The 72,089-nt window shown below is 37.1% G+C and overlaps 2 protein-coding genes and 1 non-coding gene across 3 annotated transcripts; all 3 read left to right on the top strand.

The window, feature by feature from the left end:
* Positions 1–44,442: 44,442 nt before the first annotated feature.
* Positions 44,443–47,699, top strand: LOC113312096 (GDSL esterase/lipase At2g27360-like). The gene is made up of 4 exons (XM_026560856.1): positions 44,443–44,458; positions 46,827–46,894; positions 46,992–47,265; positions 47,443–47,699. Exons 1-4 carry the CDS (start codon positions 44,443–44,445, stop codon positions 47,697–47,699), a joined length of 615 nt encoding a protein of 204 aa, XP_026416641.1.
* Positions 47,700–48,893: 1,194 nt separating this feature from the next.
* LOC113314509 lies at positions 48,894–48,996 on the top strand. The gene has a single exon (XR_003342449.1). It is a non-coding gene; the product is annotated as a U6 spliceosomal RNA (small nuclear RNA).
* A 2,273-nt stretch (positions 48,997–51,269) lies between these two features.
* Positions 51,270–56,501, top strand: LOC113313760 (transcription factor-like protein DPB). Its single transcript, XM_026562550.1, has 9 exons — positions 51,270–51,818; positions 52,209–52,288; positions 52,429–52,472; positions 53,571–53,633; positions 53,799–53,945; positions 54,050–54,118; positions 54,272–54,370; positions 54,974–55,044; positions 55,204–56,501. Exons 1-9 carry the CDS (start codon positions 51,511–51,513, stop codon positions 55,457–55,459), a joined length of 1,137 nt encoding a protein of 378 aa, XP_026418335.1. The 5' UTR covers positions 51,270–51,510; the 3' UTR covers positions 55,460–56,501.
* The last annotated feature ends 15,588 nt before the right edge of the window (positions 56,502–72,089 follow it).

The following is a 72,089-nucleotide window of genomic DNA, read 5'->3' as shown; positions in this document are numbered from 1 at the left end:
AACTAATTCCAAATTTGATTCACGTAAATCTATAATATCTGATATTTTAACTTTACTATTATAGAATTTATAAGTTTTCCAAACATTATCCAGTTTAAATTTGCTATTGGCGTAGCTTTTGAAATACTATATCGGCAGTGTTACTATTTTCCATATATTTATTATTATCTTTATAGGTTTGTTTATAGTCCCATTGGTACACTAAATCCTAATTTCCTAACTATAATTTTACATTCACATTAAGATTATTATAATTGATTTTACCTAGCCATACTGAGTTTGTATACTATATGTATCTTATTATATATTAGCGTTGGTAACTTAATATTAATTCAATTTGAATCTGCATAAAATTATAATGTATTCTAATAGTCTTTGATATAAGATATCTTATTAATATACGAATTTATTTTCTTTCAAGTCTATTGTTGTGCTAAGCATCCAAATATCATTACTATTTCATGTGTATTTGTTTAATTTCTAATGATTTACTAAGTCAGTTATTGAACTAAAAATAATTTAAGTATAAGATTATTAAGAAATTTCATCTTTCTATTTTATGCAAACTATCTGCACGTTCTTAGATCTAATAATAAGTCTTGTATTATCTATCTGGTTTCACTGCAAAAGAATGTATTTCTTATTTTAATTAGTCTACAAAATCTGACCGTGGATAATTACTAACAATTTTGGGTAGATCGTTGATCCAAATTATTATTTTTATCGTTATGATTATTAGTGATCTTATTATCATCTATTATAACTAATTTTAATGGTCGAACTATTATCTTAACTACTTTTACAACTTAACTTCATTTCTACTTAATAGACTAATGGTTCTAATTAGGAGAAAGGTAATCTATTAGTTTCTCAATAAAATTTGGGATTTATCAGTTCACTAGTAGAAGCAAGTCTTCCTAATATGAATGGTAATCCATGCTTGTAGTTGGCATGCCCAGGCTAGCAAGACCCGACGATGGTTTCCTACGAACAAAGACAACACAAACACACCAGAACTCCAAACCTCACTATTCTCCAGTGCTAGATTATTTAAGTATCATTCAATTGAGACTAACTAATTTCTAGTTATCTATTAAAATTTCTAACTTATACCACAATTGGTTTCAACCTACTATTTTTACTTCATATACTACAAACTAACATACCTACAAAAAACAAAGAACAAGAAATCAGCATGTTATACAATCAATCAAATCAATTCAGTACAAAAATCTTTTAGTTATTGATTGTTTTTAGTGATTAAGATTTATCTCACAACCCAACCCAGTTCTAATCTAATCTAGTTCACTAACTGGCACTGGTTATTCCTATCGTTTCCCATATAAGATCTAATAGTGAGCTCTGATACCAACTCTTCGTATATTTCTTTTTTACTATTTTACTTTCAATATTACTAACATATCATATCATATCATATCATTAATTAATATTTATTTAATTACATCTTACTTACACATTGTAACGCCCCCAAAGCTAGCAGCTGACTAATACAAGAGATTAACTAAACAAAGAAGCACTACGAATCTAAATCAAAAACTTAAACGTTCAATTAAGAAATCTGCTACAAAAACTTAACCCAAAACTAGCCCCGCTCAGAAATATGTATATACAAGACCTTCTCTCAAATGATACATATACAATAGTCATTTGGTTTACAAATATAATTTGCAATATAAAAAACATAACATAAGCTAAACAACTAGCGAACTCGACCCTTGAAGCTTTCATTGCGCAACTCTGATCTGTCTCTGAAACTGAAAGTGGGAACGGGTGAGCACATCATACCTAAAAGGGGTGACCCGTATGAATAACAACTAGCTTTCAAGTAAACATTAATATGATTCGAAGACAATGCAGGTTTTATCGAAAGTCGTTAATACACGGAAATCCAGTAAAACACAAAGTAGAAACTTCTTCAAAGACATCCATAAATAACAGTAAACATCCATATATAAGATGTGTGTTGCCGCACATAAGGGAAGAATAATATTAATGCTAACCACATTCATTAGGTAATATTGCGGTGTATCGCCCTAACCATAGAATACTGATATATAAAGGAAGCATAATATTTGTGCTAACCACACTCATTAGGTAATATTGCGGTGTATCTCCCTAGCCATAGAATACTGATATTGTGTCGGCACATATCTCATACCCCACAGAGCATACAAAGATATGCATGAATTTCACAACACCAAGATTGATTTGTAAAACAATAATGAATACAAGAAAGTTTGTTATCGATTCCCACATCTTTTGATGACAAGCCTTGCCTACCTCGAGATCCACGATCCACTGGTTCATCCTTGAATCGATCGTTGTTAATAAAGACTAACTATTAATCACACAAGAACTCTAAGAGATTAGCCAAAAGGCTCACACAAGGATCATATCATAATCTCATACAATTCTCCAGTTATGGGCTAAGTCAAATAACTAATGGTTCTATAACATGGTATTTAATGTTATAGACTTAAACAAATATATACTTATCCAAACGGAGTCAAATTGGGTATCAACCGAAAGCCCTCGAAAAACCTACAACTTTGCAGAAGGAACCGAAAGTTAATTCGGACCATAGGTGGTCCAAAAATAAAAAACAAGATATCTGGCCTTAAACCCCAAGTCCATGTGCCTAAAACGAATCGGCCCCCTAAACTGTCCCACTAACCCATGGATAATCCATCGTATCGAACTCTTACCCGACCCGCTAACCCTTTTCCAGGCCCGATTGGTCTCACTCAGAACTTGGTCTGACTCGGAGTGAGTCTGACAGCCAACTCATTCATCTTCTTCACCAACTCTATGAAAATATTCCAAGTGTTCACTCACAACCCAGTTCATGTGGTAACTTTCTAAGGTCTCTAGATTACATTCTATATATCCAAACTAAACAAACTATATATCATTAAAAATACGGGATCACCCTCTACAAATCTTGCGTACTGAATATTTTCTATATACGAATCTAATCTATCAAACAATCCTCATACTTATTGACCATCGTGACTGTTTACCCTTGTTTCAGCTGCGTCGGCTAGTTTTCCGGAATCTATATCTCACTCGATACCCAACCAAACGGAACAAACTTTATGTCAACAGAAATCCCACCTGGCGTACTACAATTTACATTCATAGAGATAAGTCTAACTATGTGCTTAAGGTTCAAAGAAAAGTCTCTACATATAAGAAATATGATAAACAAAAATAAAATAAAATAAAATAAATAACTCAGATAACTAATTTACCTAAAATGTTGTGAAATATGTATATAACTTATGAGGTAAAATTTTAAATTATACCAGTTAAGATAGAAGTTAAATACTAATTAATCTTAATGAATTAATACTTAATAAATCTTAATAAGTTTGTACTTAGTTAATCCAACACTGGGGAATAGTGAGGTTGGTAATTTTGATGTGTTCGGGTGATACTTGTTACGTAGGTAGGCATTGTCAGGCGTCGCGAACCTAGACAGGGCAACTACATTCTTGTATTACTAGGCATTGAGGGGAAACTTGCTTCTACTAGTGAACTGATAGACCCCAGATTTTACTTAGAAACTTTATTGTAGAATATTTTTTCTTGTAATTAGAACCAGTAACTTATTAAAATAGAAATTAGTCTACTGAACCTAGAGCCACAAATTTTAGTTGTAGAAAGCCATCTAGGTTTGTGCTTTGTTTTTTTTTTACTTGCGCTTAGACAAGAGATGGGATTATTATTTAAGGTTGGGAGTTTTCAAGACTAGAAGGCATTTCGATTTTCGAGGACGAATATAAGTTGGGGAGAATGTAAAGACCCTCAAGATCGTCAACGCTATTGTACTAGTCAAGAGACGTATTAGCTGGCAATAACTCGATTAGTTTATCACAGACGTTAATTAATAGAAATTAATCTAACAACGATCTAGATACGAAATTAGTACCATCGGATATATCTCGAAAAGTTGTACGAAATGGACTGCTCGCACACGTCATTCAGACATTGGGTGAAGAAGATTTATCAAGTTTTTTTCAGAGGGTAAAATAGTAATTTGGATGCTATGCTTGTGGCTGCACGTAAAGCTTAACCCAAAAACTAACCCCGCTCAGAAATATATATATACAAGAACTCCTCTCAAATGATACATATACAATAGTCGTTTGATTTGCAAATAGAATATACAACATAATAAACATAGCAGAAGACACAATGCCACAAAGCTTCCACTGCGCAACCCTGATTTGTCTCTGGAACTGAAAGTGGGGATGGGTGAGCACATCATCCCTAAAAGGGGTGCCCCGTAGGAATAACAACTAGCTTTCAAGTAATCATCAATATGATTCGAAGACAATGCAGGTTTTAACGAAAGTCGGTAATACAAGGAAAGACAGTAAAACATCATGTAGAAACTTCTTCATAGACATTCATAAATAACAGTAAACATCCATGTATGAGATGTGTGTTTCCGCACATAAGGGAAGAGTAATATTCGTGCTAACCACACTCATTAGGTAATATTCGTGCTAACCACACTCATTAGAATACTGGATATAAAGGAAGAATAATATTCGTGCTAACCACACTCCTTAGGTAATATTCGTGCTAACCACACTCATTAGAATACTGGATATTATGTCGACAAACATCTCATACCACACAAAGAACACAAAGATATGCATGAATTTTATAACACCAAGATTAATTTTTTAAAACAACAATGAATACAAGAAAGTTCGTTATCGATTCCCACCTCTTTTGATGACAAGCCTCGCCTACCTCGAGATCCAGGATCCACAAGTTCATCCTTGAATCGATCTTTGTTAGTAAAGACTAACTATTAATCACACAAGCACTCTAAGAGATTAGCCAAAAGGCTCATACAAGGATCATATCATAATCTCATACAATTCTCCAGTTATGGGCCAAGTCAAATAACTAATGGTTCTATTTTTATTAGTGGTTCTATAACATGGTATTTAATGTTCTAGACTTAAACAAATATATACTTGTCCAAATGGGGTCAAATTGGGTATCAACCGATAGCCCTCGAAAAACCTACAACTTTGCAGTAGGAACCGAAAGCTAATTCGGACCATAGGTGGTCCAAAAATACAAAACAAGATATCTGGCCCTAAACCCAAGTCCATGTGCCTAAAACGGCACGGCCCACTAAACTGTCCCACTAACCCATGGATAATCCATCGGATCGAACTCTTACCCGACCCGCTAACCCGTTTCTCGACCCGATTGGTCTCACTCAGAACTTGGTCTGACTCGGAGTGAGTCTGACAACCAACTCATTCATCTTCTTCACTAACTCTATGAAAATATTCCAAGTGTTCACTCACAACCCAGTTCATGTGGTCACTTTCTAAGGTCTCTAGATTACATTCTATATATCCAAACTAAACAAACTATAGATCATTATCACCCTATACAAATCTTGCGTACTGAATATTTTCTATATACGAATCTAATCTATCAAACAATCCTCGTACTTATTGACCATCGTGACTGTTTACCCTGGTTTCAGCTGCGTCGGCTAGTTTTCCGGAATCTATATCTCACTCGATACCCAACCAAACGGAACAAACTTTATATCAACAGAAAGCCCACCCGGCGTACTACAATTTACATTCATAAAGACAAGTCTAATTATGTGCTTAAGGTTCAAAGAAAAGTCTCTACATATAAGAAATATGATAAACAAAAATAAAATAAAATAAATAACTCAGATAACTAATTTACCTAAAATGTTGTGAAATATGTATATAACTTATAAGGTAAAATTTTAAATTATACCAGTTAAGATAGAAGTTGAATACCAATTAATCTTAATAAGTTTGCACTTAGTTAATCCAGCACTAGGGAATAGTGAGATTGGTAATTCTGATGTGTTCGGGAGATACTTTTTACGTAGGTAGGCATTGTCAGGCATCGCGAACCTAGACAGGGCAACTGCATTCTTGTATCACTAGGCATTGAGGGGAAACTTGATTCTATCAGTGAACTGATAGATCCCAGATTTTACTTAGAAACTTTATTGTAGAATATTTTCTCTTGTAGTTAGAACCAGTAACTTATTAAAATAGAAATTAGTCTACTGAACCTAGAGCCACAAATTTTAGTTGTATAAAGCCATCTAGGTTTGTGCTTTGTGTTGTTTTTTTTATTTGCGCTTAGACAAGAGATTGGATTATTCTTTAAGGTGGGGAGTTTTCAAGACTAGAAGGCATTTCGATTTTCGAGGAAGAAAATGTATAAGTTGGGGAGAATATAAAGACCCTCAAGCTCGTCAACGCTATTGTACTAGTCAAGAGACGTATTAGATGGTAATAACTCGATTAGTTTAACACGGGCGTTAATTAATAGAAATTAATCTAACAACAATCTATATACGAAATTAGTACCATTGGATATATCTCGAAAAGTTGTACGAAATGGACTGCTCGCACGCGTTATTCGGACATTGGGTGAAGAAGATTTATCAAGTTGTTTTCAGAGGGTAAATAGTAATTTGGATGCTATCCTTGTGGCTGCATGTAAATCTTAACCCAAAAACTAACCCCGCTCAGAAATATATATATACAAGAACTCCTCTCAAATGATACATATACAATAGTCGTTTGATTTGCAAATAGAATATACAACATAATAAACATAGCAGAAGACACAATGCCACAAAGCTTCCACTGCGCAACCCTGATTTGTCTCTGGAACTGAAAGTGGGGATGGGTGAGCACATCATCCCTAAAAGGGGTGCCCCGTAGGAATAACAACTAGCTTTCAAGTAATCATTAATATGATTCGAAGACAATGCAGGTTTTAACGAAAGTCGGTAATACAAGGAAAGACAGTAAAACATCATGTAGAAACTTCTTCATAGACATTCATAAACAACAGTAAACATCCATGTATGAGATGTGTGTTTCCGCACATAAGAGAAGAGTAATATCGTGCTAACCACACTCATTAGGTAATATTCGTGCTTACCATATTCATTAGAATACTGGATATAAAGGAAGAATAATATTCGTGCTAACCACACTCATTAGGTAATATTCGTGCTAACCACACTCATTAGAATACTGGATATTGTGTCGGCACACATCTCATACCACACAAAGCACACAAAGATATGCATGAATTTCACAATACCAAGATTGATTTTTTAAAACAATAATGAATACAAGAAAGTTCGTTATCAATTCCCACCTCTTTTGATGACAAGCCTCGCCTACCTCGAGATCCACGATCTACTGGTTCATCCTTGAATCGATCGTTGTTAATAAATACTAACTATTAATCACACAAGCACTCTAAGAGATTAGCCAAAAGGCTCACACAAGGATCATATCATAATCTCATACAATTCTCTAGTTATGGGCTAAGTCAAATAATTAATGGTTCTATAACATGGTATTTAATGTTCTAGACTTAAACAAATATATACTTATCCAAACTGGGAAAAATTGGGTATCAACCGCTAGCCCTCGAAAAACCTACAACTTTGCAGAAGGAACCGAAAGCTAATTCGGACCATAGGTGGTCCAAAAATACAAAACAAGATATCTAGCCCTAACCCAAAGTCCATGTTCCTAATACGGCACGACCCACTAAACTGTCCCACTAACCCATGGATAATCCATCGGATCGAACTCTTACCGGACCCGCTAACCTGTTTCTAGACCCGATTGGTCTCACTCAGAACTTGGTCTGACTCGGAGTGAGTCTGACAGCCAACTCATTCATCTTCTTCACTAACTCTATGAAAATACTCCAAGTGTTCACTCACAACCCAGTTCATGTGGTCACTTTCTAAGGTCTCTAGATTACATTATATATATCCAAACTAAACAAACTATAGATCATTAAAAACACAGGATCACCCTCTACAAATATTGCGTACTTAATATTTTCTATATACGAATCTAATCTATCAAACAATCCTCATACTTATTGACCATCGTAACTGTTTACCCTGGTTTCAGCTGCGTCAGCTAGTTTTCCGGAATCTATATCCCACTCGATACTCAACCAAACAGAACAAACTTTATATCAACAGAAAGCCCACCCGGCATACTACAATTTACATTCATAGAGATAAGTCTAATTATGTGCTTAAGGTTCAAATAAAAGTCTCTACATATAAGAAATATGATAAACAAAAATAAAATAAAATAAATAACTCAGATAACTAATTTACCTAAAATGTTGTGAAATATGTATATAACTTATGAGGTAAAATTTTAAATTATACCAGCTAAGATAGAAGTTAAATACTAATTAATCTTAATGAATTAATACTTAATAAATCTTAATAAGTTTGCACTTAGTTAATCCAACACTGGGGAATGGTGAGGTTGGTAATTCTGATATGTTCGGGTGATACTTGTTACGTAGGTAGGCATTGTCAGGCGTCGCGAACCTAGACAGGGAAACTGCATTCTTGTATCACTAGGCATTGAGGGGAAACTTGCTTCTATTAGTGAACTGATAGATCCCAGATTTTACTTAGAAACTTTATTGTAGAATATTTTTTCTTGTTATTAGAACCAGTAACTTATTAAAATAGAAATTAGTCTACTGAACCTAGAGCCACAAATTTTAGTTGTAGAAATCCATCTAGGTTTGTGCTTTGTTTTTTTTTTGTTACTTGCGCTTAGACAAGAAATTGGATTCTTCTTTAAGGTTGGGAGTTTTTAATACTAGAAGGCATTTCGATTTTCGAGGACGAAAATGTATAATTTGGGGAGAATGCAAAGACCCTCAAGCTCGTCAACGCTATTGGACTAGTCAAGAGACGTATTAGCTAGCAATAACTCGATTAGTTTAACACAGACGTTAATTAATAGAAATTAATCTAACAACGATCTAGATAAGAAATTAGTACCATTGGATATATCACACTCATTAGAATACTGGATATAAAGGAAGAATAATATTTGTGCTAACCACACTCATTAGGTAATATTCGTGCTAACCACACTCATTAGAATACTGGATATTGTGTCGACACACATCTCATACCACACAAAGAACACAAAGATATGCATGAATTTCACAACACCAAGATTGATTTTGTAAAACAATAATGAATACAAGAAAGTTCGTTATCGATTCCCACCTCTTTTGATGACAAGCCTCGCCTACCTCGAGATCCAGGATCCACAAGTTCATCCTTGAATCGATCGTTGTTAATAAAGACTAACTATTAATCACACAAGCACTCTAAGAGATTAGCCAAAAGGCTCATACAAGGATCATATCATAATCTCATACAATTCTCCAGTTATGGGCTAAGTCAAATAACTAATGGTTCTATTTTTATTAGTGGTTCTATAACATGGTATTTAATGTTCTAGACTTAAATAAATATATACTTATCCAAACGTGGTCAAATTGGGTATCAACCGATAGCCCTCGAAAAACCTACAACTTTGCAGAAGGAACCGAAAGCTAATTCGGACCATAGGTGGTCCAAAAATACAAAACAAGATATTTGTCCCTAAACCCAGGTCCATGTGCCTAAAACGGCACGGCCCACTAAACTGTCCCACTAACTCATGGATAATCCATCAAATCGAACTCTTACCCGACCCGCTAACCCGTTTCTAGACCCGATTGGTCTCACTCAGAACTTGGTCTGACTCGGAGTGAGTCTGACAGCCAACTCATTCATCTTCTTCACTAACTCTATGAAACTATTCCAAGTGTTCACTCACAACCCAGTTCATGTGGTCACTTTCTAAGGTCTCTAGATTACATTCTATATATCCAAACTAAACAAACTATATATCATTAAAAATACGGGATCACCCTCTACAAATCTTGCGTACTGAATATTTTCTATATACGAATCTAATCTATCAAACAATCCTCATACTTATTGACCATCGTGACTGTTTACCCTGGTTTCAGCTGCGTCGGCTAGTTTTCCTATATCCCACTCGATACCCAACCAAACGGAACAAACTTTATATCAACAGAAAGCGCACCCAATATATAAGCAGTGAAATCCTGAGTCCCAGTGAATTCTTCATCCCGTGACATATTTTGTATATAATTTCTTATTTTTAGTATTTTTATATTTAAGCCTAGAATCAATTTCAACAAGTCCGAGTGAACAACAACCTTATTTACCACTATTCAAAATTCGATTATTTAAGCTCCTCATATTATTCACGTGCTCAAAATAGGTTTTTATAGCTCAAAAGGGTGAAAAAAGAGAAACTAATAAAGCAGACAGTTCGCAACGTTTTATAGGCGTTACAAACTGACTGTTACAGAGAATTGTTGCAGTAGGAACTACTACAGGAAACGATAGAACTGAAATGTTGTAAAATAAAAGACTGCTCTGGTCTGTCTAATGTCTTCGTGTTCTTTAGCAGCAGCAGCAGAACCCGGTTTCCTGCAACCTCGATTTCTCGGCTCTGTGGTTTTCTAAACTTCCCCTAAATTTCTGTGAACTTCAATACCTTCCCTTGGAACTCGACTTCACCTTTTATATCCCTCGCAAACCTAAAAATCCCGATTAAAATTCTTCTCTTCCTTTCCGTTCAGGTCACGACAATAATATCTCTGCCGACTTATTTACGCGGTTCTGACCTGTCCAAACCATCCCAAACTCTCTATTAGGTAATTACGTATCTTACGAATGATTATCTGCAATTTAATCTCCCTGAGTCTTCCAAAATCAGGCCAACAGAGACCCGTAACTTATTTCACCTCTGTTTCCTTCTCCCGGGTTATCTAGCCCAATTCCTTCGATCCAATCAATAGTACCAACCCTGTAATGCTCTAAGAGGTCCAGCCCAACGAAAATCAGCCATTGAATCTCCATAGAAATCGCTCAAAACTCCAACCCTATATCTGCTTGTGAGTGGTTTCTTTTCCCTCCAAAACAAATTTGAATTTTGGGCAAGAAGTTGGTTGCCCCTATCCTCGGTTGGGGTGTAAATAGCACATGTCCTGGGTGCCCTTATCCAAAATAAGGGTGCCTTTAACACTTTTCTAGCCAATTTTTCCAAAAATGTTTATTACCCAAAAATACCTACACACACATAAAACACCATAATAAGTACAAAAATGAGCACTACCAATATATAGAATCGAGACAAATCGGACACAAAAATACGTCCATCATATACCCCCAAACTTATTATTTGCTAGTCCTCGAGAAAAAATAATATAAAAATAAAATCCTAACTCACTGTCGCATGCTTCGTCGATTGCATTTAGCGTATGCAATAAGCCTTTAAACCCCTAGGTGGCCCTAGTGGCCGAGTTATAGTCTCGGGAGGGTTTACCAGAGGTGTACCCACAAAACCTTTACTCGAGACCCTAGCTATCTACGCAGAACCTTGGAAGGCACTAAAGAATCTCCTTGGTTGGCATACTCTCATTGACTACAAGAGGAAGTACCGTGATGCAAAATTCCAATTGTTATACACGAGTTTGCACTCAAGCATACTAAAATTCGTATATAAATGACAGAGCTCTACTCAGATAGTTTCTGGACATCATAACCGGAGTCAACCAATCACATGGATAGATTAAGAAGATGGATGTAGAGAAAAATTTAGATGGTTTTGATGTTGACTACGGTGAACGGTGTTTCCCATATCTGTCTGAAGGCCACTGCCAAAATGAACCTATCATAATAGACTGAGATACTAGTCTGACTAATACCAACACAACTGGCATATAGAAGGGAACCAGTGGTCGATAATCCTAACTCTAGGTCAACACAACTGGCATATACAAGGGTTCCAGTGGTCGACTTTATTGAATTTATTCCGGTTGGTCTGATGGTCTGGTCTCAATTTCTTTTTCTCTTTTTTTTTTTATAATACATATATATATATATATATATTTGGTATCTCAATCACTCTATTTCACCCTAGCAGTGGTAACAACTTGAATCGTGGCCCCACCTAATCACTTAGAGAAACATATTTTAAAGAAAACAAAATAAAAACAGAACTGAAAAGGATTCAACGAGATATGGCGAAACTACCATGTTTTTTTTTTACTAACACCTGAGCTCTGTGCTTTTATGAATAGACTCTTTAGATGTTTCCATCTAATCAGATTGGTTCCTCAACTCCTACAACCAAGATGCTTCCATCAACTTAGATTGGTTAGTGTCATCCTTAATAAGCATAAATTACTAGGCTCTAGAGTTTATTTATTTATACTTCAACTAAAAAGTTTCTCCCATACCCCCAAACTTAAATCTAACATTGTCCTCAACGTTCTAAAGATAAAATTAAAAACATGAACAAGGAGAAACGGTTACCATTTGAAGCAAAAGAGTTAAGGAAAGCTATTACGTGTTGCATGAGATTGGGTTACCTCCCAAGAAGTGCTAAGTTTAAAGTCTTCAGCCAGACATTATGTACCCATAAAATGGCTAATTACCCTTCAAATCGTATTTCAATAGTCGAAACAACTGTGGATCATCAAAACCAAATAATACTTCCACCAATATGAGACAACTGCCGAGGATCAGAAAAATGAACATACGGGGCACAACCTTATCGAAAGTTTCTTGCAAGACAAATGGATTTTTCTGGGGTGCCCACTTGGGCTTCATATGAGTGTCTTGAAAAACAAATTCATCCGAATAACGGGTTTCCAATAGCTTAATTTCTTCCTGGACAGTATCAGGGGGATCGGGTTGTGGAGTCTGAATAGACTCAAGTAATACCTCAGATGTGTTAGGCACGAGTCCCAAGTCAGGAACTTCTAATGAGGATACTTGACAATCACTAGAACTATCGCTACCCCCAAACTTAGGGTAATTACTACTCTCAGACAAACCTCTAACTATTGCTTGGATTTATGGATCCTCAAAGTCTTTAAAATACTCGAGAACTTCTTCTAATTCTCTACCCCCAAACTTAGGTTCATCATTATTCTTAGAAATACCTAACAATATTGCCTGAATTTCTGGGTCTATAGAGTCCTTAAAATGTTTGAGAGCTTCTTCTAGTTCTAAAGTCTGGTCATCTATCTGACCTAAGAGAATTGTCTCATCCAAAGTGTCGTTCCAATTATACTGAACTAGATCATGAACTAAAGTGCTAATCATATTTACTTCCTCTAAATCATCGGAAGGTTGTCTAATAACATTAAATACATTTAGTTCAGTGGTCATATTACCAAAGGATATATTCATAAGTACGGTCCTACAGTTGATAACAGCATTAGATGTGGCTAAAAATGGGCGACCTAGAATCACCGGTATTTGATTCTCTGGGTCAGGGACAAGTTGTGTATCTAGGACTACGAAATCCACAGGATAAATAAACTTGTCGACCTCAATAAGAACATCCTCTATCACACCACGTGGAATTTTAACAGACCTATCAGCTAACTGCAGTGTTATCTTGGTAGGTTTCAATTCACCAAGTCCTAGGTGTAAGTACACATGGTATGAAAGTAAGTTCACACTAGCTCCTAAGTCAAGTAAAGCTTTCTCTACCCTGTGTTTTCCTATCGTGCAAGCAATGGTAGGGGCACCTGGGTCTTTATATTTAGGAGCTGTGTAGTTCTGAATGATCGAACTTACATGACTAGCTAAAAAGGCTTTTTTAGGGACACTAAGCTTGCGCCTTCGCATACACATGTCTTTAAGGAATTTGGCATAAGCCGGAAGTTGCCTAATTGCTTCTAGTAACGGAAGGTTTATGGTAACTTTCTTCAAAACCTTCATTATGTCATTAAATTTGGATTCACTCTTTGTTGGTACTAGTAACTGGGGAAATGGGGACCTAGGCACATAATCAGACCTCTCAGGAACCGAATTAGCATCATCAGAAATTTTATCAGTCCCCTCAGCTAGTGGTGGTCCTGAGGGGTGAGATCCTGAGGGGTGAACTACAGTATGTTCACTATCGGGCATGGATACCTGATTGTCTACTACTCTACCACCCCTAGGGGTTCTAATAGCATTCAACTGATTCGATGGTTTTGCACCTACTTCATGAACTCCTCTAGGATTGGGATTAGTCTGACTAGGGAACCTTCCGTTATCTCTTTCACTTAAGGTCTTAGTTATTTGGCCCACTTGAAGCTCTAACTTATCAAGGCTCTGAGCATTAGTTTTAAAGTTCTGCTTGGTTTCCTGTTGAAAACTAATTTGGCTCTGTGCTAACATATCCTGAGTTTTTGCTAACATCTTAATAGATTCCTCTAAGATAGTCGTTTTATTTTCTGGGCCTGAAGAATTCTTAGTGTAACCAAAACCTGGGGGAGCATTATAATTACTAAACTGACCTTGACTCTGGCCCTTAGACCAAGAAAAATTCGGATGGTTTCTCCAACCAGGATTATAGGTTTCTGAATATGGGTCAAACTTTTGATGATTATCAAATCTAGTGTTATTATATAGAGCATTGGCTTGCTCTTCATTATTATGGATTTCCCAAAAAGGCTCCAATCTACCACTAGTGTGACCCACTTCTAAATCTTCTAACCTTTTCGCTACAGCAGCAATTTTGGCATCTGAATCAAAGCTTCCTTCTACCCTATTAACGTTTCCTCTGCCTAAAAGAATTATTTTTTGGGGTCCCTTATTACTTTCCCATTGTAGGGTCTTTTCGGCGATTTCATGCAAATAGGTCATCGCATCATCAACTGTTTGGTTTTCAAACCCACCTGTACACATAGATTCTACTATGGTTGTAGTGGGATAATTTAAACCCTCATAAAGGATCTGAACTAACCTAACCTTTTCTAAACCATGATGAGGACATTGGGCTAATAGATCATTGAACCTTTCCAAATACCTATACAAAGATTCTCTCTCTTGTTGAGAAAACATGCATATTTGCGTCCTAATATACGATGTTTGTTCCTAGGGAAAAACTTGTTCAAAAAGGAAGAAGTAAGTTGTTCATATGTTTCAATTGAACCAGAAGCCAAACTATATAGCCACGATTTAGCTTTATCTTTCAAGGAAAAAGGGAATAACCTAAGTTTCAAAGCATCATCATCAAGGTTTCTAATCTTTAGGATACTACAAATTTCCTCTCCCTAACATGGAAATAGGGGTTTTCATTTTCTTTCCCTAAGAAGATTGGGAGGAGCTGTAAGGTCCCAGGTTTAAGTTCATAATTTGCTTCCGTTTCAGGTAACCTGATACACGAGGGATGAGTAGTCCTAGTCGGGTTCAACAAAGCTTTCAGAGTTGCCATTTATGGCACTATCGGAATATTAGGGATTTCTTCCTCAAACGGAGGTTCAAAAACGGACTCTTCAAAAATCGTACTTTCTAAATTGAGGTAATCAAGACGCTTAGAACTACTAGATTTCTTTTTAACAAATCTACCCAGGGCGTCTCTTTCACATTCAGGCATGCAACAGAATAAGGAAGGGGATTCTATGCAATCACAAAACAAGGCTGACTCAACTAAATCAAACCTATTGATTTCTAGCAAACAAAAAGCATGATGGCTCCACTTAGATTATTTCTAGACCAGCTTCTAATCTTCCGAAAGGCAACTAGGTACCATTTTAGCAAACCTTTAAGGAACGAGTTAAGCTAATAAGATACCCAATACAATCTTTTGAACGATTTTCCTACAAGCTCGTTACCTTATCGGTCTCATTCTAGTCAAATTTTAAGCTTGGGTTCACGTTTGGTATCGTTTTCCTAAGGCGGGCAAGAAGAGAACTGATGCAGGGCATACTACAATTCCAGAAGATTCCTCTTAGAGGTTTGGCTTCCATGGTTTCCTAGTTTCAGTCTTTCTTATTTTTAGGATTCTTTTAGATTTCCTTTTAGTTTTCTGTTTCCTAGTTTAGTTATTCTTCAAGCCTATATAAAGGATAGATTAAGTCTTGTAAGATCCATCTATTACTCAATCAAATTATTAAACACAAAACTTATCTTTTTCTTCTTGCTTGAATTCTCTTCTCTTCTTGCTTATAGCAATCTAGTATTGCTTTCTTTTACCTTGTTCCACATTAGTTGGTATCAACCGCTTAGTTTTAGGTTTTTATCCTATAACTTGATCCTTTACATCGCTTTCGCAACACCTTTCAGTCCTTTTTTTTAGTTCCTTTTCGTATACAAAAAAAAAAAAAAATGACTGCTCAACCAGTTACTCTAGCAGCAATCGAAGCTCTCATCAAATCTCATACCGAGATTTTGGCAAAAAACATTACTGAAGCTCTTGAGAAGTCCATGGAGGACAAATTAGGGTTAAGAGATACCAAGCTTGAAACTATGCAGAATCAACTTTTAAAGGTTGCAAAACATATAAATCTAGATTTGGATATGCCTGAGCTTGTAGACTTAGAAGAAAAAACTAAAGAAGATATACTTCAGTTTTTACAGAATGATGAAGTACCTGAAGATGTATTGCGTACTTTAAACATTAAGAAACCATATGAAGGTTTCATAGGTCATTCAAAGAAGAAGATAGTTTCTCCTGCACTTGACAGTGATGATGAAGATGAACGTGAGAACGATCTAGAGAAGAATTGGATTGAAGAACGACGTTTAAAAACTGGTCACAACCCTTACAGTTCTTTACCAGAATATAAACTAAAAGCTGATATTCCCAACTTCTCTGGAAATTTTCGTATTGAAGAACTAACTGATTGGTTCTTTGAGGTAGAAGCTTTTTTCGAATTCATGGAAGTCCCTGAAGATTCTAAGGTTAAACTTGTGACATACAAACTCAAAGGAGGAGCTGCAGCTTAGTGGGATAAGATCTGTGATGATCGTAGAAACGCTAACAAACCGAAAATACGTACTTGGAAACGTATGAAAACTTTGATCAGGGATAAGTTCTTACCTAGAGACTTTATGCAACAAGTTTTCATCAAATTACAAAACATTCAGCAGGGGGCACAAACTGTTGAAGAATATGTGTCAGATTTTTATAATTTGGTCGCACGAAATCAACTCAAAGAATATGAAAAACAGTTAGTTTCAAGATTCATTGAGGGACTGAATAGATTAATACAAAATGGTATGACTCATTCATTTTTTACTATGGTCGAAGTTGTGCAGCAAGCTATTAAGATAGAAAATCGTCTTATTCGTTCTTCTAGGATTTATCCATCCAGACAAGGGCGTTATCAAAATACTTACAGGGGTACCAATTCATCTCAAAACTTTTCTCCAGATACTTTTTTGAATATTCCCAGGCCTCCTTATGATGATGTTATCCATTCACATCGACAACCTAGCCATATTGTGCCTTATACTCCACCTCTGGCTACACCTATCTTAGCCAATACAGTTGATCTTCAAGCGGTTCACAATGGATTCGAGAATACTTACACTTTTGTTCATAAAGGGAAAACCAAGGTTCTTAGTCCATCCAATTCCACTTCAAACTCTTGTGCGCAGACTGATGCTGTCGTGGCCACTGTTATTCGTTCTTTGCACCCACAACATTCTTTACATTCCCATGAAGATTCTAAGCCTATGATTGAGTTGCCTGCAAAGGTGAAGCCCTTATTATTTCAATATAATGTTTTATTTCCAGATGAACTACCAACTGCATTACCTCCTTTACGGAATATTCAACACTGCATCGATTTTATTCCTGGAGCCTCTTTACCAAACCAAGCACACTATCGCTTGAGTCCTGCTGAGCATGAGATATTACAGGGACAGGTAAATGATTTTCTTACAAAGGGTTTGATACGACCTAGCAACAGTCCTTGTGCCAGTTCTGCCTTCTTGGTTAGTAAAAAAGACAATGGATGGAGGATGTGTATCGATTGCAGAGCATTAAATCGCATCACCATTCCTTATAGATTTCCGATCCCGCGTATTGATTATATGATTGATTTACTGTCGGACTCTATTATTTTTACTAAGTTGGATTTACGCAGTGGTTACCACCAAATACGCATTCGAGGTGGAGATGAGTGGAAAACAGCATTCAAGACACGTGAAGGTTTATATGAATGGCTGGTCATGCCATTTGGGTTATCTAATGCACCTAGTACTTTTATGAGACTTATGAATCAGGTTCTCCAACCCTTTCTCAGTAAATTTTTTATTTTCTATTTTGATGACATACTAATTTTTAGTCGCAGTGAGCCAGAACACCTCCAACATCTTTCACAAGTGTTTCAAGTTCTTTTCTGACAACTCTTTATATGTTAATTTGAAGAAGTGTACCTTCATGGCTTCTTCAGTAACATTTTTGGGATATGTGATTTCTACTGAGGGTATTCATGTCGATCCTTCTAAAGTTCAAGCAATTGAAGATTGGCCAGTTTCTAATTCTATTCATGATGTTCGTAGTTTTCATGGTTTGGCTTCTTTCTGTCGAAGATTTGTGAAGAACTTTAGCTCTATTTCTGCACCTTTGACTGACTGTCTCAAGAAGGAGAAGTTTGAGTGGACGGAAGCAATGGATAAAAGCTTTATTCTTCTTAAAGAAAAGCTTTGTACGGCACCAATTCTTGCACTTCCGAATTTCAACAAGCCTTTTGAAATAGATTGTGATGCATATGTTGTTGGTATTGGTGCAGTATTATCACAGGAGGGTCATCCAATTGCATATTACAGTGAGAAGAATTCAGATGCACAAAAGAAATGGTCTACATATGAATTAGAGTTATTTGCTCTTGTTCAATCTCTTAAGCAGTGGAATACTTATCTTATACATAGGGAATTTGTTGTCAACACTGACAACCATGCTTTGAAGTTTTTGAATACTTCTTCTAAAGTTAACAGAATGCATGATCGATGGCTTTCCACACTCAACAAATACACTTTCTCCGTGAGACATAAAATTGGCAAATTGAATCAAGTTGCTGATGCCTTAAGTAGAAGAAGTCATCTATTAACTACAATTCATAATGAGAGTTATGCATTTGACTATATCAAAGACATTTATCCAGAAGATGAAGATTTTGGCAAACTATGGGATCAATGCAGTTCTCAAACTCATGGGGTTGATGATTTTCTTATACAAGAAGGTTTTCTTTTTAAAGGGAATCGATTATGTATTCCTCAAGGGTCTTTAGGTTTACATCTTATGCGAGAATTACACGGCAGTGGTCTTGGTGGTCATTTTGGGAGAGATAAAACCATTGCCCTGATTGAAGAAAGATATTTCTGGCCATCTTTGAAACGTGATGTACAAAAGTTCGTACAAAAATGCATGGTCTGTCAGAGAGCAAAGGGTACAATTCAAAATACCGGGTTGTATACTCCTTTACCAGTTCCTGATGCACCTTGGGTTGATATAAGTATGGATTTTATACTTGGTTTACCTCGTACTGCTAGAGGTAATGATTCTGTTATGGTCGTAGTTGATCGTTACTCTAAAATGGCTCACTTCGTGGCTTGTAAGAAATCAACTGACGCTTCTAATGTTGCTTCTTTGTTCTTTAAAGAAGTAGTAAGATTGCATGGGGTTCCAAAGTCTATAACTTCTGACAGAGATACCAAATTTTTGAGTTATTTCTGGAAAAGTTTATGGATGCGCTTAGGCACAGTTCTACAATTCAGCACAACTTCACATCCGCAAACTGATGGACAGACTGAGGTTGTTAATAGATCACTTGGGAATTTGATTAGAGCTAAGTGCCTGGATAATAGTAAGCAGTGGGATGTGTTATTGCCACATATGGAATTCGCTTTCAACACTTCTGTGAATCTTTCTACTGGGAAAACTCCATTTGAGATTGTGTACTCTAAAGTACCTAATCATACTCTTGATTTGGTAGCCTTACCCACCACACAGAGTACAAACACTGCAGCCGACTCTTTTGTAGACAAAGCAACTGAATTACATAATGAAGTAAAATCTAAACTGGAGAAGTCCAATTCTAAATATAAAGAGGATGCTGATAAACACAAGAGGTTTAAAACCTTCAAGAAAGGGGAGCTCGTGATGATAATCTAAGAAAAGAGAGATTTCCAGTGGGTACTTATAACAAAACCAAGATGAAGAAATATGGTCCTTTCAAGGTTTTAAAGAAGATCAATGATAATGCTTATGTTATTGATCTACCAAATGATTGGAATATCTCCAACACATTTAATGTTCAAGAGATTTTTACGTTTCATGGTGACAATGAACTTCTGGTTTGTTTGGACAACTCGAGGACGAGTTTTACTCTAGAAGGGGGGACTGATGCAGGGCATACTACAATTCCAGAAGATTACGCTTTGAGGTTTGGCTTCCATGGTTTCCTAGTTTCAGTCTTTCTTATTTTTAGGATTCTTTTAGATTTCCTTTTAGTTTTCTGTTTCCTAGTTTAGTTATTCTTCAAGCCTCTATAAAGTCTAGATTAAGTCTTGTAAGATACATCTATTACTCAATCAAATTATTAAACACAAAACTTATCTTTCTCTTCTTGCTTGAATTCTCTTCTCTTCTTGCTTATAGCAATCTAGTATTGCTTTCTTTTACCTTGTTCCACATTAAGAACGGTGATGAAATCTGAACCCTTATCTTGTATGGTCAGGCCTTGCCCTTTACTAGGAAATTATAGTCCGTATTCAGTCCTCAACATATATGTAAACGGAGGAATACAGTAAACCCGCTGACAGGAGATTCGCGGGTGTTTAGAATCTTACCTCCCGTTCCAGACGGGGGATGAATCGGTTGTAGTCGACTCGGGCCACTGACTCCTATGTCAGTGTACGAACCCGAGGGGCTGAGACAGTTTCGTAATTGTCGTCCTTCCCTGCAAACAGTTTATATTTAAGACCACCCTTCTGTAGGGTTTAATAATAATGTCCAGAATGTCCAAATGTCCAAAAAGTCCAAAAATAAAAAGAAAAATTGCAAAAATAATTATAAACCCCAATATAGTTTTCGAGAAAAAACTAAAAAACTAAATATAAATAAAATTCTTTGTCTCTTCCTTGTTTCTTTTCGCTTTGTCTTTGACTCCAAGTCTTTAGTTAATCACCAATATCGTTGGCTCAGCTTTCTTTTCGATCCAATATTCAAACCTGTAACCAAAACACAAATACCCAAGAAAACGTAAAATAGAATAAAAGAATAAAAATCCCTAAAAACCTAAAAACAAATCTAAAAACAAGTATGCGTCGGCGGCGCCAAAAATTGATGTAGTTTTTACACTGGTAAGAATAGTGGTTCGTTCAAATACTTGTGAAGATTTTGTTTTAGACTTAAATTAAAATAGAAACTCAAATAAATTCGATTTCAAGATTGTTGAGAGCACTGAGACTCAGGATTCCACCATTGACCAATTAAGTGATTTAATCTAATCAATGTTCATGCAATTCTTTGCGTTTAATAAAGTGATTCTAATTTATTGCCTCTAGTAGATTTTTGAAGTAACAATTGTATATATCAAGCATGAAACATCAAAAGTCTTAAACTAAGCATGCTCCATCAAAACGGGTCACAATCATTCAATAAAAATCAATTTTCCAATATAGTTCCATGCAAATAATCGTAAAAGAAATTGCAAAAATTAATTAAAATAGGAATATACCACTTTTCATGGAACAATGGCTTCCTCCGTCGCCTCAGCTAAGGGGTTTATCTCCTCATATTATTCACGTGCTCAAAATAGGTGTTCATCGCTCAAAAGGGTGAAAAACAAGAGAAACTAATAAAGCAGACAGTTCGCAACGTTTTATAGGCGTTACAAACTGACTGTTACAGAGAATTGTTGCAATAGGAACTGTTACAGGAAACGATAGAACTGATTGCTGTAAAATAAAAGACTACTCTGGTCTGTCTAATGTTCTTCGTGTTCTTCAGCAGCAGCAGCAGAACCCGGTTTCCTGCAACCTCGATTTCTCGGCTTTGTGGTGTTCTAAACTTCCCCTAAATTTCTATGAACTTCAATACCTTCCCCTGGAACTCGACTTCACCTTTTATATCCCTCGGAAACCTAAAAATCCATATTTAAATTCTTCTCTTCATTTTCGTGCAAGTCACGGCAATAATATCTCTGCCGACTTATTTACGCGGTTCTGACCTGTCCAAACCATCCCAAACTCTCTATTAGGTAATTACATATCTTAGGAAAGATTATCTGTGATTTAGTCTCCCTGAGTCTTCCAAAATCAGGCTAACAGAGACCCGTAACTTCTTTCACCTCTGTTTTCTTCTCCCAGGTTATCTAGCCCAATTCCTTCGATCCAATCAATAGTACCAACCCTGTAATGCTCGAAGAAGTCCAGCCCAACGAAAATCAGCCATTGAATCTCCATAGAAATCGCTCAAAACTCCAACCCTAAATCTTCTTGTGCGCTGGTTTCTTTTCCCGCCAAAACAGATTTGAATTTTGGGGAAGAAGTTGGTCGCCCCCTATCCTCGGCTGGGGTGTAAATAGCACATGTCCTGGGGTGCCCTTATCCAACACTTTTCTAGCCAATTTTTCCAAAAATGTTTATTGCCCAAAAATATCTACACACACATAAAACACCATAATAAGTACAAAAATGAGCACTATCGATATATATAATCGAGACAAATCGGACACAAAAATGCGTCCATCAGTGGTGTTGTTTCGAGCTTTCGGCTCCTCGACTTTGACGGTTTTGGTTCTTTCTTGCAAAGCTGGAGCAGTAGTTGCTGATCGCTTGGCCGCTTCATGAAGTTATGAAAAGGTTTGAAATCGGAGATTTTCCAACAAGGCTCTATAGACTGGAATCATCCCGTTGATGCACAAGTCCACCAGTTGTTTCTCAGTAACATTAGGATCATGACAATCCAAAGCTTGAATCCTGAACCTCTTCACATAATCGTTCGGATTTTCAGTATTCTTTTGAGCCATCCATCCTAAGTCAGAAAGAGTAATCTGCTCAGAAACAAAAAAGTATTTCCTGTAGAAAGCATTAATCATCTCTCCCCAATTAGCTATGCTTCCTGATGCAATGTTGTTGTACCAAGTATATGCTCGGCCCGTCAGGGATTTCGAAAACTCCTTCAAACGGACAACATGGATATGTTCATGCTCTCCTAATGCTTACAAGAATCGAGAAACGTGTTCACAGGCATTCCCCGTTCCATTATAGAGTGTGAATGTTGGAGAAGTGTAGCCCTTTTGGAGAGGGATTCTTTGCGTAGCAGCAGGAAATGGAGGTTGATGACGGTGCACGGACGGTGTATGGCCCTTTCTTCGATTCTCCATAAAACGTTCCAGGTCTTCACGAGTGATGAAACCAGCAGGTTTTGCAGCTTTGCCGGCTTCATCATTGCCATGGACTTGAATAACTTCAGGATCCGTAGTTGGAGATGTTTCCTTGTCTTTTCCCTTCTCATGAGTTTTGTCTGACATCTTGTCAGTGAGAGTTTTGAGGTAGTTACGTAGATCCTTCTGAGTAGTAGCCATATCAGTTTGATTCTTGGCGAGAACTTCCTGGACTTTCATGAGATCAGCTATGGTGGGTGGATCTTCTCTGACCTCCTCATGGTGCCGGCCAAAGAGGGTATGCTTTTCAACATTAGTTTGAGGAGAAGTAGGATCACCACTATTTTTGGAAGTAGGAATAGTTTCTGGAATTCCATCACTGTTCCCACTGCTAGCGTCGTTTGCATTTGTAACTAACCCAGACCTAAGACCATCCATTTTGCAAAAATGTGAGATTGCAACGAGAGATTAATCTCCCACTGTGGTCGCCAATATGTAGATGGGGAAAAACGATTTGTTGTTTTTTTAGGAAAGTGGAGAGTTGAGGACGAGACTCCTCAACCGAGAAAACTGTTTAACCTCACACAGATGCACTGCAAAGGGAGTGCTTAGATTCGAGAGATCAATATGTAGGACTCCGGCCTAAACCAAGTCAATGGTCGTTCCACAGTCAATTCGGTCACAAAAAGGAAGATGGGTTGATCTGTAGGAGGGAAGCTGGGAATTGTGTGGGATCAATGATGATCAAGGATTGTGGATGTGTTGAAGGTTTCTGCAAATAGATGAACTGTGAAATTCGAATAAGTTTTGGGCGATTGATGGAATTTTTTAGAATGAACACATTGATCCAAGTAAGTGTGACGGTTTCATGAGTGAAAGAGTGGGAAAGTGGAAGATCGTGGTAAAACCAGTTCTAGGTCGTACGGAGACTTGGTTAACCATCCACCCACTACTTTGCTAACTCCTTCAACCGCTGCACGACTTATTCACATTTCGTGTCGTAGTCCACCAGACCAAAACCCTAATTGATATCCCCCATGTGACGTGATTGATGTCTCACGAATCGTGGAGTCTGCATGACAGACGTGTATTTAATTAGTCAGTTGTTGACTGTTTAGACAATGAGTCTAGGTTTGTTGAATCGAGCATGAGTGAGCGAATGCTCAATGGAACATGTTAGACAATGCTCGAATATTGTAAATTCGAGCAACTGAGCAAGTATTGCTCGACGAATTACTGGATATTGATAGTTGGATCAATATTCGAGAAATTGAGCAAGTATTGCTCAATTCGACGAATTACTGAATATTGATAGTTGGGCAATTGAGCAGGTATCGCTCAATTCGACGAATTACTGAATATTGATAGTTGGATCAATATTAGAGCAATTGAGCAAGTATTGCTCAATTCTACGAATAAATTACTGAATATTGATAGTTGGATCAATATTCGAGCAACTGAGCAAGTATTGCTCAATTCGACGAATTATTTATTGGTGGTGTGACCCAATAAAATATCAATTAAAATATTGGTAGATTACCAAATATTATATGATTAATCCGCGTGTTGTTTACTGGATCAACATAAATTTATTTAGTGTTTGAACTTGCTCTGAATGATGATTTGTTGAGCGTTTGTTAGAAACCCTAATTTTTGATCAATTGTTCGTTAATTGATGAATTGTTGAAAATAGGAGAGGGATCGACAACATGGAATGATGGACGACCATGCGGTGCCCAATTGATCGAGTGAGCGTACACTAGGGTCCTGAGTTGACCGGTTGGTGAAAGAATGATGATTAAATGCCGGTTTCACCATTTCTTGAAAAAGTGCTCGTCTGAGCATTAGGTATTAAAACCTAATTTATGGAAAACTGAGGGACCGGCCAAGAAGGCATAAAACCGTCCCTTGAGGGTGTGGGACTAGATGATGGTCGATTGAGCAAATCCCAAGTTGTTTGGAAAGAGTTTGGACCCAATATGAGCAATTGTGCAAACTAGGTCAAAATTGTGAAAACTTGTGGGACCAACTCGTTGCAAGAATTAGAGCCTCCCTTGGTTGGTCAAGGGAGCATTCCCATGTCACCATAATGCCCGTTCCTCAGTCCTGAGAATTTCGGTATTTTCTGATGCCCGTTTGAGCAATATTTTGGATTTTCAGAAGAATTCGATCTTTGACTGAAATTCTCGATTTTGCTCGAATGAGCAAGTAGAACTTTGCTCGTTTGATCAAAATTTAGAAAAATATTAAAATAATAATATTTTAATATTTGGCGTGAGTATCCTAGTCGGTCATGTGATCATTTGACTTTTGTCCTTTTCATGGTTTGAGCAATATTTGAGAAAATATGAAGAAACCATGATTTTTGCTGAAACAGGGAAGTTTCGTAAGATGGGAGAAATAACAATTTATGAAAGATTAGGGATTGCAAGGTGTGGGACCGGCCACGGCTAGGGCATGGCTGGCCAGCTAAGTTTCCCGGTCCCGCGATACCTTTCCCTATTTTATATTATTATTCCTCACGAAACCATGAAATATGGAGAAACCAAGAGTTTTGCTCAAACAAGGAAAGTTGCTAGAATGAAGGAGTTTTCATGAGTTCATGAAAATAACAAAAATAAGGAAAAATAATAGAAGAGGCATGGGACCGGCCACGGTTAGGGCATGGCCGGCCGGCCGGTGGGCCCGACCCATGGGCGATTCTTTATTATTTTAATGTTATTATTTTGTCTCTCCTGTTTCGTGTAGAACTCCTCATTTGTCCATATTTTTGGATGCTCGTTCGTGCATTTGGGTGTTCGTTCGTGCATTATTGTTGGGTACACTTGCAGCATTTTATGGGGCTTACTCACTAATAGTCCAGATGGACGATTATTGAGTATTTATTACTAATTTATGAAATTCAGTGGAGAATGATTCATGAAACTGAGTAATAAAAGTGAGTAGTTATTTATTATTAATCCATAGGATCAGTTGTGGATTCGACCATGAATTCAGAATAGTAAAACTTGTATTGTCATTCCATGGGATCGTGGATTCGACCATAGAATCGGAGTAATGAAAGTAGTTATTACCATTCCATGAGATCAGCCGTGGATTCGATCATGAAATCGGAGTAATGAGATAAAAATAGATTATCTTCTAGGAATTCAGTGGTGAATGCGACGGTAGAGTTAATCTATTGCAGAATGGATATTAGCCAGTTAAAGCGTCATATCCGTTTTGAAAGGTGCATAGTCAGGAAACAGCGAGTGTTGTCGAAGTCCTGAAGGCGTTATTGCTCTCAATCTTACGGAGAACCGCCTGGATCTATACACGGTCTCTCTACATAGTCAGGGAACAATGAGTGTCACCGACGTCCTGAAGGCGTTATTGCTCTCAATCTTACGGAGAACCGCCCAATCGTTCTTCTATATAGATGTGGGTCTCTCTATGTAGTCAGGGAACAACAAGTGTCACCGACGTACTGAAGGCGTTAAGTCTTCAATCATACGGAGAACCTCCCAATTATGTTATTCTACATAGAGGTCATGATAAAATGCGAGGTATCGAACTCTCAGCTAGTGGAAGCCTTTCGAGAAACATATTCATCTTGGATCGTAAAATATGAATCGTCACATGCCTGAAGTCGTGTCATGATTTTACGATTTTGACCTTTGTTGAAAATCCACCATCTACAAACGTGTAAGAGGAGGTATTTTCTCAAGAAGAGAGACATATAAAACACCTTTCCTCCATCATTTGAAACCTCATGCAAGTTGGGAATGTTTTGACATCTTCACATGTCTCCAAAATGTACTAAAAAGTCTTCCTGCACAAAAATTGTCCAGTCTGAACTCTGACTTAGTAATTGCACGTGACCAGCAAACTTAGGGTCCCACTTTTCTAGAAGAATAAACAAATTAAGCATTATTGAATATATCGTAGGTAAGGCGATGATGACGAGACGATCTACTCGTGTGAGCCAAGGCTAAACAGGTGGAGCCCACCAAGAAGGTCTCGACGACATGGAGCTAGGCGAGACGATGCACAACGGTGCACTTCCCGAAGAGGGACAACCCGATAATACATATCGGGAGGGGTTAACAGATAACTCCAGCTCCGACGAAGAGGGAAACCCCTTCGTTGGACAAGATGATATCCATCTAACTTAACCAGGAGGGTTGAACATTTTTCCAAGGCAAACAGTGAACTATGAAACGAAGAAGGACAAACCTTATAACCATGGTGATACCACTGCGACCATTGCAGCCATCCTGAAAGCGCATGAGGCGCAGGATGAGAGAATGAAAAAACTAGAAATACGTTACAAGAGACTACAACGGAGAAACCGCAGGCTGAAACGCAAAGCAAAGAAAAATGTGCCACTTGCTACCATAGAGGAGACCCCCGAGGAGGAGAATCCATTTGAAAACTTGCAAGACGATGAGCGATTCAATATCCCTGACACCTCAATATAGGAAATAGAGGACCGCTTTCCCAAGGGAAGCAAAGGCGTCCTAAACGAGGAGGATAGTCCATCCGAGGGATCATCCGATGTTGATCCCAAGCATAAGCGAGAAAGGAATAAAAATGACGAAACTAGATGTGTTGTCGATAATCTCGCCGCCGCTAATCCCAAGTGAGGAGAGACCTCGAGGTTAACTTGTTCTAAGATTCTATCGTATACCGAACAATCTGATGAGGACTCAGGGCGATCTAGATATCGCCGTCGAGAGATCTCTTTCTCACCCGAGAGAGCATAGGGAAGAAAGAAGAAGTCCGAAACGAGGCACATAGACGATCAGTTACAATCTCGACTCTGCCATTTAGAGGCCATGTGTAGAGAAGCCACGGGAAAACAAGAAATCAAGAAGTTGGCAGAGGTAATGCAAGAGGCAGGACAATCTCCCTTGTCCAAGAACCTACTAACACAAAAATTTCCAAGGAAATGTTCCCTTCCGACGTTCACAACCCCATTCACTAGGATCATGGATGCAGTTGAACATCTTAGAACTTACCGCATGACACTCACCCAATGGGATCAGTACGACGTGGTGTTGTGTAAGTTTTTCCCAGCAAGTCTAAGAGACGAGGTTTTAATTTGGTTTAACAATTTACCAAGAGGATTGGTTAATTCATTCGATCACTTATCTGAGCTGTTCTTAGAAACATATATTCACAATGGCAGAGTCAAACCTGAATTGACGCACTGTTTCAGTTAGCCAGAGGACCAAACGAGTCATTCCGATCTCTGGTAACACGTTGGAGAAAATTATGAGCTGAGATCGAAAGAGTCCCCGAGGCCTATGCGATCTTGGGATTCAAAAATAGTCTGAGAAAGACAAACCCCATATTCGTCCGCATGTATGAAACCATGCCAAAGAATTTGGGAAAGCTGAGAGAAATCCAGGAGGACTACGTGGCCCTTGAATAACTTCAATACAGTACTTATGATAAGCTGGTAAAAGGAACCAGTAGAGGAGCAAATGTGGTAGAACCACAGAACCCCCAGGTGCCAGCCCGAGGAGCAGGGCGACCCAACAACGGGTCAACCTAGTTCGATAAACATCAGAGTGGAGGATGGAAAGGGAGAGACCAAGCCCAACAAAAGAAGGGAAATTTTGTAGACCCAGTCTACACAAAACTAAACACCCCCATATCCGAGATCCTCAAGAAGATCGACGGAGAATACAAAATCACTTACCCATGGAACAGAGGTCAGCAGCCCGAGCGGGCCAAAAATAGAACTAACTTCTGCGAGTTCCATCAATTCCATAGCCACACGACAGACTCGTGCAGAGACTTGAAAAGGATGGTGCAGGAAATGATCGATGAAGGTAAGCTCCAAGAGTACATCGCACAACCAGCGATCCAACCAGTCACTAGGGAACCCATACATCGTGTGGAGATCCCTCGTGAGGCACAATATCTTGGATGCAATACGATATCACACTCAGTTATCATAGCTCCCACTCCTGAAGGAAATATCACAAGAAGAATTCACAAACGAAACTTTGAAGGTGACGAAGTCTTCAGTGTAGCTAGAGAGCCCCCCATTGAGGAGTGGATGAAATTGCCTATTAGCTTTTTAGCCTCGGAGGCACCTGATGGAGGTCGGAACCATAACGACCCACTAGTGGTCACGATGGCCATCGCACTTCCCGAACATGAAGGCGAGGAAGAAAAACCTAAGGCGTTTCCATGAGCCATGCCTAAAATCCTGATTGACGGAGGAAGCTCGGTAGAGATCTTATTTTATGAAACATTCAAACAAATGGGTCTTAGAGACGACTACCTAATACCCTCCACCTACAACATATTTGGCTTCAACGGCTCGTCGACCCTCCCAAGGGCCAAGGTGACATTGGAAATTCGGGTAGGAAAAATACTCGCCTTAACCACTTTTTGTGTAGTGGATGTACTTTCACCCTACACATCTATTGTTGGGCGATCCTGGATCCATGGGATCAAAGGAGTTTCCTCAACTTACCATCAGAGGCTAAGGATCCCTACCCCGATGGAGTCGTAGAAATCATCAGAGACTCTGGTGAGGCAAAACATTGATACAAGATGGACGTTCAGAACGACGAAAACAAAGTAAACTCCCCAAAGGCGCAGGCAAGGAGAGACAGGAATGCCAACAACCTGGATGAAATTCATGACTACATAGCAATAGCTAATGAGCCAAAGCGCTCGCATGATGCTCCAACCTCGTGTAACACCATAACCTCGGAGTTTCCTACGTGGCCATTAAACAATCACAGACCCTCTCCGATGATAAAGAGTATGAATCCGACTTCTACCCCGAGGATGATACCCACCTTGTTCTAAAGGAAAAAAATAAGCCCATACGAGCACGACGTATGAAGGACACGACAGGAAGCGATCCGGAGATGTGCCGAGATCAATTGTGAATTGCTTAAGAGTGCAAACCTTGGAGGCAGAAGACACACCAGACGACGCCAACGCACCATCAGGCGATCCATGAAGGATCAGACCGAACACAAGCACTACGAGTCGTCCGAAAAATACCGCATCCGATATGGGTGTATGACATGGCCAAGATTCCAAAGAAAAAGGGAGGCGTACGAGTCAGTATTGACACCTGCGAACTTGAGAGAACATGTCCAAAAAACAGCTTCCACTCCTTAATATTAACCGGCTCACAGATGCAGCACCTACATGTGAACTGCTATCCCTAATGGATAGATACTCGGGTTACAATACCCTTACCAGCAAATCCATATTACAAAAGCATTTTTGGCCCTACATAGATAAAGACTTGGAGAAAATAACGAAGCCAGGCCTAGAGCAGTATAAGACGGGCAGGCGAAGGCGCACCCACTCAGAAATTCCAAGAGTTAGGCTGAACCCTTGTCCAATAACCAAAAAAGGAGAAGACATTGTTGGATCCCTTCAAAATAGAACGGGGCAGCGAATCATTGATTACTTTTCAAAATGGGTTGAAAACACGACCCTTAGGCATCCAAGACCACGATGTCTCTAAAACTCTTTTAAATCACGACGCATATCATCACGATATCTCAGCCACCGTCACATCGGATGTTGGAAGGAACATTCAAAGGGTCACTAACAAGGCGATCATCGATACGATCAGAATGAGCTTAGACAAACATGAATCCAGTCGACGCGGTCAATTATGTAACATGCTATGGGCCGGTCAGACCACCCATAGGGTGGTGGAAGAAATAACCCCACTCTCTCTCACTTTTGATAAATAAGCGATCAGAACAGCTAAAGCGGTGATCCCAACGACAGAGACCGAAACACGAGGAAAGAACCTCACTTCGGAGCCGGAAACCTCGAAGCCAATAAATCCCGAGGAGAACCAAGATTTTGTCCCGTGGAGAATTAAAAACTATCATCGGAGACCAACCCGAGAACACGACAAGTATGCTCATCGGAGACAACTTGACTTAGGAGACAAGGCTTGCCATGAGATGCTACCACGCCAACACGAGCCGGAAAAACCGACTCCAACTCGAAACGGAGCCCGCACGATCATCGTCGAGGCAAATAGTGGAGCACACAGGCTTCCCGAACCCAAAGGGGAAGCAACAATGCATCCATAACAAATTAAGTACCCAGAGCAGTACAATGCCCACGCAGGTTGACGCTTAGAAGGTCAAATTATGAGAGTGAGGCTTAGTACCTATTTCCAAAAGGTCTTAAAACCTTCCTCGAATGTGATAAGGGTTTATAAACCCTCTTTTGAGAATTAATAAAATTACCACTTTTGTGTACAATCACCCATTTTCTTTGATTTCTGTTTATTTTTGCTTATTTTTGTTTATATTCTCTTTCTTTATTTTTTGATTTCTTGCTTTATATTTGCGTATAGAATAATCATGTCATACTTGCAATATAACAAAAGCCCATTAAGATTATGGCACGGTGTTAGCCACTCCTTCCATTATACAACGAATGATGGGGGGTGTTTGTGGGTGAAAACTGTTTCTGCTGATTTTGGTAATTTTGGGTGTGTGGATGAGAAACGAATCTAAACCCTAAACAATGCACTGCACGGGAGTACTTTTGATTCGAGGGATCAATCTGTACAATCATGTCCTAAACCAAGAGATGGTCGTTCCATGCTTGCTTCGATCACAAAGTGAAGGAGAAGGGTTAGTCTTAGGGAGGGAAGCGAAGAGAGTATTGAGACCATAAAGGTTAATTCTGAAGATGTGGCTTGTTTTATGACTTCTATCAGAAAGTGGAACTGGCTTGCAGAGTGAAAAGCTATCAGTTCTTGGTGATTTCTGGATACTATGTTGTTACCGACCAAAAACCTCTTTTTTGGTGGAAAATAGGTGAAGCCTATTTACACAAGTCATATTTAAACGCACCCTGGTCTCGTAGGAAGTAGGAACGATTGGGTGATGGAAGAGTGGAGTAATGTATAACCGTCAGAAACCCATGCTTCCATGATGAAGGAAGTGGATCCGTTTACACCCGTTACTTCTTGCCGCCACTAATTGTCCCGCTTCATGACACTTTCTTATAACGGGCGTATTGCACGCCGCACGTTGTAAACCGCCAGACCAATACCCTGATGAGCATCCCCCAATTTGTAACATGTTTGATGTCTCGAGTGTTTTCGTGGAAAACGTGTAGCAGTTTGCTAGGTGCGGCAAGTCAAAGTCAATAGTCTTGCCGCAGGAAAATAACATGTGATGATATTAGGCACGTCTTGGATGGTTGCCTAAAACTTTCCACAAGTATGTCAGTTCGGTGGCGAACTTGGATGGCTGGGATTGCATTTCATGAGGAAGGGTAGCCGTTGATTATGGCTACCTTCTGTTGGCGCCTGGTAATGGCACAGTGGCGTTTTTGGTGTATGCCAATGGCACTGCGGCATGATTGGTATAGCTCGTGCATGCCAGTGGCACGGTGGTATAAGTGGCGCCTGGCGTAGCCATGGCCACGACATTTAAGCGGTTGGTCGCCTAAAACTTGCCACAAGTCTGTCAGTTCGGTGACGAACTTGGATGGCTGAGATTGCATCTCATGAGAAAGGATGGCCATTGATTATAGCCATATCTTGTTGTATAGCAAAGTGGCGCCATAGGCATAGTGGCGTCTGGCTAGCCATGGCATAGCGGCATGCCAGTGGCGTAGTCGTGGCAGCTATTTTGGTAGACCCAAATATGGCTCTGGAAACATTGGCCCTATTGCTAAGTTAAACTTAAGGCCTTAGGAGAATCACTTAACCTAGTTGGCATGGCGACTTTAGCTAAACTAAGGTTTGGCGTATCGAAACCTTAATTAGCACGTGTGCTACCGCACGGTGGCGTGGCTGACATAGCTGGCGCATGCCAGTGGCACGATGATGCAAGTAGCGCCTGGCGTAGCCATGGCCGCTAGATTTTGGCACATTGGTGTTAGACCCGAAATGTGGCGTGGCAACATTGGCCTTGTTGCTACATCAATCCCAATGCTCTGGGGAACGTTACTTGGCTTGGTTGGCGTAGCAACTTTGCTTAAATTAGGGTTTGGCATGTCGAAACCCTAATTAGTGTGTGTGGCATGCGGACACGACATGGCGATAATTTTTGTGCAAACGGTGCCATAGCTGTGCCAAAGGAACTATAGCAAGACGATGGTGTGGAAACGTCCACAGGAGTAAGGATTGTCGTGGGTGGCTATGATATGGCGCCATTCCTAGGGCTTCATGGGTCCCACACGGCTCGTGGCATGTTGTGGGGTCGAAGTGGCATAATTTGTACCACGACTGGAAATTAGGGCTTTGGTTAATGCAGAGTCGTGCTTCTGACTAGAAAACCCTAATTTAAGCTTATCATGGCATTGGCCACGGACAAGAGGTAGGTTAGCACGCAGGGCGCTATTTATGGCATGTTTTGGCATGCTGCCACAAAGTGGCATGTTGGCATGCCGCTCATCTCATTGGCGCAACATGGCACGTTTGGCATGTTGGCGCGGTTTTTGGAAAGCCAATTGGCTTCGTGACCATCTGGCGCAGTTTCCCCTTTTTAACACTGTGGCAAATTTAGAGCAACCTGATTGGTCAAAAAAGAGGCCGGCCAAACATGGGCATGGATACACTTCTGGTGTTAGTGTGGCGGATTTAGAGCGACCTGATTGGTCGATGGGAAATGGGGCTGGCAAGTATGGGCCAGCCACAACTTATGTGCGTGTGGCGAGTTTAAGGTGACCTGTTTGGTCGAGGGAAATAGGGCCGGTTTAGGATGGGGCGTGGCCCATGGAAAATGGCGTCGGCTGGCTTAAGGCATGGCCACGCCTCCCTTTGCTGCTTATCCTATCCTGTGGCTCCTTGTTTTCTGATTCTGGGCAAGATTTTGCGCCTACTAATCCATGGCGGATTAATTACCTAGTTTGCCTAGGCTTAATTTCGACAAACAAGGTCTGATATACTGCGCAAGGCGCAAAACCCTAACTTTTGCAAATTAGTCAGGGTAATTGATTGAATTATATGTGTTGACACAGAGTTCTTTAAGTTATTGAATACCTTATGCAAAGACCTTATCCTTGATATTTGGAAATTCGTGCTACTCTGCTGCGAGTGAACACAAATTGTCATGCTATACCAATATTAAGAGTTCAGCCGGGGAACATAGCACAGAAAGCATTCAAAGAAACTTATATTAAGTGAATATAGGCAACGTGCCAAAATTTACAGAATATCTAGGATTGTTGCTACATGCACCATTCTGGGTAAATTTCATGAGAAAATATTGAGTTGCTCAATAAGTGTGCCAGTGAAGAGGTTGAACACTCGTCACTTTTAAATGGATCTTTCTCTTTGCAGAGTGACGGCCTATTAAATGCAGGGTTTTACAATTTTATCCCTGAACTAAAATCCACCATCAACAGGGGACACCCTAAGCCACCTAAGACGGGCACAGACCTAAGGTAATGCCATCATGATCATGAAATCGGATGATGTCCTGCCATAACATGAGATATCCAGAATCAAGATACTTACCCCTGGCTAAGGCAAGAATCACTTGACCGATATATCACCCTACAAAGCATGGTTAAATAGAAAGTGACTCAAACATCTGAGCACTCAACCAAGGGGCAGGTGTAACCTAAACTGGACAATCCAACGCCGTAAGAGGTGACCTATCCAATTAAGGAATTGATCACTCCTTGACTTTGTCACCCATGGTTGGACCGAAAATAAACATCAAAATCCCTTAGAACCAACAACTAGGGACCATTGCACGACAGGTGTAAAGAAGCAAGGAGTCACCACTTATGATGTTCGATAAGTTAACAGAAAATATCAAAGTGCCTCCCACATACGAGGACTTATCAAAGTATAAGTAGCAAAATAACGCCTCCCACATTTGAGGACTTTCCAAGAATAAATAAGTATTTTTTGTCTCACAAGGAGCATGAGAGCATACCAAACGATGTTCGCTACATATAACCTCGGATACAACACAAGGGCCAAATGCTAAAAGAAGAAATAAGAAGTCCTCAAAGGCAACACTTACACGAACAAAAGAAAAGAGCAGACAAGTTCAAGTTCAAGTATGTCCGTCACCAGGAGCACCTTGATCAGTGTCCATCGGATCCTCGCCCTCAGCAGTATCAGGAGCAATTTTTTCAGACTCGGGCTCAACAGACGGTGGTGGGATCGCAATGCTAGCGGCAGCAGCCGCAGCGACTTGTTGGCGCTCACGAAGGACGGCGACTCTACAGGCCTTTGTTATCATAGCCTTGTACTTCACGTGAAGATTTCTCAACTTCTCATTCTTGTCAGCACGTTCAGCTGCCAGCTCTTCCTCATGGTTATTCACCAATCCATTGAGCTCTTCATCGGGACTCTGTATCGCTTCCTTCACCTCCTCCAATTGCCTCTCCAATTCCACATTGCGTTTACGAGCCTCTGTAAGGAAAATAAAGGGAGACATATAATATCAACAAAATAACACACAAACACATGAGATGGATAGAATTCAAAGCTGCTATCAGACAACCTTCATGCTCAATCAAAACAGAGGCTAAGGTTTGTTCCACTTGGGACTTTTGACTATCTAAGGCACTAATTCGTGCTTCCACAGGAGTTATGGCAACATCTCCAGCTGGACAGGATAGCATATGCCTATCACGATCTTTCTCAATCTCGATGAACTCTCGCTTGAGCCGAATAAGCTCTGCACTGTTGATGTTATCTCAAATATGTTGTAGTAAAGAGTTCGTTGAGGCTTGTGGAGGCAATAAATTCTAGACTTAATAGAACTTAAAAATATAAAAAACTTAACTCAAAATTGATTTCAAGGGATTGGAAAATAACCAAGACACTAGAATCCACTATTACACATGAATGATGTCAAATATTTCATAACTCTAATTATCCTTTTAATCCTTTATTTCTTAATCCACAAATAATCAAACATATTCTAAAAAATTAATTGTATCCCCTAAGCATAGATTATCTAACCAAAGCATAACCTATCTAATTGAATCACAACTAATGAAGAAAATTATGTAAACTTTTAAGAACTCTGCAAAAGCAGTGATTGAGTGAATTATAATTAAATATTAGAGAAAATGAAATAGTTACCCATTGTTCATGTGTGAATAGCTTCATCTATTGCCTTGGTTACGACAGAATTAGCCGCTCATCATGTTGGAAACACGCTCAAAAGTTGATTTCATTTATGCTCAAAGGGTTACAAATGATGAATAAGGGAGAATTATAATAAAAATCGGGTTTTCAACGCTTATAACTGTTGCAAAAGCCGTTACAAAGAGTCGTTACTGTTGCTGTTGCGTTTTTAAGTCTGCCTGTAAACTGCGACCCACAAAATGAGTTGTTGTCACTGTTCAAAAACGACTGCTGGTGCAGGTCCGTTCTTCGTGTTCTTCAGTTTTGCAGCAGCAGAAATGGCAGCTCTGCAAATTTGATTTTTCGCTCTGTGGTGCTCTTTTTCTCTCCCAATCTCTCCCCAGCCCCCCAGACTCTCGACAACCCTTCTATGATACCTTGTGAACATATTTATACGTGATTGCGACATTGAATATCCTCCATTAACTTCAAATAATCTTCATTTACTCGGGATATTTTCTTTCTTTTTTTATCAATGATTTTGATTTTTACGCATATGCAGTTGGATTAAATTCCTTATAAATCTTCTTCATGTTCCAAAGTGTTGATTAAGGCTTCCAAACACGTGCAGTACACGTTTAGATTCACCACAACTCGTGTAAGCTCATGTTTTTCCTCCAACTCCCTGTTTGGATAAAACCAAGTTATCCAGACAAATTTGATCGAAACAAACACCCATACTAGCTTTGTTAGGACATATCACAACTACCCATTAAGTTTCAGCCCTTTAGTCTACCCAGAACTCCTTCAAGAATCGATCGAAAGTTACACATTTGAGAATAAAATTTTCCCGCCAAAACGAATTTTTGAAATGTTGAAGATGGTGTCCCCCTAACCAAACTGGGGGTGCGAATAGCAGGTGCCCAACTGAGGTGCCCCTTATCTAAATTGAGGGTGCCTTTAGTACTTTTCTCCGGGAGTCCAGGTAGCACTTTTTGAGCAACTTTTTCCACACAAGTGTATTTCTCCAAAAACACCTACAAACACAAAAAGCATCAAAATTAGTAAAAAAATCGAGCACTAACAATAGAGACATTGAGTACAATTTAGACACAAAAATGTGTCTATCAAATATCCCCAAACTTATTGTTTGCTAGTCCTCGAGGAAAAATAATAAAAAATAAAACCGAGTTAATCTCGGAAGGGTTTACCAGAGGTGTACCCACAAAACCATGACTTCTAATTGGTCACAAGTATCCAAAGAGCTATGAGGACATACATATTCTCAACCTATCTCCAAGTAATTAGAATGCCAGAGAAATTAAAGGTGTCATCTCTAAAGCTGACTGAAGAAAAGGGGAGACACATCCGCAACACTGCTAAATAAAGAGATATCCGCTACACAGCTAGATAAACATTGTAAGATGCGTCCGCTGCTTTACATCTGGATAAGATTAGGAGAGAGATAAAGATGAGAGGGACATCTGCTACACAGCTGGACTAATTACATGTGATGAGTTAAACCAGTGCTAGAAAGATCTTGTGCCAGATTGAAAGCGGACTAACAAAGCAACCAAATGTATCTTTCTTCGACTCTCTCATAGTGCTCAGTAGAAACAACGTCTTCTTCGGTCTTCAACTGTTGATGATAAACTATCGAACCTCATAGAACCTTGACAATTAACTCTTCTCTTCGATTTCTTGCTTGACTTATAAATTTCTACTTCCCTTTGGCCTTATCGAACAAAACGTAACGATGACTTTTTTCTTTTTTTTTTTATTTTTTTTTTTTTTTTCTTTTTTTTCATTTTTTTTTTTTTTTTTTGGAAACAAAATTACAAGACAACAATTTACATGGCCATGAGAGAAGAACTTTCAAAACTTGGATCTTCGCAACTTGTGATGTCTTGGTATCATGGATTCTAACAACTTATATCATTTGCTCTTATAACTTCAACTTTGATTTTTGAATTATTCTTTTCTATTGTTGCTTCTAAACCTAAAACGTCTTCAACTTTCTTCATAGATTTTGATGTCGCTCCGCTTGTTGATGATGATAAGTTTCTACTGAGAGAGAGTCGCAATCCAGTAACTAAGACTACATTGTGAGGTTGTTTTGTCTTTCTGGCATTTCCTGACCTACTTACCTTTCCATCATGTATGGTTAGGTACATCACGGTTACCCTCTAAAAGGAACAAGTTCTCTCCTGAATTTCAAGGATCTCAATGTCTTCTTCTCTAATGTCTCAAAAGGTTGTTATCCCTAGAATTCCAATTTCTATCTTTTCAGTGAGAAACAGTATGTAAACTTAGCTAACCGGATACCATGTGACGCTAGAAGTTCCAAAAGTGCAACTAAAATTGATGTTATCTCAAATATGTTGTAGTAAAGAGTTCGTTGAGGCTTGTGAAGGCAATGAATTCTAGACTTAATAGAACTTAAAAATATATAAAACTTAACTCAAAATTGATTTCAAGTGATTGGAAAATAACAAAGACACTAGAATCCAGTATTACACTGAATGATGTCAAATATTTCATAACTCTAATTATCCTTTTAATCCTTTATTTCTTAGTCCACAAATAATCAAACATATTCTCAAAAATTAATTGTATCCCCTAAGCATAGATTATCTAACCAAAGAATAACCTATCTAATTGAATCATAACTAATGAAGAAAATTATGTAAACTTTTAAGAACTCTGCAAAAGCAGTGATTGAGTGAATTATAATTAAATATTAGAGAAAATGAAATGGTTACCCATTGTTCATGTGTGAATAGCTTCATCCATTGCCTTGGTTACGACAGAATTAGTCGCTCATCATGTTGGAAACACGCTCAAAAGTTGATTTCATTTATGCTCAAAGGGTTACAAATGATGAATAAGGGAGAATTATAATAAAAATTGGGTTTTCAACGCTTATAACTGTTGCAAAAGCCGTTACAAAGAGCCGTTACTGTTGCTGTTGCGTTTTTAAGTCTGCCTGTAAACTGCGACCCACAGAATGAGTTGTTGTCACTGTTCAAAAACGACTGCTGGTGCAGGTCCGTTCTTCGTGTTCTTCAGTTTTGCAGCAGCAGAAATGGCAGCTCTGCAAATTTGATTTTTTGCTCTGTGGTGCTCTTTTTCTCTCTCAATCTCTCCCCAGCCCCCCAGACTCTCGATACCCCTTCTATGATACCTTGTGAACATATTTATACGTGATTGCGACATTGAATATCCTTCATTAACTTCAAATAATCTTCATTTACTCGGGATATTTTCTTTCTTTTTTTATCAATGATTTTGATTTTTACGCATCTAAAGCTGGATTAAATTCCTTATAAATCTTCTTCACGTTCCAAAGTGTTGATTAAGGCTTCCAAACACGTGCAATACACGTTAGATTCACCATAACTCGTGTAAGCTCATGTTTTTCCTCCAACTCCCTGTTTGGATTAAACCAAGTTATCCAGAAAAATTTGATCGAAACAAACACCCATACTAGCTTTGTTAGGACATATCACAACTACCCATTAAGTTTCAACCCTTTAGTCTACCCAGAACTCCTTCAAGAATCGATCGAAAGTTACACAGTTGAGAATAATATTTTCCCGCCAAAACGAATTTTTGAAATGTTGAAGATGGTGTCCCCCTAACCAAATAGGGGGTGTGAATAGCAGGTGCCCAACTGAGGTGCCCCTTATCCAAATTGAGGGTGCCTTTAGTACTTTTCTCCGGGAGTCCAGATAGCACTTTTTGAGCAACTTTTTCCACACAAGTGTATTTCTCCAAAAACACCTACAAACATACAAAGCATCAAAATTAGTACAAAAATCGAGCACTAACAATAGAGACATTGAGTACAATTTAGACACAAAAATGTGTCTATCAAATACCCCCAAACTTATTGTTTGCTAGTCCTCGAGCAAAAATAATAAAAAATAAAACCGAGTTAATCTCGGAAGGGTTTACCAGAGGTGTACCCACAAAACCATGACTTCTAATTGGTCACAAGTATCCAAAGAGCTATGAGGACATACATATTATCAACCTATCTTCAAGTAATTAGAATGCCAGAGAAATTAAAGGTGTCATCTCTAAAGATGACTGAAGAAAAGGGGAGACACATCCGCAACACTGCTAAATAAAGAGATATCCGCTACACAGCTAGATAAACATTGTAAGATGCGTCCGCTGCTTTACATCTGGATAAGATTAGGAGAGAGATAAAGATGAGAGGGACATCTGCTACACAGCTGGACTAATTACATGTGATGAGTTAAACCAGTGCTAGAAAGATCTTGTGCCAGATTGAAAGCGGACTAACAAAGCAACCAAATGTATCTTTCTTCGACTCTCTCATAGTGCTCAGTAGAAACAACGTCTTCTTCGGTCTTCAACTGTTGATGATAAACTATCGAACCTCATAGAACCTTGACAATTAACTCTTCTCTTCGATTTCTTGCTTGACTTATAAATTTCTACTTCCCTTTGGCCTTATCGAACAAAACGTAACGATGACTTTTTTCATTTTTCATTTTTTTTTATTTTTTTTTCTTTTTTTCTTTTTTTTTTCATTTTTTTTTTTTTTTTTTGGAAACAAAATTACAAGACAACAATTTACATGGCCATGAGAGAAGAACTTTCAAAACTTGGATCTTCGCAACTTGTGATGTCTTGGTATCATGGATTCTAACAACTTATATCATTTTCTCTTATAACTTCAACTTTGATTTTTGAATTATTCTTTTCTATTGTTGCTTCTAAACCTAAAACGTCTTCAACTTTCTTCATAGATTTTGATGTCGCTCCGCTTGTTGATGATGATAAGTTTCTACTGAGAGAGAGTCGCAATCCAGTAACTAAGACTACATTGTGAGGTTGTTTTGTCTTTCTGGCATTTCCTGACCTACTTACCTTTCCATCATGTATGGTTAGGTCCATCACGGTTACCCTCTAAAAGGAACAAGTTCTCTCCTGAATTTCAAGGATCTCAATGTCTTCTTCTCTAATGTCTCAAAAGGTTGTTATCCCTAGAATTCCAATTTCTATCTTTTCAGTGAGAAACAGTATGTAAACTTAGCTAACCGGATACCATGTGACGCTAGAAGTTCCAAAAGTGCAACTAAAATTGATGTTATCTCAAATATGTTGTAGTAAAGAGTTCGTTGAGGCTTGTGAAGGCAATGAATTCTAGACTTAATAGAACTTAAAAATATATAAAACTTAACTCAAAATTGATTTCAAGTGATTGGAAAATAACAAAGACACTAGAATCCAGTATTACACATGAATGATGTCAAATATTTCATAACTCTAATTATCCTTTTAATCCTTTATTTCTTAATCCACAAATAATCAAACATATTCTCAAAAATTAATTGTATCCCCTAAGCATAGATTATCTAACCAAAGCATAACCTATCTAATTGAATCATAACTAATGAAGAAAATTATGTAAACTTTTAAGAACTCTGCAAAAGCAGTGATTGAGTGAATTATAATTAAATATTATAGAAAATAAAATGGTTACCCATTGTTCATGTGTGAATAGCTTCATCAATTGCCTTGGTTACGACAGAATTAGTCGCTCATCATGTTGGAAACACGCTCAAAAGTTGATTTCATTTATGCTCAAAGGGTTACAAATGATGAATAAGGGAGAATTATAATAAAAATCGGGTTTTCAACGCTTATAACTGTTGCAAAAGCCGTTACAAAGAGCCGTTACTGTTGCTGTTGCGTTTTTAAGTCTGCCTGTAAACTGCGACCCACAGAATGAGTTGTTGTCACTGTTCAAAAACGACTGCTGGTGCAGGTCCGTTCTTCGTGTTCTTCAGTTTTGCAGCAGCAGAAATGGCAGCTCTGCAAATTTGATTTTTCGCTCTGTGGTGCTCTTTTTCTCTCTCAATCTCTCCCCAGCCCCCCCGACTCTCGACACCCCTTCTATGATACCTTGTGAACATATTTATACGTGATTGCGACATTGAATATCCTCCATTAACTCCAAATAATCTTCATTTACTCGGGATATTTTCTTTCTTTTTTATCAATGATTTTGATTTTTACGCATCTAAAGCTGGATTAAATTCCTTATAAATCTTCTTCACGTTCCAAAGTGTTGATTAAGGCTTCCAAACACGTGCAGTACACGTTAGATTCACCATAACTCGTGTAAGCTCATGTTTTTCCTCCAACTCCCTGTTTGGATTAAACCAAGTTATCCAGACAAATTTGATCGAAACAAACACCCATGCTAGCTTTGTTAGGACATATCACAACTACCCATTAAGTTTCAGCCCTTTAGTCTACCCAGAACTCCTTCAAGAATCGATCGAAAGTTACACATTTGAGAATAAAATTTTCCCGCCAAAACGAATTTTTGAAATGTTGAAGATGGTGTCCCCCTAACCAAACTGGGGGTGCGAATAGAAGGTGCCCAACTGAGGTGCCCCTTATCCAAATTGAGGGTGCCTTTAGTACTTTTCTCCGGCAGTCCAGATAGCACTTTTTGAGCAAATTTTTCCACACAAGTGTATTTCTCCAAAAACACCTACAAACACACAAAGCATCAAAATTAGTACAAAAATCGAGCTCTAACAATAGAGACATTGAGTACAATTTAGACAAAAAAATGTGTCTATCAACTCTCATCCGTTGCTTGCGCCAACAAGGGCATATAAGCCCATCCTTTTGAGCTCGGAGCATCTTGATCTCATCCGAGCGAGTTACTGCCACTTGCTTAGCTTTATCCAACATCGCACGAAGCTCTACAATACGATCTCTGTGAACATCCACATCGGTCTGCAACTTAACTTGCTCTTTATGCAAGGCATCGATCTTGCATTGACGAAACATCGAGCTTCAAATTGACAAGCTCTCTTCCATGCCTACAACCAATATTATCTAGCCTCTCCTCTAATTGTTTGACGGTGGCTACCAATAGAGGGACTAATTCAGAAATCAAGAACCTTCCTGCTTAGCCATCTCCACAAAAGCACGAAGTTGCTGGACCTCTTGCTCAGCAACCTTGGATTGCTTCCTAGCGACACGGGCCTCATCCAATATACCAGTCCTCAAATTGTCGCTCTAGTAAATCAGACAACAATACCAGTCAAAACTGGGGCACTAAGAAATTCAAAAGCTAATAGACCAAAGTTAGGTGTTCAGTACATACCGCATGCACAAGTTGCTGCTGAGCGGACTTAGGCAAAGAAGTTAAGATACGATCTTGCTCGTCTTCACTCAGCCGAGCATACTGATCCGAGCACAGTATCTTTATCGGCTCGGATTCACCACTGAACAGATACATAGTGGATGACGAAGTAGACGGAACCGTTGGAGCATGAGGAAAGCCACCAGCAAAGGTACTTGGTACACCATGAGTACCAACACTCAGAACCACAGGAAGAACACTACTAACATTAACACCACCACTAACCCGAGCACTCGTATCGGGAACAACACCCTTGTCAGCAAGATTACTCTCCTGGGGAAGACTCACATCCGATACAGTAAGGCATCGGGATTAGCGGGATCATTCAACAAAGCTTGGTCAAGATCATCAAAGAATGCATTGACAAGGTCCACCACCTCATTCTCGCCAAACAAAGCACAAATACCAACCTCTATAGCATGTTCGGCAACCTCCATAGAAGCAGTAGATGACCCAGAGCCATCAACAACCCTTCTCCTCTGTCAAAAGCACAAAAACATCGAATGCTAAGTCATAAAATAGGGGCAAGGTATATATATGTTAAAACACTAAGACAATATTTTCTACCTTAGCATCCTCAATAGCCTGGGGAGATGGTGAGGGACGTCTACGAGACGGAACCCATTTAAGCTCCCATGGCTTATAAGGCGGCAGATGACTATGCATATCAGGAATCCCAGGAAGGACATTGCCAAGCTCATCCCAACCAAGGATGTAGGGCCCCACGATGCGAAGAGGAGTCAAAAACCATTTAGGATCATGGGTCTTACGAAGCATAACATTTCTAGCAAGAGGAGGATCCAAGTCGGTCATGAGCCGAGGACCCTTGAGAGATTTGCGAGTTCTAGAAATCACAACCCCGAAACCCCCAAACGCATCGGACGACTGCTGACACTAGTAGTTATCCACAAAAGTATCGGATGTGTACAAATCCATCTGAGAAGACACAACTCATTCTTCGGATGCGCAATAATTTTACCTTTACTTCGCCGATTACTTTCTCGCATAATCCTGTAGAAATTACCATTAGGTTGAAAAATACCTCGCTGGGGACTAAGCTTGCAAAGGACCTCGTACTGAAATGGATCTAGCAGACAGTATATAGGAAGGCAAAGCCCTGCATCTAACTGACCAACGGTCACAACGATATCGTTGGGACCGTTAGATCATTGCTCGGTCGAACTCGCATGCGTTGCTATCTCAAGCATGTTTGTCAATGTGAGTGATCAAAACTGTAAGTCTTGATTTCTAGTCTACTATAGTTAAGGTCTCAGACTAGGATAGAAAGTGTAGTTGAGCTCAAGAACTCCATGACAATCATCATAAAATACTAAGGACTACTCAAGGAACCGGTGGACCTTCATCGACTAAAAGGTATGTGGAGACTTGAACTTATATATCACTGAAAAGTCTATTTATCTCCTATCTTGAGACAAAAGTCGTTTTTCCATATAGACTTAGATTATACACATTTGCTATTTCGAGCCGAGTTTAACTCGCCTATCTATTTCTCGAAATATGTCTTGGTAAGATTTCGCTTTAGTCAAATTCATCTTTACCTAGTGATGAATGTCATGTTATGTTTCAATCACTTTGAAAATTGCTCTGACGAAAAATGGTCGGTGAATAACGACTATATAACGTTCTCTGAGAATGTTTCAATGATTGAAATGAGAGTTTAGATTACATAACCATTGGTAGGATATAAGCATTGTTGTGGAAACACATATATGTATAACTCCTTATTCCTTGAACCAAAGTTTGCGAACTTTGTTGATCAAGAGAAACAGAATGTAGCGTGTGCCAAGTCCTCAGTCTGCGAACTGACGGAAGTTCTCGACCCGAGAATTTCTGCTGCAGTTTGTGAACTCCTTTCGTGAGCTTAAGTTCGAGAACCCAGTCCGCGAACTTGAGTAGGTTATATCTAAAATTGGTTGTTCTTGAACTCATGTTTATATAAACTAAGGAATGCTTTTGCAAACCGTGGCTATAAAGTTCATGAACCGATTCAAGTGAATCAAACCATTTTTTCTTCGATTGTGTCTTGTATAGTTACATAAGATCTAAGCAATTGAAAAACTCTCTAACTAGTTCATTTGAGTCATTTGAACCATTTGGTTAACTATTGTTGAACCAACAAATGTACAAGTTTGGGTACGGTTACACAAGCCTAGAAACGTGCATTTCATTTGCGTGTAACAATCTAGTTTTCGATCTAACAGTTGAAAGATATTAGCTTGAATCTAAATCAGGTTTTCATCTAACAGTGAATATTGAATGCTTTGTTACCAATCTAACATTGATTGCAAACCCTGATTTGAAAGACTATATAAGGGAGAACTCTAGCAACTGGGAAACTAATCCCCACACCTTATGTGTGATACTAGTTGTGCTAAGCTAGAGTCGATTCTCCTTTAACCTTTGGTTTCTTCTTCTAAACCAGGTTAACGACTTAAAGACTTCATTGGGATTGTGAAGCCAGACCGATACTACTTTCTCTTAGTTGTATGATCTGATCTTTTTGTTTCTATCGTACGAGTACAATTGTAATAATTGGCTTGAGATTGATATCTCTGATAGGCAAGATATAAAAGAAATCACAAACACTTCGTCTCATCTTTTGTGATTCAACAATATCTTTTTTCGCTGCGTCGATTAAGATTATTGTGAGGTGATTGATAATACTAGGATGTTCTTCGGGAATATAAGTCTGGTTTATCAATTGGTTCATGTTCACCTTGATTTATCAAAAGACGGAAAAAAACTCGTAGGTGTATTCGTGGGATACGGATTTATCTATTACCGTAGACTTTTCTGTGTGATATGTTTATTAAAGTCTTCGACTTTGGGTCGTAGCAACTCTTGGTTGTGGGTGATATCAGCTAAGGGAATCAAGTACGTAGTATCCTGCTGGGATCAGAGACATTGGAGCATAAATGTACCTTGGATCAGTGTGAGATTGATTGGGGTTCAACTACAGTCCAGACCGAAGTTAGTTTGGAGTAGGCTAGTGTTTGTAGCGGCTTAATACAGTGTGTGTTCAATCTGGACTAGGTCCCGGGGTTTTTCTGCATTTGCGATTTCCTCGTTAACAAAATTCTGGTGTATGTGTTATTTCTTTTCCGCATTATATTTTGTTATATAATTGAAATATCACATGTTGTGTATTGTTCAATCAATTAGAATATCCGACCTTTTGGTTGTTGATTTAAATTGATTGATTCTTGGATATTGGTCTTTGGTACCATCCAAGTTATCTCTCTAGTATTTGATAAAGACTCACAGATTTCTATTTGCTTGAGTATATATCAAATCGAGAGATTGAGATATAAACTCTTTGATACACTTTTTATCTAGGTTGAGTCTGACTGTCTAGTTGATTCTCTAGAAAGTATATTGGAGTTCATTTTGTAGAATGAACTCGTATAATAATTCATCTTATAGCTAAAAAATAAGGCAAAATAGGAAGTGCTCTAGAAGAGATTCGTACTTTTGTACCTGGTGTAATTAAAGCCATTTCTTTGGCGATAAAGGTGATTCATACTAAGAAACTTAAATTGTAAAGCAAAACTTATTATACTGGTAAATATTTCTCAGATTAACGGCTGAACATCGGATTAATGACTACAGGTTTTAATAGGGGAGGGTGCAATGACATTCCTGGTCCCTGGAAACTTGCCAATTGGGTGTTCTGCCAAATATTTAACCCTATTCAAGTGCCCGAGCAAAGAGGATTACGATGAGAATGGTTGTATCAAATGGCTGAACGATTTCTCAGTGTACCACAACAAATTTCTTCAAAAAGAGTTAGCCGTCCTGAGAGAAGAATACCCAAGTGTCAAAATTATTTATGCTGATTACTACAATGTTTCCATGAAGTTTTACCAGTCTCCTGAATTATTAAGTATGTCTTCTTCTTCCATCCCGTCGCCCACAAACGTCACCTATCTAACACAGTTTGCAATTGTCTTACTATTAATTAATGACAGTTTGAATACGGTCCGATTAGTACCTGAGTTTGTCCAACAGCAAAAGCAAAGTATATTTGTCTAAGTGCATTTTTTGTTTCCATTTTGTGCAGGATTTACGAGCGGAGCTCTTAAGGCGTGTTGTGGAGGTAAAGGTCCATACAGCGTTAACCAATCTGTTGAATGCGGAAGTGTTGATGCAATAGTTTGTGAGGATCCGTCAACTTATGTTAGCTGGGATGGAGTCCATTTAACTGAAGTTGCATACAAATTTTTAGCTAATGGTCTGATGCAGGAAAATAACCAATTCTTCTTCCCCGAAAACGATATCATCATTACTACTACTACCGACGGTAATCAAGCTCTCTAAATAAAATTACTTCATTGTATTGTTTAGAAGAAACGGATGAAGACTACAACGATGAACATCCTTTTGGTGGTGAATCTGGATTCGACTTCGGTTTCTTAGAGACGGCTAAAGAAACCAGCGTATGGCGCTAAAATGCGGCAAGCACACGGTATTGTATAGGAACTAAATAACAGAATGGATCTTATTTGTCCAACATGGGACAATCATTTTCGTATTTAGTTTAGAAATGAAATGTGCGGTAACACAAGAGAAAATATCACCACTATACAGTAATAGTAATAACTACAACTTCAAGACCATGAATGTTGAGTTTTAGGCAAGGAAATTGGAAGGATCGTATTTGGTCAAAAAGTTCTAGATAGGAAACTGTGAGTAGAGAGTTTCGAACCCTTGACCAACGTAGGTACTTTGTTTTATCTAGCCGTTTTGAATATCCATCTGTGTTGGGGCCCTAGTTAGTAATTCTCGGAATCATTCCAGAATGATTCGCGAACGTATTCGAACTGTCCAAATCCGAATGATATTTCCGAATTATTTGAACTCCGAACCTAGTTCGCGGATTATATGGACCTCGCGAACGTATCCGAACTGACCGAATCCGAATGATATTTCCGAACTAGAACTCCCATAGGCAACTCTCTGACCGGAGTTATGTTGATTGGTTTTTGTTTGATTTCGTATATACTTTATATTTAAATACAATTATTCAGTTAAAATTTTCTATTGGTAGTTGTTTAACCAGTGTTTTATGTGTTGATTTTTGTTTAAAAATCTATAAACTCGTTTGTAATTAATTTATGCGATTAAATTGTTTACTACTTGTTAAATAATCACAATAAACTGTTTTTTTTTCATCTTATAAATCATATACGAAAATTAGTCTCGTAATAAGGTCATAATACTTATCAATTCATCATATATGTAAGCCGAAATTTAAGTGCCGAACTCACATTTATAATACGAATACGCACGTACATATGCCGTTCCGAATTACTGTCCGAACAACGAACCGTTGACCTGATTTTTCACCGAATCTGACCTATCTGAATCCATATAATTCTCGTACGTATGCCATCCCGAACTACTATCCGTACCCCGAATTGCTAACTAGGGTTGGGGGTTTGCTTTAGTCCCACAACGCCTGCATTACAAAACAGAGATTGGTTTAAATAGCCTGAGCTTCACCATAAACTCGTCCCTCCGGGGAAATCCGATAAAATTGGAACGATACAGAGAAGATTAGCATGACCCCTGCGCAAGGATGACACGCACAAATCGAGAAATGGTCCAAATTTTTTTGATTTTTTTCGTTTCCTATCACTGTTTTTTTTTTCTTTTTGAAGCATCCCATCCACGTATAAGAAAGATATAAGTCTGGTTGGTTAGTATTTTGGTGACGGCTTCTTTGATCTTCCGGTAATCCATTGACAGCTTTCAAATGCAAGTGGTTCAATACTCAAATCAATCTCACGTATTCAAAGAAGAAAGAGTATTCTAGAATAGATTCTTTGTATCGTAAATAAGTCAGTGTATGTGATAAATTCAATTTATTACATTTTTGAACAAAAATTCAATCCTCTCTCTAAATTGATAGAATTAGGATGGTCTCAAGTCAAGGCTATCATTTAAAGAGATTTTGCAGTAATCCTAATCCTAGTTACCTCTGCCAGAAAAAATGTTACTTGTGGTCCTTTCACAAAAAATAAATAATTAGTTTAGTGGAGAAATTAACCACACATGATGGATGTTTATAATTACGCCTAATGGTTTTGGTGTGAGCAACCATAGAATTTAAAATTTATGTTGAAAGCAAACCTCGGCGTAGAATTAGCCTCAGTCCAATGCATAATCAAGAAACTACAACGCGCATGCATGACACACTGGAGTGACCTGACCGTGCAAGGTTCAAGATGTTCAAATCATGTTCATCAAGAGTCAAGACTGATGCATTAAGCGATCCGTAGATTCTAGATAAACGAGCGGTGTTTCAATTTTCAACTTGAAATGGTTCGTGTATTCCACCTCTTTCACGTCAAAATGCAATGGATTTGTTTGCATTAGTTAGGGTTCAGATTACAAGGTGTTTTGGGTCTTCAAGGAAGAATAATAAACACGCCTTCTAGAGAAGCTAAATATTTTGTTAGTATTCCTGTTTCTCACGCGATGAGGTAGCTATATAAAGGTAAGGGATAGATGCAATAGGTAAAACACTCTCAAGAACTAGAGAAGCTTCAAAAAAGAGTTGTCAAAATGGATAACGAAAGGGGTGATCGGGAAAAATATTGGGAGGTCGTAGTTGAAAAGTTAACTGAGATAGAAGATTGGGATGTTGTACTAGAAAAGCTATTTGAGATAGTGAAGTTGATGAAGATTGAAACTGGTCCTGTTAGTGAAGAAAAGAAAGTGCATGATAGTACTGTTATTGATGACTTGAAAGAAAAAAATTTACAAGAAGAGCACCAAGTATCTGATTATGACCAAATGGAAGAATCTATAGAGAGTAATAAGGTTGACGGCAAAGCAATGATTTTTCAAGAGGGAGAGGAGGATGTTCATGAAGATAATACTGGTGATAAGGGAGGATCTGAAAGACAATGGGATTCTGAGATTGAGCCTGTAAATGAGGATGTTGATACGATGGTGGTTCAGACCGCTGAATCTAAGGTTCGAGATCATGCAGTAGTATGCTATCCGATCCCATGGCGGAAGAATCGGATAATGAATTTCTTCAAGACCTAGCAAAGTTTCTAGAACTGTCAACTATAGAAGGAGAGGGAGCACTAGAAGGAGGGAAAGATGAAGTTCAAGCTGACACTGGTAACGCAACACTAGAAGAAGAAGAAGAGGGAGCAGGGGTTTGCGCAAGGGCGCCTACAAAAGAGATTGCTGTATCATTCACTGAGGCAGTTCTAGAAGAGAGGGAGCAGCGGTTTGCACAAGTGCGTCTCCGAAAGAAAATGCTGATACATCGGCGCATGTGGTTCTAGACATCGCTGATGCAGAAATAGGAGGAGAAGAAGCTAAGGTTCCAAAGGCCCCTGAAAATCAAGTACTTCTCCGAAGGTCTACTCGAAATAGAAAGAAGCCAACATACTTTGATGATTACGTCTCTCGTTAAAAAGCAACAGCAACAACAAAGTCTTTTGCTTGTGGAGTAGTTGATAAGGGGCGTTGCATATATACCAATGGCCATCATCTCCAGTAACAAAGTCTTCATTTTTCATTTTTTTTTTCTTCTTTGGTTCATTTTTTACTTCCCAATAGTTTTAGATTTTTCCAGCTTGAGTTCGCATCTCCAATGTATGTCTTCCGTTGCAAGTTCAATGATATTCTTGAGCTATTTCCATCATTTTTTTGTTCGGCGACATATTCTAGAAGCAAAATTTGCGTTTGACTTTTGAGATTGTCTAGTATCCAAAAACAGGTCAAAAACCACCCGTCAAAAATATGAAACCGGGTTGATTTAGTAAACGGTTAAGATGCACCCGGCGACGAATACCCCTAGCTCCGCATCCAAACAAAAAATTACTAAAACCTATATGTTGCGTTTCAATCTGGCGGTCCTTCTCATTATACCTTCCCTCCCTAATTTAACCGAAAAAACAAAACCCTCATCTATCTTTTTCCCTCTTTCTCGACAGACACTTGTGAATCCAATTCTTCAATCCTTCTCTAGATTTCACCACATAATTTGTCTCCGTTTCGTTAAATTTAATCTGGGTTTCTCTTTTTATACCTAATTTTATTTTTATTTCGAAATTTTGATTTTGATCTAAAATCGAAGTCAAATTTTGAAGAAGAAGAAGAAAGAATGTTAAGTGTTGGTGGTGGGAATCAAGATGGGGTTAAGAAGACACCTAATAATTCACCTAATAAAGGAGTAGTAGGAGCAGGAACAGGAGGAGGGGTTACGAGATCTTGGGGTACTACAGTTTCAGGAGGTCAATCGATTTCAAATAGCAATGGAAGTGGTGGCTCTCCTCCTTCTAGTAAAAGTGAACCACCAGTTATGGCGGTTCCTTCAACTGATAAAAATCATTCTAACACTTTTTCTAGATTACATCATCTTGATATTAATAATAATGGAGGTGAGGATGCTGGATCTCCGGATACCACTGTGTAAGTTTTTCCTCTTAATTTATTGAAATTTGTTTTGGTTTTGTGTTTAATTTGGTCCTAATTAGGGTTTGTGTTAATTTAATTTTGAAGTATTGATGGCGGGAATTGTGGAAACTATTTTATCAATTTCTTTGTGGGGTTGCAAATGGAACCCTTGTTTTGGAGGGAATTGTTGAAATTTTTCAACAATTTCGTTCTTGGTTTGCTAATGAATTGCAGTATGTCTGTGCATGCCCATGGAGCTGTTTCTAGTTGTTTTGATGTTTCCTATGTTGTTATTGTGATGGACCGTTGACTTTCATTTTTTTTTTTCGCCTTTACCTTGTTGAATTTACTTGGTTATTGGATTATAGCCCCTATGTTTTAATGTTTTGTGGATTTGATGTGTAGTGGAAAGAAGAAGAAGAGAGGTCAAAGGGCAGCAGGAGGTGATAAGAACGGTCGGGGACTTCGCCAGTTTAGTATGAAAGGTGAGTCTTAATTGCTGATCATGAGGATGAAAAAGTTCGATTGTGAGCTGAAAATATTCAGAAGCTTTATGTTAAGCTTTGCTGGACGTCTGTGACATTTTTCTGACTTGAATAGTTTGCCATGGTTGTGATGGTTTCAGTTTGTGAGAAAGTTGAAAGCAAGGGAAGAACAACTTACAATGAGGTGAGGTGGTTTCTTAGGATTCATCTATATGTGACTCTTCCTTTTGCTTGTTGTGCTTGCAACTTAGTAGTTACGTATGTATGAGTTAGAATCTGTTTACGATAGAGTGTATGCTTAGCAGGTTCTTTTGTATGTTCAATGAATGACATGGTTTATGATGTGCAGTGCTGAAATTAGTAGTTACTTACATATGAGTTAGAATCTGTTTACTATAGAGTGTAGGCTTAGCAGGTTCTTTTGTATGTTCAATGAATGACATGGTTTACGATGTTCAGTGCTGAAATTAGTAGTTACTTAAGCTTAATAGTATAATTTTTGGTGGTTCGTGATTCTTGAATTTACTTGAAGACTGGGGCGGAGCCAGCTTAGAACATGGGTTTGCAACTGCACACCCAGCCGAGCTGGCTCCCAAGCCGAATTATAGCTATTTTTTGGCCTTTTTGCCATAAAATGAGCCTCTAAAGCCCATTTTGAACCCCCTAACAAACTTGCCAAGAATTTTTGCACCCCCTTCCTCCAAAACATAGCTCCGTGCTGCTTGAAGGTCATCGACTTTAAGGGATTTAAATGTTTAATTTGTAAATAACACATGTGGATGGGTTTCATAAGTATATGTTAGGAAGTTGACTAGTAGCAAAGGTTATCCTGTGTTATCAAAGTGGTTTGTTGAAGCGGACGTGTTGTTCTTTGGTCTACTCATACTGTTTGATTCATGTAATCGTGAGTTATCTGTTCAAATATGCAAGCGATAATTGGTGGGATGTTTGAAAGTCACACAGGTTATTTTTAGACTAAGTGATTGAATAAACTATAGTTGGATTTGGTCAGTTTCCAGTTATCTTTCAGTATGCAGTCTCTTCTTACATATGCATTAGTCTTCTTTTCCTATTTTGCTATTACAATGTATGTGTACATACTATGGCAGGTAAGCATATGTTTCTCTTGCAATCTTAGAATTTTTCTATCTAGCAGTCACGTACAGCATCTTACTTTCTTACTGACTTTTAACTGCTTCATAATACCTTGAAGAGACTGTGTGAAATGGTTTATAGGTGCTCTTTTCTTTGTGCACAAACTGACTATAATAGTATTTTCCAGGTCGCAGATGAACTTGTTGCTGAATTTTCAGATCCTACCAATAGTCTTGGGTCTCCGGACCAGGTAAGAATAATTCTGAACTAGGTATTGAAGTTAGTGAGAGAAAAGACTTGGCTATTAGTGTACTGTACATGATGTGATAAAGTTGGTATAGTGACAAACATTAGTGATCTTTCAACATGATATGTAGAGATATGCCTAAGTCTGTTGATTTTCTTTCGTTGACAGCAACAATATGATGAGAAGAATATACGGAGGAGGGTTTATGATGCATTGAATGTTCTTATGGCAATGGATATTATATCCAAGGACAAAAAGGAAATACAGTGGAAGGGTCTGCCTCGCACTACCGTGCATGATGTAGAAGAGCTTAAGGTTTGAGTTAATCGTATGGTAGTAGAACAAAGTGATGAAATTTTTCATGTTTCTAACTCTAACCATAATTCTTTTTTTTCTTTTTTTTTAATTATCAATTACAGGCTGAACGTGCTGGGCTTAGAAGCAGGATAGAAAAGAAAGCTGCATATTTGCAAGAACTAGAGGAGCAAGTAAGCTGTGTTCAGTCTCAGACTCTTCGTTGTCTTCCATACTTCCAGAGATTTGCTATCCTAATGGGATCTTGATCCGAAACTTGGTGTTTCTTTTCAAATCCTTAACATCATTAATGGCTGTTCACTAAATTCTTCTCTCTTTCCTTCAAGTTCGTAGGTCTTCAGAATCTGATACAGAGAAATGAGCAGTTATGTGCTTCTGGAAACGGCATTACAGGCGGTGTGTCTTTACCTTTTATTCTGGTTCAGGTATAACTCTGCTGTTTTCTACTTGCCTGATATTACTAGTTCAGTTAGTTTCGTAATGGTTTATATGTTCCACTTGTAATAAAAAACTAGTTTTGGACCCCAACTGCTCCACTTACCCAATTTTTTGTTACACTACGATACTCTTGTCGGTAAACTTTACCAATCAAAAGAAATGTCAGACTTTCTTGTTGTCCATCTGGTGTTCTCACGCAATTACATGAATTGCTAGGCATATTGACCCTAGGAAATGGATGTTTCTATCATTTAACTGGGTGAGAGTAAATAAATTAGGTGTCCCATATTTAGGTCCTAAAGCATCTTCTACTTGTCAATTTGGCTCCCATCTCAGGATGCCTGTGACCTGAGTTGGTGCTTGAGAAGATAATAAACTGTGGTTGTTTGCTTTGGTAAATAATGATAAATAGTTGCATCTCGGCTTTAGTCGAGTAATGATGACTATTTGAAACTTGTGCCTAGTTGTGTTTAATGATATTTTGTATTTCTGCCAATTTATTCTACTATGGAAAATGTTCAGTTATGATAATGAGAGTTGTTTTATTACTGTCAATCCAAGCTTCATTTTTGGTATCATTTGAAATGTAGACGCGCCCACATGCAACTGTCGAGGTGGAAATATCAGAAGATATGCAGCTGGTGCATTTTGACTTCAACAGGTACATGAACATGACAGATCCACTTTCAATTCTTTCTGTCTCATATTCTTACGGTGAAATTTGTTTATCATTAAAAAATGTGAAATACTACTGCTATGTTTCAGTATTTCCAAAATGAGCAAGCATTTTCTGATTGCTCATCTGCCACCTTAATTGCAGCACCCCTTTTGAGCTGCATGATGACAATTACGTTCTCAAGTCAATGAACTTATGTGGAAGACCAGAGAGTGATGATGCAAATTGTGATGTCGTTGAAACTGGAGGTGGCGAGGGTTTTATGATGGTTGATGTGGACCAACCTGCCACTCCACATATCTTGATACCAAATGCCGTGGGTACTAGTAGTAGTACTAGAGGACCATCTTCACCCCCTCTTCCTGGAATTCTTAAAGCGCGTGTTAAGCACGAGCACTAATCCAAATGCAACAGGTTATTTATTTCGATAGGCCAAAATTTCTTCTCTTGTATAATGTGTAAAGTAGTTGGCCAAAGGAGGAGGAATGCAGCTTCAACCCACTGTTCTCATCTCATTAGCTCGGGGACCCTCTTTGGAAGAAATTTAGCCCTTGCTTTCACAAGGGGGACTTAGGACGGGGATAGTGTTTTCTAGTGACATGTCTGACCCAGTCATCCGATGCAGATGCAGTTAACCTGATCATCCAATACAGACACAGTTGTGCATTATATTATTCATAGGGGAAAGAGTAGCTACGGAGGTCATCAATCATAATAATAATATCCTGCTACGGGTGGATCCTCAAATCTTCAAGTCCTTGTTGCAGCAACCATTCTTGTTGTTCTGTTTGTAGACGTTGCATCTGTCGTTCTAGTTGTACATGTTGCCTGCATGATCTCTCCAGATGTTCATACACCTGACAGTGTGTCATACAAGTGATGCAAGTGAGTGGTTTTCTGGAGTTGGTGGTAGACCAAGACGAACTATTGGAAATTTTCGTTAAAAAGTTGTATCCGGTTCTTTATTTTCTGCAGTCGTTCTTGTAGCTGGGGTAAGTCTTGTCCAGAAAAAACTCCAGGAGTTGCTCCAATCTGTATAAGAAATAAGAATACACAAAAATACTTGCAGAGTTGGATAGAACCCAAAAAGGGAGCATAACATGCTCCCAAGTCCAAAAAACTGAAGACGCGGCGTCACCTGGATTAAATATTGATATGATACTCAATATCGATGGGAAAATCTGGATTCAGATGAACATCAGAAAAGAAGTTCTGGAGTTTGTCGTGGAAATTCTTTTAAAGCACGGTTTAAAATTGGCTACGAAAGTTATGAACCACTGACCCCTAAATTTAACAGTCAATAACAAAGTATAACGTCCAAAAATCTCATGGTTTAATCGCCACCCTAGTGTTTATGTTTTTCATGTGTGATGTATTTGAAGTTGATGTATGCAATTTTGTTATATCAAATTAATTAATTGAGAGGTTTACCTCTTCCTTCATTTTTTTCTTTTTCTTTGCCGCCCTAGTTATTTAATGTTACCTGCGATGGTTTTGATTTGGCAGTAAACTTGTTGAACATTCATCGTAGGTGTAGAAAATACTGGATTAGATGCTTATCACTTAATATCCTAGCTCAATTGGGGTCATGGTTTCTAATTGGGGGCCATGGAATTTTGTTTGCCCCCAAATTTTTCAGAGGTGTAAAAATCGGAAGATGAATATACTATTTTACCCTTGATCAGTATTTTTTTTTCAAGTAACGACCCTCATTAACGACCCTTCACCGACATTAACGACAGTTTAGGGTCGTCATATACATCATGATCAAAACAATAACGACTCTAAACTGTCATACACTAACGACTCTTTTTAGTGATTAACGACAGTCTATAACGATATTTCTAAAACATTAACGATTATTTAAGTCGTCAAATGCGTAACTAAAACAGTAACGACTCTTCCAAAGGGTCGTTAGGGAATTGATCATTTTTATGACGACCCAAAACTGTCGTACATTTCCGCCATTAATGAATCTTCGACAGTTTAGAATCGTCACTTAAACAGTCTAATCGTTAACGACTGTTGAGGGTCGTCAATGAAAAATTTTAATACCTTGACGATTTTTCATACTATCTGGGCAAGAAAATAAAAAGTTAGCCTAAAAATTGCAGACAAAAAATCTGGAAAAAAAAAAATTAAACTCTAATTAAGTAAGATTATCACTAATTAATTAAGATTATCACTAATTAATTAAATTTTAACTCTAATCATTTAGGGACATTTTAGCCATTTAAAAAATATTTTTATAAGGGGTGACCCAAATTAGGTTTTGGTGACCTTTTTTGTCCTCTAGTGCATGGCTCCCAGTTAATTCTGATGGCCCCCAATTAAGCTAGGTGGACTATGTCATTTTTGTTTGTTTTTGATCCATCATAAAATGGAAACTAGGACGCTTTGGTGGACTTTGCAACCCATCGCAATAGCTGTTGCGATGAAGTAAAGTAGGAAATACCAATTGGTCTTAAGAATAATATATTAGAGTTAGTTTGATCCAGTTGACCCAGTCAACTGTATGTTTGGTCCTTTTTAAAAATATAAATTGTTATTTGGTCCAAAAAATTATTATTTGGTCCTAGGGTGGACAATACTCACGCAGGATGACATCATCAATGATGTCACAGTCCTTTGATAGTGGCAAAAATACCATTTTTTCTCTCTTAATAAAAATAAATAAATAAAAACTTAAAACTTAAATATCTTTTGAACCATATGTCCAAAAATGATAAATTTTATATATTTGGAAAGCCCTCGACGATAGCTTTCCAATGAGTACTATTGTCGCTATGTTTCGGAGCTTTTAATTTTTGCCTTATTTTTTAGCAATAAGATGAATTATTATACGAGTTCATTCTACAAAATGAACTACTTTAATGAACTATTATACGAGTTCATTCTACAAAATCAACTACTTTAATGAACTATCATGCTATTAGATCATTCCAAAAAGTGAACTCTTTGGATTAAATAACATACGAGTTCATTCTACAAAATGAACTACCTTACGACTTCATTCTACAAAATGAACTGGTATAATGAACTATTATTACGAGTTCATTATACAATATGAACACCTATCACGGGTTCATTCTACAATATGAACTACCGTTTACGAGTTCATTTTATAAAATGAACTACCATAATGAACAACTATTACGAGTTCATTCTACAATATGAACTACCATTCTTAATTACTATTACGAGTTCATTTTACAACATAAATTATCAATCCTACAATATGAACAACTATTATGAGCTCATTCGAAATTAAGAACATCTATCACGAGTTCATTCTTCAATATGAATTATAATAATTAACTACCATTGCGACTTCATTCTTCAAATTGAACAATTACTATGAGTTTATTCTACAAAATAAATTGCTAGTGCATACGAGTTCATTCTACGAAATGAACTGCTAGAACTAGAATGAACTACCATGTTATAAAATAGTGTTCATTCTCGAATATGAACTACTATTATACTGAAAAAAATTAAAAGCTCCGAAACATAGCGACAATAGTACTCGTTGGAAAGCTATCATCGAGGTTTTTCCGAATATATAAAATTTATTAATTTTTGACTTATATTTTTTTGAGAGATATTTAATTTTTAAACTTTTTTCTATTAAGGTTAAGAGGAGACAGAAATTAGCAGAGGAAATAAAGAAGAGAGAGAAAAGCAGAAAAATGATTCACGTGAGGAGGAAAGAAAATAAGAGAGAGAAATGGTACTTTAGATATTTTAATATTTTTAAATAATTATCGACCAAATGGAAAAGATGATTTTTGAAAGGACCAAATAGACATGGGACCACCTAAAAAAAACCAAACCATATTTTTCTCAGAAATAAATCACTTGGATAGAGTCACAGAGAAATTTAGTTACTTTAATCCATCCGACCATCACCTTATTTTCGAAACATCGGAGTTGCTGGTTAAACCTAAACATGGAGAATTTTATAGTGTCCTTGTCAAATTTCACCTGCTCTAGGTAGAGGTGATCAACTGCCTAAGGCCTACCACAATTTGTATTCTACGGTTTCTACGACTTGTTTTTAAATACTGAGCGTTGATTTTTGCCTCCAACCTACCTATGTAAAGAGCCAAGTAAACGCAAATAATATTCTAACCAATTTGGCTTCTCAGCTGACAACCGCGACAAAATACCTTACTTAAATTTAATGATAAAGTACTCTCTACGTTACTTTTTAATAAGCCAGTTTCTTTTTTTGAAAAAGTTAAGGAAATTAAGAGAACTAATTATTGAAAGTGGTCCTCTAGACACTTGTCAATAAAAGAAGTGAAGTGAAATGATCCTCATGACACTTGTCAGCCAAAGAAATAAGTGAAATGGTCCACATAACACTTGTCATCAAAAGAAATTAAAAGAAAAGTGGTCCCAGAAAATTAAGGTAACATTTGATTTTCCCAATTAGGAAACTGGCCTATTTTTTTGAAATATTTATTTATAGAAACTGGTCTATTAAAAAATAACAGAGGGAGTAATAAACTGAACATTTTTTGTTTTGTTTATGAAAGATATGCATCACCACTACTTGACCTCTGATCAAACTGTTAATTGACCCATAATCCAACCATTATTTGATATAACAATAACCGTTCAAAGAAAGCGGTTGGTGGATTACAAACTTTTCTAACTTGGGCCATGGCCCAGTTAAGATTGTACCGACAAGGATACCATGAGAAACTTCTATTGTTTACTCCTATCTTTTTGAAATAACTTTTACAGTTTATCTCATCACATTTATCAGGGCAATTCCTATGAGATGGCTTGCTACCGCTATGAAATGTGCAAACATGAAAAACGGTTGGGCGGCCAAAAAATTGACGGTTTATCCATTACATCCTAACAAGAGATGTACGATTTTTTTATCACCACACGGCTGAACAACAAATATCACCATGCTGTCTAATATTGTTTACAAGGAAAACAAAAACATTAAAAAATGGTCCATATTGCATAATTATCTCCTTAACAAGCTCCATTGGTGGCTCATACTCCATTCAAAAGGTAAGACATAAAAAATGTTTTCGAGTAAGTTACAAAGGGATTAGATTAACCTAAAGGATGCACGTGCACCACTGGTGGCGTATCTACTTCATGTTATACCTGTTTCTATCATGCCTTATTAATTCCTCACTGATTTCTAAAAAAACTCAATCTGAACTTAAAGCTCGTAAAGATTTCAGCTGTGAATTATAGGATTTACTGTTTAAATTAGACAAATTGGGTTTTCAACACCAAAATTCCTAAACGTAAAAACTAATCCACTCCTAAGAAAACCACAAATGGCATGTTATAAGTAAAGGAATAAAATTTACTACCATCTTGATAAGAATCAATTGAATCAACAAAAAGGGATTGATATGAGTCCTAAAATTTTGGAGAAAACCCCAAATAAAAAATTGGGAAAAAAAAAGAAGAAGCGAACTTGATTACATTTGTCGCAGGTAAAAGGATAAAATCATTCTTTAGCGGTGCAATATTTACCTGAAATGACGAGGATACCAAGTACACCATAATTTTTTCGTTTCAACCTTTAAGTTTGATACCTTGTGTGATCGTTTATGGACAAAGTCGAAAAATTATAACAATAAGGTAATCACTTTATAACAGTTACGGTACTAGACTGATACTATATGATCAATATAAAGTGTTTTGGATTAACGCGTCCTATATTTACTTATAAATGCGGAAAGTAAAGTAAAGACACAACAAGATTTTATAAACGAAGAAACCGAAAATGCATAAAAACCCAGGGATCTAGTTCAGTTTTGAATACTCTCGGAATTAAGTATTTATACAGTTGAGACCAAGTAAAATACCCCTACTTACTTAGTTTCCTCAGTATCCATGCACCTACAACCAATCCATCCAACGCACGTGAATCCTAAGATAGAGTCCACCATCTTAAGTTGCTTCAGTCCCTCTGAAGACTTTAAGCACCCATCCTTTTTGGATCGTCTTCCAAACATCAAATGACTAATCTTTTTGGGAACCACTCTTATGTATCAAGAAGTGAATCAGAGATATATGATGTTGAGTGTGACAAAAGCTTTTATTGTTTAAAATAAATTAAACCTCCTTTGTCGGGTTAGATCTTCCAAGATATGGATTAAACAAGTCAACCAGATCAAGTCAGAAAGAAATAACATATTCAGATACTAAAGAGTACCACCAAATGATAGCTTGTCCATATAAATACGATTAGTCAATAATAAGTCTACAAAAGATAAACCATATTTAGTCGTATCCCAGGCGATCAAGTTTGCGCACGAAGAAAATCACGAAGATACAAAACGAGTAAGAAAAATCTTATTATCTTCAATCTTCAATAGTCTTTTGTACCTGCATAATAACAAAATTGATTCCTGACTTATGATCGATCATGCGCAGAACGATCTACTTTGAGTTGCCTTATATCAGAAGAGAATGTTCTCAAGAATAAACAAACTAGGTGCATTCCAGACATAACTACCATTAGTCAATCAAATCGATCAATAATAGAAAACTAAAATAACAATGCAATTCTAGTTTCTCACAAACGGTACTAATAGATGCTTATTGATCCCAAATAAGTTTTTAACTGGCGGACGTAAGAGATTTCTCCTAATTATGTTACTCTCCTCTCTAAGATAGTATTACGAGAATACTATTAGTCGGCTACACCAGAAATATATAAAATGAATTCTGCCTGGCTCAGGATGAGTTTTTAAGAAGAACAAACTTCACTATTTATAGACCAAGGTTGTCTGTACACCAAGGAATTTCCATAACCGGAGATATTCAAAAGATATGCAATAAAACACCTAAATTCAGTTTTCTGAATTCCAACCAATATCCAACAATGGAAAACTCAATATTAACTAGCAATTAACTAATATATATTTCCAGAGATATGTTTTGATTGCTGGTAAAGCAAAATGTATTAATTTAAATCTCAATAAGATTTTATGTTAATTTCGATTTGGGATCTCACCTTGAGTATCAAGGAATATATTTAAACAATTAGGAAATAACATTTCAGCAGACAACACATGTTCAAATTATTCACTATGCTGACATCTTGAACTTTCCTATTTTGCAAACCGTATTTTCTAGTCACACAGTCCCTAAAGTGTACGTGACTTCAGAAATAGGTTTTGCCTATCGGGACCGAATCTACCATGATACTTAAATCAAGTTAGGATCGGTTATACCTTGACTCCCAATATAGCTAGGGATCGGTTCTACCTTGACTCCCAATATAAGATAAGATCAATTCTACGTTGATTCCCTATATATATTAGGATCGTTCATACATAAGATCTTCAATGAAAACCGAGACCATAATATTTTTTTTATTTCTTTTCGACTATGAAACAAGTTCATACGTCTACTTCCTTAAACTTATGTAATTAAACATTGTTTCTTTAGGTATGAAATCAAACCTATGTTCACTACACAATCTAGTAACGAGTTTCAAAGGCTTTGTTGATGTCACAATTATGAAGTTCTAAAAGACAAGCATTATACTTTGTAAATCAATATACCAATATAAAGTGCTTATTATTACTTATTGATATATTGTTCCTTGACTTTTTGATCACAATATGATGATCAAGTCTTATTATACTAGAGTTTCACATATATAACTTTGGATGTTATATTTTGAATCAAAAACGACTTGAAAGAAAATGATATAGAAATACAAACAAGTCAATTCATGTATTAATAACCTCAAGTGGAAGTATGATGTGATCGTCGTTGTCGATACGTCTTCGGAATTTTCAGGTCTTCAGAGTAATACTTGTATGTCTCAGCATTTCTAGACTTTCTAGTCTAACTTAAGAAGTTGACTATAGTAATTTAATCAAGTGACTTATGAGTTTTGATACTAGCATATGACATCCAACCTTTACATGCCAACGCTTCCTTGGTTCAACCAAGAAGTTCTCTAACAATCTCCCCCTTTGTCAGTTTTGATGAAAAACTCTATTACATATATGGAGAAGACACAAATTAAAAGATACAGATATTACATTACATAACATTTTCTTAACTCATTCTTCATACACTTGATTCCAAGTTTGAACAGCTTCAATAACCTGCACATATTCAAAACAAATGTTGTTGTTGACGCATTAGAATAATAAAATATGTACTCCCCCTAAAGAAAAGATAGGTAGATATTTAATTCGAACATATTTTTTATTCCTCTTTTGTAGTATGAAATACTATAGAGCAAGATGATATGTTTCTCCCCCTTAGTCTGTGATATACTCTCTCGTTTGATATATACTTTTCAGCACATATATCAATTCTCATTAATTAAAAATCATCCGTATACTCCATATATTTCTCCGCCTTTTTGTCACAAAAATGACTAAAACATGAAAGAATAAAAGAGAAATCCGAAAGGATCTCACAAGTTCATAAGAACTCATACAACCTATTAGAGTTATGCACGAAGGTCTAACATACCATTTTAGATAACCAATACTAAAACCGAAACTACCCAAGTAATTTGCTTTAGCATATTATCAAGGAAATAATTGCCCAACATCATAAGAGATATACAAATATGAGATCGGAAATATTAGGGTTTGACAGAAACCGAAATTAATATCTCATAAATCGAAAGTGAATAGACGTGAAAGAATCAAAAGATGCACAAACTACTAATCATAACACAAGATTTATAAAATAATTTTTTTTATTGATAGTTGTGAATAGACCTTATATAAGAATTGAATATATCGACCATTGATAGTCTATTACAAGATTAAGCATAACATCATTGTTCTTAATTTTTATCGGTTGCTTAGTTTTTGACTGAAGTTTTTAAAGTTTTCAAACTCTTGAGTTTCCTATTTTTTTCAGCTGATTGAATCGAGCCTTCGGAAGATTAAGATCCACGATCATCTTTAACAGTTTTGATTCAAGTCATTCCTCATTCTTTGCAGAAGCTTCCAGTTGATCATGCACGATTTTTGAGTCTTGCATAAGCATAAACATAATTTCAAGAGATAATAGGTCTCTCTTATGTTCTCTTGAGAAATATCACTTAATCTCAATTGGGAAATATAGTACGTCTCAAGATTCTTTGTTGAGAATCGATATCAATATCATCTTCACACATATTGAACAACTATCTTATTGTGGAGAAAGAAACTTTGTTCAAGAGATTTTATATCAAGTGAGAAACTTGAGTTCCAAAGTTTTTTAGAAATACCAAAATAAATCAGCATTTACTTGATACCTAAATCGAGAAAAGTGGAGTTAAGTTCGGGAATAAAAATCGGTAAAGATTTTTCGAAACTTGTATTCCCAGAAAGTCTGAAAGTAAATATAACTCTATATATATTTTTCATGAACTTTTCTATATATTTTCTTTAAAATTTGACCGACGCTATCAAGAGTTTATTTGACTAGTAGAGGAAACCAAAATTAGGAAATAAATAAGAATATTCGTGATAAAATATGATCCTTAAAAGATTTCAACAGAAAATCTTAATACATTCCTTTTTTTTGCTCTTTGAAGGATTCCTCATTTATTTAAGATTGAGCACCAGATGAGGAAGTTTCACTCAACTATGGTAGTTGTTAAAATGAGCTTAACCCTGTAAAAGGAATATGATCTTTCGTAGTTATCACCAGACATTGCAAGAGTTGTTTGATGTTTTAGAACATCTTTCTTTTTGGATCGACTTGTTGTTGTTGTTTACCAACATTGCAGGTCATGACTTAATAAAGGATCTAGTTTAATTGACAAGTCTATTTGGAAAGGAACAAAGTCGTAAGTGTGATTTGTAAACCCTTGATCATTAAGTAGAGTACGACCCTTTGGTTGACCTTACATTCTCTTATATTTCGAAGACAACATCTAAGGAATTTTTTTCAAAAAATCGGTCGGATTTCATACGCCATCAATGACAAAACTATATAAAATGAAACCATTAGTTTGTTTATTTATTTGTATACTGTATCTTTTGGTGGAGAACTGACATGATATTGTATTAAATAATTATTTTGGTCCAGAAAGACTATATAGGACCCATGGCAATTTTGGGTTTAGATGAGTATATGAGAATTAAAATTTAGAAGAATTAATTCATCTTGGACGTGATAGTTATTATCGATTTTGGACGCGATAAAAATCACAAGATTATTAAATGTTACCGAATCTTGGACATGTACGACGTTGAAACCAACCTTGATTCGGAATTCGATTCATGTTTTCCATAGAACCTTGGAGTTAAATAGTATATAAAATGGATAATAAAACATCATCGGGTTTTGATGCAAATTGAGGCATGACCCAAAATCGGTTTCGCAAACTCCGGGGACCATAAAGATTGGAAAAAAAAAACATTCAAGAAATGTCGATATAAATTATTTTTTCTGCTAGTTTTCCAGGAAAAGATAAAATGTTGGACGAGATAGAAATCGAAAGGGAGTTATATATTTTGGACACGACATTCCACCCGTGATTTAGAATGAGCTTCGTTTTGAGAACGGGTGAATTTTTTTCTTCTGAAACCTTAAGAGTAAATAGTATAAAATAACAGGAAAGGAAACGTTATCGAGTTTTGACATGACATAAACGAGATCACAATCGACCTATGACCCAAGATCGGTTTCGCGTAAAATAACGAGGAATGGGTTGCACATATTCTGGGGGCTGTAAAGAATGAGAAAAAAAAAGAGCACTTAAGAAATATCAATAACATATCTTTTCTCGCTAGTTTTCAAGAAATAAATAAATGTTATCTACTTTGGACGAGATATTGATTAAAAGAGCATAAATGTGTTATTGATTTTCTACACGACACTGAATCCGCCCATGATTGAGAAGTAACTTCTTGATGAGAACTGGTGTTATTTTTCTTCTGAAACTTTAGGAGTAAATGGTATAAAAGAATCGAAAATGAACCGTTATCAAGACAAAAGTAATATTTAAGAGTATAAAAGTGTCATTGGTTTGCACACGACATTGAATCCACTCATGATTTAGAATGAACTCCTTGTTGATAACTGGTGTGTTTTTTTTCTTCTGAAAACTTAGGATTAAAGACTATAAAAGAAAGAGAATTGGGCCTTTATCGAGTTTCTACACGACATAAACGAGATCGAGGAGTTCAGAATCGATCTATGACCCAAGATCAGTTTCGCGTAAAAAGACGAGGAATGAAGCGTTATCGAGTTTCAATAAGAATCGAGTTATAACCTAGAATAGGTTGCACATACTCTGGGGGGCATAAAGAATGGAAAAAAATATATAAGCACTAAAGAAATATCTATAGCTTATCTTTTCTCGCTAGTTTTCGATAAATAAATAAATGTTATCTACTTTGGATGAGATAGAAACCAAAAGAGAATAAATGATTTTCTACACAACACTGAATCCTCCCATGATTCAGAATTTGCTTCGTGTTGAGAACTGGTGTTATTTTTCTTCTGAAACTTTAGGAGTAAATGGTATAAAATAATCAAAAATGAACCGTTATCAAGAAGAAAATAATATTTAAGAGTATAAAAGTGTCATTGGTTTTGCATACGCAGTTGAATCCACCCATGATTCAGAATTAGCTTCATGTTGAGAACTGGTGTTATTTTTCTTCTGAAACTTTAGGAACAAAGAGCATAAAAGAATGGAAAATGAACCTTTATCAAGAAAAAAGTAAAATTTAAGAGTATAAAAGTTTTATTGAACATGAATAACAAAGACATAAAATACATTTAAAGAATGCCAAGAATCACTTTATCCTTATAGAATTAAGTTGCGAAGGCATGTAAACTAGTGGTTCAGTACATCAAAAGTTAATGAAAACTAGAGTTTAAGTATTAAAATGACGTCGCTGAGAAAGAAAATACATAAATCCATTCCTGGGAGGCTTCCCATGCTTCCCTTTCCACTTCCTTATTTTTTCCTTGTAGGACTTCTTCAAGTCCTTCAGTTCAGCAATGTAACGTCTCTGCTCATCGGGACCAAGTTCCTTCCATAACTGAGAAGCAAGACTCACAAAGATGCCACCCATCTGTAAGACAATCAAAGAAAACAAATTATGGTCAGATAGGTCATTTATAATTGAGACATCAAAACTGTACTCAATGTAGAAACAAAAAGAATACTGATAGGTTCTAGTTATAGACATATTGACAAAGCTAATTTACACAATACAACACAATCAATATAAATGGCATGATGTAGGTTTTAAGATAACATAGATAATGTTCTATGAATCAATATAGAACAACAACCTCAATGAATAATAAAGTACATAAAAAATAATGGAAACAAGGACTAGGGTTTCACTATTATACCTGACGACTTTGTTGAAGAAAATACATATATTCATTAGATGGAGGCTTCACTGGTGGGACATCTTCATCCTCATATTCACAACTTTATTCATCCTCATCTTCATCCCAATCTTCCAAAACATCATAACCATAAGGTACACGGTAAGAAGCGGAAGTGGGGGTTGTATCATCAGACCTAGCGTTAGAAGGATAAGTTGGGAAGTTGACATTTAAGAGTATAAAAGTGTAGCTCATATATATGTAAGTCACATATACTAATGGGTTTTATGTTCTATAAAGTAAATATTTGGTATCCCTATGAGTACTCATGATATATGAGATAAAAGTTAGTTTTCATTAACTTTATGTTTCGATCTCATATTTGTATATAGCTTATGTTTTGTGTGACTTTTTTATTTAACGGGATTAAGTTCTAGACTTTTTAGATATGCTTTATCAAAGGATCATGAAGAGATCCTGATTAAAAACTCTTGTGTGAAATTCACAATGATGTTAATATTGATTTATGTTTACGTAAATTGTGTATTTAGCATAACATATGAGTTTCGATTTAGTCTTCTGATAAAGGTTGTTTTCACTACAAGAAAAATGGCCATTGACAACAAATATATGACAACTTTTTTCAAAAAGTTGTCTAGAATTGAGAACATGAAAACATTTTAGTATTAAAGACGTTGTTGAATATTATGTATTCTCTATGTAGCTATTTGAGGTTTAAAAGAAGTTCTTACACACATGTCAAACACACTTATTTTAAATCATGCCCTTGGATCTGGTTAATTTTCTTTTTAGATCTCTTGGTCTCCTTTTCTTCTATTTCTTTCTCATCAAAAGCTGAAACTAAAATCAGACACAAAGACAGACAATTGAGATAAAATCAGACACAAAAATGTTGAGAGTATTGATATAACTAATCGTTACCTATATTTGGATACATGGTGGAACCGATCCTAGATTTTATTGGGATTCTTGATAGAACCGATCTTATTGGGAATCATGGAAGAACCGACCCTAACTATTTTTGGGAGTCATGGTAGAAAGGATCCCAGCCTATACTTGGAGACTTGGTAGAACCGATATTAACATATGTTAGGAGTAAGGTAGAACCTCTCCCAAGAGAAAAACCGATTTTCTACATTCACACATTACCTTACAGTTCTGTGTGAGTTTAAAATTAGGGTCTGCTAAATATGAAAGTTCCATATGTCGACATAATTTTAACATGAATATAATTCTTATCTTTTATTTTTCAAAGATATTCCTTGATACTCAAGGTGATCCCAAACCAAAATATTGAGAATATTTTAAATAAGATTTTCGATTACATTCTTTTGATTTTCCAGCAATTAAAACACATCTCTTGGAAAGTTATATTAGTTAACTGCGAAACTAATATTAAATATTTTCTAATAAGAGTTTTTACCTAGATTAAGTGCGAAATTAATATTAAGTGCAATGTTTACCTAGATCAGGAAATTCAGGGGTTCCCATGATTTGGAAGATATTCAGGAGTCTACTGAGGATTAAGAAGAAGACCGATTCACAATTTTCTATGAATTTTAGAAAGAATAAGACATTTCCGCGTTGAGAGAAAGTTCTAAGAAAGCGGTCGGTGGATTACAAACTTTTATAACTTGAGCCATGGCCTAGTTTGGGTTTACTATTTAAATTAGACTTCAACTGTCAATTGTAGGATTTACAGTTTAAATTAGACCAATTGGGTTTTCAACACCAAAATTCCAAAACTAAAAAACTAATCCATTCCTAAGAAAACCACAAATTTCATGTTATAAGCAAAGGAATCAAATTTACAAACATATTGATAAGAATCAATTGAATCAACAAAAAAGGATTCAGCTAAATTCTAAAATTTTGGAGAAAAACCCAAATTATAAATTGGGGGAAAAAAAAGAAACGAACTTGACTACATTTGTCGCAGGTAAAAGGGATAAAATTGATAATTTACATTCTTCAGCGGTGTAATATTTACCTAAAATGACGAGGGTACCAAGTACACCATAATATTTTCGTATCAACATGAAGTGAATCAGAGATATTTGATGTTGAGTGTGACAAAATATTTTCTTGTTTAAAATGAATTAAACCTCCTTTGTCGGGCCAGATCGTCCAAGATATGGATTAAACAAGTTAAATAGATCAAGTCAGACAGAACTAACATATTTAGATACTAAAGAGTACCACCAAATGATAGCTTGTCGATCTAAATACGACTAGTCGATAATAAGTCTACAAAAGATAAACCAAATCTAGTCGGATCTCATACGATTAAGTTTGTGCAAGAAGCAATCACGGAGATACAAAACCAATAAGAAAAATCTTATTGTCTTCAATTTTCAATAGTCTTTTGTACCTGCACAGTAAAAAAACTTGATTCCTGACTTATGATCAATCACGCACATAACGAAGTCAATTAAAAATGGATGATCACAACTCAATGTTATACTCTTAATCTAGTTTGAGTGGCTTTATATCAGAATAGAAGGTTCCCAAGAATAAACAAACTAGGTGCATTCCAGAGATAACTACTATTAGTCAATGAAATCAATAATAGAAAACTAAAATAACAATGCAATTCTAGTTTCCCACCAACAGTACTAAGAATTTCTTCTTGATCCCAAAGAAGTATTTAAACTATCGTACGTAAGAAAATTCACCTAATTAGGTTACTCTCCTCTCTAAGATAGTATTACGAGAATACTATTAGTCGGCTACACCAGTCACCAGAAACATCAAAGATGAAGTATGCATGGCTCAGGATGAGTTTGTAAGAACAACAAACTTCACTATTTGTAGACCAAGGTAGTATGAACACCAAGGAATTTCCATAACCGAAGATATTCAATAAAACACCTAAATTCAGTTTTATGAATTCCAACCAATATCCAACTGTACAACCAAAATTTCAATGGAAAACTCAATATTAGCTAGCAATTGACTAATATATATTTCCATAGATATGTTTTAATTTCGAAAATATCAAAAAGATTATATGCTAATTTCGGTTTGGGATATCACCTTGAGTATCAAGGAATATCTTTGAAAAATTAAGAAATAACATTTCAGCATGCATCACATGTTCAAATTACTCACTATGTCGACATCTTGAACGTTCCTAGTTTGCAAACCGAATTTTCAACCCACAAAGTCTCTAAAGTGTACGTGATTTCAGAAATTGGTTTTTCCTAGCGGGACTGTTTATACCATGATACTTAAATCAAGTTAGGATCGATTCTACCTTAACTACCAATATATCTAGGGATCGGTTATACCTTGACTCCCAATATAAGCTAGGATCAATTCTACGTTTATTCCGTATATAGGTTACGATCGGTCATACATAAGATCTTCAATGAAAACCGAGACCATAATACTTTTGATTTCCTTTCGACTATGAAACAAGTTCATACGTCTACTTCCTTAAACTTATGTAATTAAACATAGTTTCTCTAGGTATGAAATCAAACCTATGTAGTAACGAGTTACAAACGTCATGTTGATGTCATAATTATAAAGTTCAAAAAGATAAGCATTATACTTCGTTAATCAATATACCAATATAAAGTGCTTATTGAAAAGATGAGGGTGCCCAAATATACCACAATCTTAAAATTTTTCACCTATAAGTCCTCTAACCGAAAGTGATTGTCTAAGGACTGAGTCGAGACAATACAACGAATCGGTATTCACACTTTGTATGATTTTCTATGGATACGAGATCGGAACAATACAACAATCAAAGTTTGATTACTTGATAATATGTTCGGACTTAACCAAACTCTATAGGATCACTATCAAGTAATACGGAGTTAACGTTTGTGCAATTTACTTTAAATTATGATAACAACAATTATAATTGCGGAAAATGAAAGTAAATGACACAACAAGATTTAGTTAACGAGGAAACCGCAAATGCATAAAAAACCCGGGACCTAGTTCAGAATTGAACACTCTCAGAATTAAGCCTCTATACAAAATCACACCAATTTCGTATAGTTGAGACCAAGCAACTAAACCTATAGTTCACCTAGTTTCTTTAGTATCCCTGGGTTTCCGACATTCAATAAGTGCACACACTGGAACAATTCCTTTAGTTCGTATTCCAAACAGTAAAAGAACAACAAAGCCGTTTGGTAATAACTGTATTCAATCACAGTGATATGAGTTAGACAAAGGCTCTTTTGTTTAATCCAATAAACTCTTTTGTCGAATTTAGATCTATCTCAAAAACAACTACTAAAGTAGTCGAGTTTAGATTTTGCAATCAATAATAGGATCAATCAAGATACTAAATACTGATGCTGATCTACGCCACTAATCAATCAAATCTATCAAAGATAAACCGATTATAGTTGGATCTCAGCCGATCAAGTTTTGTGCACACCAAAGATTATGAACCCAAATAAGAAACCTTCTTCGTATTCAAATCTTCAATAAACAAATGCATACCACAACTTGAATCTCGTGTGATCAATCACACACAGAATGAAGTATGTTAACAATGGATTATCATAAGACGTCTTTAGATCTACAAACAGTTCTAAATATTCCGTTGAGACTTCGATCTGGTTTGAGTGAATCTTATATCAGAAGAGAAGATTCTCAAGAATAAACTAACTAGGTGCAATCAAAGTTCAAGAACCGTTAGTCAATCAAATCAAATCTAAAACTCATAATACTGC

The sequence above is a fragment of the Papaver somniferum genome, chromosome 9 (assembly GCF_003573695.1).
Source record: "Papaver somniferum cultivar HN1 chromosome 9, ASM357369v1, whole genome shotgun sequence".
NCBI lineage: Eukaryota > Viridiplantae > Streptophyta > Magnoliopsida > Ranunculales > Papaveraceae > Papaver > Papaver somniferum.
Note: the sequence above shows the minus strand (reverse complement) of the source record. Positions and strands in the feature narration are given on the sequence as shown.

Coding starts and splice junctions, on each gene's coding strand:
- LOC113313760 (XM_026562550.1), top strand. CDS start 51,511: ATGTTAAGTGTTGGTGGTGGGAATCAAGATGGGGTTAAGAAGACACCT. Junction 54,119..54,271: donor TGCAAGAACTAGAGGAGCAA/GTAAGCTGTGTT, acceptor CTTTCCTTCAAG/TTCGTAGGTCTTCAGAATCT. Junction 55,045..55,203: donor GTGCATTTTGACTTCAACAG/GTACATGAACAT, acceptor CCTTAATTGCAG/CACCCCTTTTGAGCTGCATG.
- LOC113312096 (XM_026560856.1), top strand. Junction 46,895..46,991: donor CCATTTCTTTGGCGATAAAG/GTGATTCATACT, acceptor TAATGACTACAG/GTTTTAATAGGGGAGGGTGC. Junction 47,266..47,442: donor CCAGTCTCCTGAATTATTAA/GTATGTCTTCTT, acceptor CATTTTGTGCAG/GATTTACGAGCGGAGCTCTT.